The sequence below is a fragment of the Acipenser ruthenus genome, chromosome 24 (genome assembly GCF_902713425.1).
Source record: "Acipenser ruthenus chromosome 24, fAciRut3.2 maternal haplotype, whole genome shotgun sequence".
Lineage (NCBI taxonomy): Eukaryota > Metazoa > Chordata > Actinopteri > Acipenseriformes > Acipenseridae > Acipenser > Acipenser ruthenus.
The window spans coordinates 11,047,759-11,119,847 of record NC_081212.1 but is presented as its reverse complement, the minus strand read 5'-3'; the positions used below and the strand labels follow the sequence as shown (position 1 = coordinate 11,119,847).

The 72,089-nt window shown below is 43.2% G+C and overlaps 2 protein-coding genes across 5 annotated transcripts; both read left to right on the top strand.

Annotated features, from left to right (window-relative positions):
- The first annotated feature begins 30,550 nt into the window (after positions 1-30,550).
- On the top strand, positions 30,551-48,761 carry LOC117429280 (tripartite motif-containing protein 16-like). Of its 4 annotated transcripts, XM_034048618.3 has the most exons (4): positions 30,551-30,691; positions 41,256-41,333; positions 41,515-41,604; positions 46,756-48,761. In XM_034048618.3, the coding sequence occupies exons 1-4, from the start codon at positions 30,682-30,684 to the stop codon at positions 47,289-47,291; spliced, it is 714 nt and encodes a 237-aa protein (XP_033904509.1). In that variant the 5' UTR covers positions 30,551-30,681; the 3' UTR covers positions 47,292-48,761. The 4 variants fall into 4 exon arrangements, 2 of the variants coding, with proteins under 2 accessions (XP_033904509.1, XP_058854354.1); XM_058998371.1 differs by lacking the exon at positions 41,515-41,604; XR_009308400.1 differs by having other exon boundaries at positions 30,591-30,691; positions 39,481-41,604; positions 46,756-46,771.
- Positions 48,762-59,972: 11,211 nt separating this feature from the next.
- On the top strand, positions 59,973-64,636 carry LOC117429064 (E3 ubiquitin/ISG15 ligase TRIM25-like). The gene is made up of 4 exons (XM_034048212.3): positions 59,973-60,606; positions 61,836-61,950; positions 62,654-62,818; positions 63,013-64,636. The coding sequence occupies exons 1-4, from the start codon at positions 60,034-60,036 to the stop codon at positions 63,114-63,116; spliced, it is 957 nt and encodes a 318-aa protein (XP_033904103.1). The 5' UTR covers positions 59,973-60,033; the 3' UTR covers positions 63,117-64,636.
- Positions 64,637-72,089: the final 7,453 nt, after the last annotated feature.

The following is a 72,089-nucleotide window of genomic DNA, read 5'->3' as shown; positions in this document are numbered from 1 at the left end:
GGCAGCCACCGCCAATTGAGCACCCCCTGGGAGCTCACGGCAGTCTGCGATGGCATATTCCGGATTTGAACCAGCGATCTCCAGGCTACAGGGCGCAACCTGAACTTCTGGGTGAAGCGCCTTTACTGGATCCACCACTCGGGAGCCCCCCAAAAGCACCAAATTAAAAAAAAGAAAAATGGTCTCTCAATGAAGTAGATGAATCAATGAGACATTCATTTGAATGCTTCATTGAGTTGGAATGAGATCCAGCAGACCCCCCACCCCCTTTCAGATCTTGGGAGTTTAACCTCTCTCCTCACGATACATGCCAGCGCTCCTCTACGGAATGGGAGCCCCAATTTTAGGATTGTTTCCCAGTTAAGATATAAATGTCCTGGATTTTAAAAGTGCTTCCCAGTGTTAAAGCTTATATTTAAAAAAATAATATATATATATATATATATATATATATATATATATATATATATATATATATATATATATATATTATTGTTATTCATATTTATTTGCTTAGCAGTTCCAAGATGACTTACAGTGGTTACAAAGTATTACAATACGATTAAGTGCAAGAGCAATTATGGAAATATAGTTACAAAGTATTACAATACGATTAAGTGCAAGAACAACAATGGAAATATAGTTACGAAGTATTACAATACAGTTAAGTGTAAGAACAACAATGTAAATATAGTTGACTAACCCGTTTCGATGCTCTGAAGAAGACCTATGGGTCAAAACGCGTTAGTCATGTTTTCTGTGAAGTTTTAAAGATATGAAATAAAGACTTGCTTTTATTGAGAACTCTGTGTGGGTATGGACTTGACTATAACGGGAGTTGCTGTCTTTTTTCCCATTCGTTATGGTTGTGCTCAATTGGATTGAGATCTGGTGACTGGGCAGGCCACTGCAGTAAGCTAAATTCACTGTCATGTTAGTGGAACCATTCCTGGACAATCCTAGCCTTGTGGCATGGGGCATTATCCTGCTGAAAAAATCCATTAGCAGATGGATACACTGCTGCCATGAAGGGATGCACCTGATTGGCAATTATGTTCAGATATCCTGTGGCATTCAAACGTTGCTCCACTTTTATCAAGGGGCCCAATGTGTGCCATGAAAACATACCCCACACCATCACACCACCACCACCAGCCTGCAATGTTGACACGTGGCATGATGGATGCATGTTCTCTTGTGGTTTTCTCCATACCCTAGTCCTCCCATCAGCGTGAAACAGCAGGAACCGGGATTCATCAGACCAGCCAATGTTTTTCCAATCCTCCAGTGTCCAGTGTTTTTGTTCCTTAGCCCACTGCAACTGCAGTTTCTTGTGTTTTGCTGAAAGAAGTAGAACTCTGTTAGGTCGTCAGCTGCCATACCCCATTCGTGTCAATGTACGATAAGTTGTGCATTCTTATGGGTCTTTCGGCACCAATGTTGTACTGGACTGTCAGTTGACTAAATGTAGCCCATCTGTTGCTCTGCACAATTCGTGTCAGCTTCCTTTGGCCTCTTTCATCAATGAGCCGTTTTCGACCACTGCCGTTGGCTGGATGTCCTTTGGTTGGTGCACCATCCTTGATACACATGGGAAACTGTTGAGCGTGAAAAACCCTGCAGCGTTGCAGTTCTTGACACACTCAAACCGGCACGCCTGGCACCTACTACCATACCCCGTTCAAAGGCACTTAAATCTTTTGTCTTGCCCATTTACCCTCTGAATGGCACACATACACAATCCTTGTCTCAATTGTGTCAAGGCTTAAAAATCCTTCTTTAACCTGTCTCCTCTTCATCTACACTGATTGAAGTGGATTTAACAGGTTACATCAATAAGGGATCATAGCTTTCACCTGGATTCACCTCGTCAGTCTATTTCATGGAAAGAGCAGGTGTTCCTAATGTTTTGTACACTCAGTATATATATATATATATATATATATATATATATATATATATATATATATATATATATATATACTTATAAATGGGTAATTGTATGTAAAAATGATGTAATATCTTGTAACAATTGTAAGTCGCCCTGGATAAGGGCGTCAGCTAAGAAATAAATTATATATATATATATATATATATATATATATATATATATATATATATATATATATATATATATATAGTAACAGAACCACACCCACTCGGGTTCTTTGCCCCTTTTAAAATAGACCCAGGACACGAGAAATGGATTTTCACTGTGCTGACGTGCTATTTTTTTAATAAACAAAAACACGCAAAATAAAACAAAAGCCAAAAATGAACACCTGGCTCTCTTTGAGCGTTAACTAAACATAAATCAGGAACCTAAACTAAAACAGGACAGCTAAGCTGTTTACCTGTTGCAAAATAAATAAAAACAAAAGTACACAGCACACACCAACAAAAAGGATTCACACTACCTTTTCTTGTAGGCCTGCGCACAATCGCAAGCAGGCTCTTCACACAGCAGCCGCGAGCAGACTGACTGCTTCTCTTTTATATCCTGCACCTGGCTCTAATTTACAATAACAGCCAGGTGCAGGTCTTTATTAACTAATAAAACAATTAACAAAACAATAAAACAATTAACAAAACGTGCAGGCATACATGTTTTCTGCAGGGAGTATTTTAACCCCATCCCTGCTGTGTTACTATATATATATATATATATATATATATATATATATATATATATATATATATATATATATTGTAAAAGATCACGCCACACACGGGTTCGTGCCCCTTTAAAATTACGACACAGCACAACAGAAATTGATTTTTTTAAGTGCGGTTGCGCTATTTTTTTAATAAACACACAAATAAACAAAACAAAAAAACTCAATTTGGAGCGCTAACTAAACAGGTTCTTTCTCTTACTAACACGCAGGACGGCTAAGCCGTTTACCTGCACCTTTACCCAAAACACACACATGCTTATCACAGCACTTACTATTATTAAAGACTGCTCGGAAGCAGAGCACCTATCTTCCGCCTCCTTCTACTCAGCAGCCACGACTATACTCGCTGCCTCTCTTAAATATCCCCCCGCAAATAATTAACAAACAATCAGCAAATTAAATTAAACAATAAAACAGTTAACAAAACTGAACAACAGCAAAGCAAAACAATTCGAGGTTCGAGGATTTAACCCTTTCATCATAAGAACATAAGAACATAATAAAGTTTACAAACGAGAGGAGGCCATTCAGCCCATCTTGCTCGTTATTTGTTAGTAGCTTATTGATCCCAGAATCTCATCAAGCAGCTTCTTGAAGGATCCCAGGGTGTCAGCAACAACATTACTGGGGAGTTGGTTCCAGACCCTCACAATCCTCTGTGTAAAAAAGTGCCTCCTATCTTCTGTTCTGAATGCCCCTTTATCTAATCTCCATTTGTGACCCCTGGTCCTTGTTTCTTGTTTCAGGTCAAAAAAGTCCCCTGGGTCGACATTGTCTATACCTTTTAGAATTTTGAATGCTTGAATCAGATCGCCGCATAGTCTTCTTTGTTCAAGACTGAATAGATTCAATTATTTTAGCCTGTCTGCATACGACATGCCTTTTAAACCTGGGATAATTCTGGTTGCTCTTCTTTGCACTCTTTCTAGAGCAGCAATATCCTTTTTGTAACGAGGTGACCAGAACTGAACACAATATTCTAGGTGAGGTCTTACTAATGCATTGTAAAGTTTTAACATTACTTCCCTTGATTTAAATTCAACACTTTTCACAATATAGCCATGCATTTTGTTAGCCTTTTTTATAGCTTCCCCACATTGTCTAGATGAAGACATTTCTGAGTCAACATAAACTCCTAGATCTTTTTCATAAATTCCTTCTTCAATTTCAGTATCACCCATATGATATTTATAATGCACATTTTTATTGCCTGCGTGCAGTACTTTACACTTTTCTCTATTAAATGTCATTTGCCATGTGTCTGCCCAGTTCTGAATGCTGTCTTGATCATTTGCTGCTGCAACAGTGTTTGCCACTCCTTCTATTTTTGTGTCGTCTGCAAATTTAACAAGTTTGCTTACTATACCTCATCTAAATCATTAATGTAGATTAGGAATAGCAGAGGACCTAATACTGATCCATGTGGTACACCACTGGTTACCTCGCTCCATTTTGAGGTTTCTCCTCTAATCAGTACTTTTATTTTCTACATGTTAACCACTCCCTAATCCATGTGCATGCATTTCCTTGAATCCCTACTGCGTTCAGTTTGAGAATTAATCTTTTATGCGGGACTTTGTCAAAAGCTTTCTGGAAATCTAAATAAACCATGTCATATGCGTTGCGATTATCCATTGTTGATGTTGCATCCTCAAAAAAATCAAGCAGGTTAGTTAGACATGATCTCCCTTTCCTGAAACCATGCTGACTGTCTCCCAGGATAGTATTACCATATAGGTAATTTTCCATTTTGAATCTTATTATAATTTCCATAAGTTTACATATTATAGAAGTCAGGCTTATTGGTCTGTAGTTACCTGGTTCGATTTTGTCTCCCTTTTTGTGGTTCGGTATTATGTTTGCAATATTCCAGTCTGCCGGTACAACCTGTGTCAAGAGACTGTTGCATGATCTTGGTTAGCGGTTTGTAAATAACTTCTTTCATTTCTTTGAGTACTATTGGGAGGGTCTCATCTGGCCCAGGGGATTTGTTTATTTTAAGAGCTCCTAGTCCCTTTAACACTTTTGCCTCCGTTATACTAAAGTTATTTAGAACTGGATAGGAACAGGTCGACATGTGGGGCATGTTGTCCGTGTCTTCCTTTGTAAAAACCTGTGAAAAGTAATAATTTAATATATTTGCTATTTTTTTTCTTCATCTATGATTTTGCCATTTGTGTCTCTTAGACATTTAACCTCCTCTTTGAATGTTCTGTTGCATGTTATATATTGGAAAAACATTTTGGAATTGGTTTTAGCCCCCTCTATTTTACTCCAATCTACTTCTGTTAGTCTCTGTTTCATACCTTCATAGTTTGCTTTTTTAATTGTAAACCTTAGCATTACTCATTACTTTTTGGGTTTTAAAAATCACTTCAAATGAGACCATGTTGTCTGAGTGCCAATGGTTCTCTGACCTCTGTTTTAGTTATTCTGTCTTCATTATCTGAAAAGACTAAATCAAGGCATGCCTCCCCTCAGGTCGGTGCCTTGACAAATTGTGTTAGGAAGCAGTCATTTGTCATTTCCACCATTTCAATTTCGTCCGGCATGCTCCCCACTGGGTTTTCCCATTTTATATGGGGGAAGTTGGCTTCACTTAAAGGTTTGCTAGCATGTTTCTCGCAGTTCTTTTTCGTTCTCTCTAACACTTACGGTGTTACGTTTCTCTGTTCCGTCCACAGCTGTGACCCGGAATAATCTCAAAAAATCTACAGCTCCATGTACTGTATTATAAATGAAATAACAATACAACACTAACAGCCCTTTTAACATTAGGCTACATGTTATGAGGAGGCTGTGTGGTCCAGTTGTTAAAGAAACAGGCTTGTAACCAGGAGGTCCCCTGTTCAAATCCTACCTCAGCCACTGACTCATTGTGTGACTCTGAGCAAGTCACTTAACCTCCTTATGCTCCGTCTTTCTGGTGAGACGTAAGTGTAAAACCTAGGTAACAATTTTACGTTGTTACATTTTATTGCCACAAGGTTACAGCCCACTTTGTCTGTGACAAGGTTTTGATCAAATAAATGAGTGTATTCCAGGAGATGCTGTCTGACTTGTATATACGTATACGAATACATACTTGCCTACCTCACTCATTCAGAAGCTCAGGAGCTCAACACATTGAAGTCAATACCCTAGTTAAGGGGAGCTGTATCCTTATGTGTTATGCTTAAACTTAAACTTAATGCTTAAGGTGATTTCTATCTACAGTGGATGCCTACCTTACTGTGGGTGCCTTTAGCTGCAGGGTCAAATCCCTGCTGACTGATATATGTGCCTGCTAATACTGATTTTTATTGTTTTAAATGTATATATATAATATATATATACATTTAAAACTTAAATGAATACTTATGCAAGGCACTGTGTGTGTATATATATATATATATATATATATATATATATATATATATACACACACACACACAGTGCCTTGCATAAGTATTCACCCCCCTTGGACTTTTCCACATTTTGTAGTGTTACAACCTGGAATTAAAATGGATTTAATTAGGATTTTTACCAATTTGATTTACACAACATACTTAACACTTTGAAGGTGCAAAATATTTTTAATTTTTATTTTTTATTGACACAAAAGTTAATTAAACAAAAAAAAGACATTTGTTGGTTGCATAAGTATTCACCCCCCTGAGTCAATACTTGGTAGAAGCACCTTTGGCAGCAATTACAGCTGTGAGTCTTTTTGGGTAAGTCTCTACAGGCTTTGCACATCTGGATCCTGCAATTTTTGCCCATTCTTCTTGGCAAAATTGCTCAAGCTCTGTCAAGTTGGATGGGGACCATTGGTGAACAGCAATTTGCAAGTCTTGCCACAGATTCTCAATTGGATTGAGGTCTGGGCTTTGACTGGGCCATTCTAAGACATTCTTGTTTTTAAACCACTCCAGTGTAGCTTTGGCTGTGTGTTTAGGGTCATTGTCCTGCTGGAAGGTGAACCTCCGCCACAGTCCCACGTCTCTTGCAGACTGAAACAAGTTTTCCTCTAGAATTTCTCTGTATTTGGCTCCATCCATCTTGCCCTCAAATCCTGACCAGTTTCCCAATCCCTGCCGATGAAAAGCATCCCCATAACATGATGCCACCACCATGCTTCACCGTGGGGATGGTGTTCTCAGGGTGATGAGCAGTGTTGGCTTTGCGCCACACATAGCGTTTCTCTCCCTGCAATTGCTGGGATGTTGATAAAGTGCACTGAATAACTTTGGATCTAAATTTAGACTGAGGTGTTTATTCTTCCACAGTGCGTGGGCAATGTGTCTTAAAACATACTCAATTGGCTATTGCTAGGTAGCTCGTTGTTTCTCTTAACCAAAAGGATTTCCTCGATGTCCAAACTAGAAGACTAGCTCTACCACCGCTACGCTCCCCTGCCTCCAAAGCCCGCTCCTTCTCCACCCTTGCTCCGCAGTGGTGGAATGACCTTCCTACAGATGTCAGGACTGCCCAGTCCCTGACCACATTCCGGCGCCTCCTTAAGACTCACCTCTTCAAAGAGCACCTGTAGAACTCCTCTGTTTGTATCCTGGGACACTATCACCCTTCATGTAAATGTGCTTTATTTTGCTCTTATCAGCCCCTATTTTACTGCATTTAATCCTGTACTTCAGAATACTGTAATCTGCCAAGTGTTTAACCTGTAGTACTTTGTATTTAATCACATCCTGATGTAACTATCACTATTTAATCATATCCTGATGTAACTATCACTATTACCTGCTGTATTATTGAATTGTGGTTTGTCACACTTGTACTTTACTTGAACAAAAGTTATTGTATTTCTTGCTCTTATTGTATTACTTGTATTGTAACGCTTGAAATGTTTTTGCTTACGATTGTAAGTCGCCCTGGATAAGGGCGTCTGCTAAGAAATAAATAATAATAATATACGCAAAGCAGGTGATTGCTACCTCAGAGACGGTGCAGCATCTATTTAGGGTCTAAAGCTAGAGGAGTGCTGTGCGTGAGATTTTATGAAGTGAGCATGTGCGGTGCTGCGCGGCCTGAAGTTTTTGGTGCTATAATATGGGCTTCCCCGGGTGTCTCCGGGTGCCTCCAGGTTTCCCCGGGCGTCTCCGAGCATCTCTGGACAGGTTTTAGGATGACCCCAATTACTGCATCCATCTCATTCAAGTTTTTTTATTACAGATGCTATTATTATTATTATTATTATTATTATTATTATTATTATTATTATTATTATTATTATTACTATTATTATTATTATGGTCTTGCTGTTAAATTGCTTGAACCAACTGCTAAATCACAATGGAATCAGTTTATTACTCACCCTGTAATGCATTTCAAATTATATTTTCTTATCCGTTTTCTTTAAAAGGGTATCCTTTACTGATGTTTTTCATTGCCGTTTAAAAAAACTATTCTTTTTTATTAATAACTTAAAATTGTCTAAATAAAACAAAACATTCATTGACTAACAGGGTGCGGACAATTACAGGCATTATTAACATTAGCTAGATAGAATACGTTTACAATTTGTCATGCTTAAAATTCAAAGGTAGAGCACAGCACACAGTCACGCGTAGAATCAGGAAGTGCAGTTCACATATTTATTGACTGGTGAAATACAATTCAAAGCGGCTGCAGTATGTTGACTGTTTTGTCATTTGAAATATTTTCACAAAACAAACATTAAACTAAAGCTACAGTGTGCAGTGCATACGCACATCATGAAAAACGGTAGAATACAAGCTGTTGCATTTAAAACATATATATATATATATATATATATATATATATATATATATATATATATATATATATATATATATATATATATATAAACACATGAAATTATCTGTCCACTAAAATAAATGGCTTTACATAATCTCTGTAAGTAAGAAATTGGAGTGTCCTGTGTGAAAACACAACTCGAAATGCAGTTTTATGACTAACTTTCTATGCAAACGCCGACTGCACTCACTGCGTTGCATGCACTCGAGTACTGTACATTGAAATGGGGCCGCAAGGAATGAATTACGGTATGTAAAACGGTCAAAACAAAGAAGTACAATTAAAGCGCGTTAAAAAAAAAAATCTCCAAAGAAATTAACAAGTTAATCGCTGAAGTTAACTGCGATTAATTGACAGCCCTAATAAAATTATAAATTGTACACCCTTTGATGTCACTGTCACCCGTGCAAAATTATGTATTTGTTAATATTAAATTAACATAGTCTAAATTCCTACCTACCATACACTACATTATGGTGCCCTGTGTGAGGAAAATATAGATTGAAATGAACCGATTTACTGAGATAATTATTGGTTAATTTTCCCCAGAACAGCTCTCAGACTGCATCTGAATAGCTGTATTGGTTTCTGAATTGCTTGGTTACCCCAAAGGCATTGCTGCCCACGTGGTTGTATTCTAAACTGCAAACATTTGTTGAGTTAGAGAATAATTGGCCATAGTTATTTGTCTCGGAAATAATCATTTTTCTGTGGATTCTGAGTTTAAACAATGGCTTCCAAAATATCCCTAGTCGATGCCCTGGTTGTTAAAAGATCAGATGATGATAATCATGAATATGTTGATAGCATAGAGAAGCTGGATTTTGATGCGATTGAAAAGCTGGTCCCAGTTATCGAGAAAAGCTTTGGTCCAGCTCAGTAAGGGCGAATCAATGAATACTATCAAGGTCTTATCTAGCATAGCGCTGAATTGGAAGAGACTGAAGATTGGTTGAGAAGGTTGAAAAGTATAAAGAAGAAAGAATTGGGTTAATGAAAGTGGTTTCAGATGAAAAAGCTGAGATTGTGTTGTTAACAGAGGAAAGAGACACATTAAGTAAGGCGGAAGCCGACCTGGAGTCTCACCAGGAAGAACTGGCTATAGTAGCTGGAGAAAGAGACGGTTATTGCCAAAAGCAAACAAACTGCAAGTCTGTACAGACTTAGCAGAACAAGGCAGAGAGGTAGCACAGAGAGAAAAGGACGATCTGCAAGCCAGGCTTCGCAGATCAGATAGGGAAAGAGGTGTGTTTGATACCACAAACGTGGAGCTTGAAAGTGAGATAAAACATTTGGAAAGAGATAGGGATTGAGAGAGGAAGGAAAAACTCCATTTAAGAGTAAATTGTGTGTACGATGAGAATAACGATCTCTGACAGCAAGTAACCTTGTTAGGTACTACCCCCGCTCTGCCAAGGGTGGTTTGGGTGGTACTCGGTGAGGGGGTAGTCTGTAATATTAGTATTATCGCTACAATTTATTATTAGCTCTAATAAACACTGCTATTTTCTATCTTCTTGAATCTGTATTTGAGTCCAATTATTTTAATAAATGTGGTTCTACTAATTTAAATAATTCTAATTAGATATTTGTTAATATTAAATGAACATAATCTAAATTCCTACCTACCATACACCACAACTGATATCAAAATACTAGTCGATGTTAAATGCCATATTCTTTTGAGTTATGTATCATTGTCTATTTTGTTACAGAATTAGTTACTTACATGATTTCTGATGTTCTTTGTTATCATATTTTCTTTTTTCTATGATTGTATTGTAACCTTATTCAATAAACCGTTTATTCGAGAATTATATTATACCGTGTGCAGAGTTCTATAAGTGGTAAGTTAATGGGTTTATTAGAAATAACTTTTTGTTCCCTTTCAAGTCAAAGACAACCACCAACATGTATGGCATATGTATGGGATATTCCCTGCCTTTGAGGTAGGTAATACTGAGCTCTCTATATCTCTCTCTTTTTCTTTCTCAAGACGGTAAGGTAAGACCTCTGTGTCTAGACTGAGCGTGATAGGAAGAGCCCTCGAGTCGATTCGGGTCAGTTGTATTTCCCTAGCATTCGTGCTGAAAGCTGGCTTGCCGCTTTCCTGGAATCAACGACTCTTGAAAAAGTCTTTTATCTTTCTGTCATTCAGCGGCTCCCCTTGGTGGGCCGTTCTTTTTACTGTCTGTCGTATGTGAGCGACTGTCTGTGCAGTCATCCGCGAGTGAGTTGTCTATTCCTGAGAGTTACACAAGTATCCTCCTCGGGGCCAGGCCTGGCCGTATCCCCGCTGTCGAGTGAACCAGCCGCACTCTCCTCCTCTGGGCTAGGTACTGCCGTATCCCTGTTGTCGAGTGTAGCCGCCGGCCGAACTTGACCTCTGCGGTGAGGCGGTTTGTGTGCATTCGGTGTACTCTCTCTCTTTCCTTCCTTCTTTAGAAAATTGTGATTTTTTGCTGAACAAAAACTTCACCCACCACGGCTTCGGCCGCTGTCCCCCCCTGGTACACGCTCCGCGCTGACCAGGTGTGTGTGTTGACCACGCGGTCTGGGTACGCACTTTACGTAGCGTCCTCTCCAGTGCTGCGGTACCACGGCGCACGCATAGCCTGATTCTCTCTAGGTGCGCAAGTGCGCAACACAGGCTGCGTATTGTCCAACGCCAGCGTAGGAGCACGATAGTGTAACACGGTACTTGGTGTACGTAGTGCCCCCGTACGCAGTGCCCGATATTCACAGCGCACGTAGTGCGCAGGTGCTATTTACTCCTTTCTAGTGCAGTTACGCACAGTGCGCAGGGTACGCAGTCATATGGTACCCACTGCGCAAGGCGTTTGGAACGTTCGAGGCAAGCAGTGCGGTGCACGTTGCTCTCGTTGAGTAGGCACTTCACTAATAGCGCATACCGCGTGGTGCTGCACGGTATTCCAGTGCAGGCGTAGTCTGTTGCGCACTACTACCCATATAATAAGGTGACACTGCAAAAGACCAGGCCCATGTCGGGGTTCCACCCCGGTACGGCCTGTAACGCCAACATCCCACAAGAGGATAAGCATACCCTCTGTGTGCGCTGCTTGGGCGTCCTGCATACCACCATGGCCTTCGAGAGGGACGTAGCATGCAGTATCTGCGAGGCCCTTCAGCCTAGGCTGAAAGAGGCTCGTCTGGAGAGAGCCAGGAGAGCTCTGCGTCCTCCGCGGCGGGGCAGTCAGCGGCCTTAAGTGCCCCAGACGCCCTGTCCCAGGACTCCCCATCTAGCATTTCGAATGCGCAGCACAGCCGCTCCCCATCTCCGGCCGCGAAGCGGGTGAAGCGATTGAAGCAGGCGAGGGACATTATGGACCTGAAGGCCCAGATGGCCAAGGTCCTGGAGCTACTATCAAAGCAGGCTACAGCAGCCCTGGCCCCCGTCCAGGCCCTGCTGCAGCCTCAGGCACCATACCCCGCAGAGTGCAAGGGGAGTGGGAAAGGTCACCTCAGCTGCCACAGGAGGACAAGCTGTCCATAGCGGCCTCGGGTGATGCAGCATCGTTCTCTTCATACATGCAGGTGGGGGACATCCTTGTGGGAGAGGAACCTGACTCTGAGTGTGTGTCAGAAGCCAATACCACCCCATTGCCAAGCTCGGTTTCAGCTCTCATGGAATGTGCTGCAGCTTTCCTGCAAGTCCCTGGACACCGGCGGCAGAGCCGCGCCGGTCCGTGTTCCGGACGCAGGTTCTAGCTACCCGCCCGCAGTGTTTCCCAGCCTTCCCAGACTTTATGGAGGAAGCACACTACTCCTGGGATAGGCTAGCTTCGGCTCCTAGTGTCGCCAAGCAGGCTACACCGCTCTCCTCCTTGGAGGGCGCAGATAAGCTCGGCCTGGCGGGGTTTCCCCCGGGAGACTCTGCGTCTCCTGTCCGATACACTGCTGCAGATCTCCGGTCTGCAGGGGCAAGCCCAGGGCCAAAGCCTGGCGGGCTTAATTGTGGCACATAGACAGTTGTGGCTGTCACAAGCCAGGGTCCCTGACGCAGATAAAGCTGCATTGCTGGATGCGCCCATATCCCTGGGACATACGTTTGGGCCAGCTGTGGAAGAGATTCTGCAGAAATCTCTTCGGGAACGGGAGGCTTCCCATCAGGTGGCTGCGCTGCTCCCTCCCCGCGCTCCGGCGTGGAGTAGGTCAGGCCATTGGCCAGAACAGCTCCAGTTCCCACAGCTCCGCGGGGTGACCTAAGGCATTGCCTTCAGGGTAACCGAGCCCAACCGGCAGGCAGAGGGAATGCAGGTTGTGGTCGATCCACATACCAGCGTCCCAGGGGTCGTCTTCAGGGCCAGCACGCTACACGCTCACCCCAAACTGCTCAGCCCCATCCTCAGCAGCCCCAGCAGGGCCCCTGAAGGTTGGCGGCCTCAGACCCCCTTTTCGGCACAACAGTAGCAGTACTGGTACGCTTGCACCTCAGATGGCTGGGTGCTCGCTGCCGTGCAAACCGGCTATGCACTTCAGTTTCGCTTGGGACCTCCTCCCTTTCGAGGTGTCATAAGAACCTTCGTGACAGACCCCTTGCAAGCCTTGGTACTTCAGGAAGAAGTGGCTGCCTTGCTGCACAAGCAAGCCATTCGTCGCGTAGACTCCTTCACCAAGGAGGAGGGGTACTACTCGAAATACTTTCTGGTACCCAAAAGAGACGGAGGGGTTCGCCCCATCTTAGATCTTAGGCTCCTGAATGGTTTTCTGGAAGAAAGGAGGTTCCGAATGCTGATGCACCATCACATCCTCCAGTCTGTCCGTCCGGGCGACTGGTTCACAACTGTGGACTTACGGGACGCATACTTTTATATTCCCATTCGTCCAGAACACAGGAAGTATCTGCGCTTTTCCTTTCAAGGAAGCATGTTCGAGTTTGCTGTGCTGCCATTCGGGCTCTCCCTAGCTTCGCGTACGTTTTCAAAGTGCATAGACACTATACTGGCTCCCCTGCAGCTGCAGGGGATCAGAGTTTTAAACTATCTCAACGACTGGTTGATCTGTTCCCAGTCTCGAGAGGGAGCTCTAGCCCACACGGCGATTGTGACGGAGCATCTGGTCAGGCTGGGCCTAACCTTGAACGATGCAAAGCGTCGGCTTGCACCAGTGCAATGCACCATGTATTTGGGGTTCCGGCTGGACTCCAATGCAATGCGCGTATACCTGTCGGACAACAGGGGAGCAGCTATTCAGGATTGCCTCTCCCTGTTTCGACAGGGATCGCAGGTAACCCTCAGGGTGTGCCAGAAACTACTGGGTCTGATGGCCGCAGCCACAGTAGCGATCCAACTGGGTCTGCTTTGCATGCACCCGCTGCAAGCGTGGCTCAATGCGTTTCATCTCAATGCCAAACGCAACAGACACTGCAGGTTAACTGTGTCTCACACATGCTCAGCAGCCCTATGCTGGTGGAAGGTTCCCTCTCACCTGCACAGAGGGGTGCAAATGGGAGTAGTATTAAGTCGCCAAGTGGTGACAACAGATGCCTCAAACCAGGGTTGGGGAGCAGTCTGGGGGGGGCAGGGGAGTCCGCGGATCCTGGTCGGACCGCTGGGCACCCCTGCACATAAATATACTGGAATTGCAGGAGGTGTTCCTTGCTCTCCAGCACTTTCTTCCAGTGCTGAATGGCACACATGTGTTGATCCGGATGGACAGCACAACAGTAGTAGTGTATATGAACCACCAGGAGGCCTTCAGTCTCCGGGGTTGCATCGCATAGCTTTCAAGCTATTAGTATGGGCTCAGGCCAACCTGCTGTCCCTGCGGGCGACACACATTCCGTGAGTGGCGAACTCGGCAGCAGATCTCCTCTCCAGGAGAGGTCCGCATCTGTCAGAGTGGAGTCTCCACCCTCAGACGGTGGAGCGCATTTGGGAACGGTTCGAGAAGGCGCAGGTCGATCTGTTCACTTCGGCGGAGACTACACATTGCCCCCTATGGTACTCCCTCCATCGCTCAGGCGGTCCACTCGGCGTAGATGCCCTAGTGCACGTTTGGCCCAAAGCGTTTTTGTACGCTTTCCTGCCTATACCATTGCTCCCAGCTTTTCTGGAGAAAGTCCGGTCAGAGAAAGCATCAGTTCACCTAGTGGCCCCCAGGTGGCCCAGGAGGATATAAGAACATAAGAAGAACATAAGAAAGTTTACAAACGAGAGGAGGCCATTCAGCCCATCTTGTTCGTTTGGTTGTTAGTAGCTTATTGATCCCAGAATCTCATCAAGCAGCTTCTTGAAGGATCCCAGGGTGTCAGCTTCAACAACATTACTGGGGAGTTGGTTCCAGACCCTCACAATTCTCTGTATAAAAAAGTGCTTCCTATTGACTGTTCTGAATGCCCCTTTATCTAATCTCCATTTGTGAACCCTGGTCCTTGTTTTTTTTCAGGTCAAAAAAGTCCCCTGGGTTGACATTGTCTATACCTTTTAGGATTTTGAATGCTTGAATCAGATCACCACGCAGTCTTCTTTGTTCAAGACTGAATAGATTCAATTCTTTTAGCCTGTCTGCATACGACATGCCTTTTAAATTATAATTCTGGTTGCTCTTCTTTGCACTCTTTCTAGAGTAACAATATCCTTTTTGTAATGAGGTGACCAGAACTGAACACAATATTCTAGGTGAGGTCTTACTAATGCATTGTAAAGTTTTAACATTACTTCCCTTGATTTAAATTCAACACTTTTCACAATATATCCGAGCATCTTGTTGGTCTTTGTTATAGCTTCCCCACATTGTCTAGATGAAGACATTTCTGAGTCAACATAAACTCCTAGGTCTTTTTCATAGATTCGTTCTTCAATTTCAGTATCTCCCATATGATATTTATAATGCACATTTGTATTGCATATGTGCAGTACTTTGCACTTTTCTCTATTAAATGTCATTTGCCATGTGTCTGCCCAGTTCTGAATGCTGTCTAGATTGTTTTAAATGACCTTTGCTGCTGCAACAGTGTTTGCCACTCTTCCTATGTTTGTGTCATCTGCAAATTTAACAAGTTTGCTTACTATACCAGAATCTAAATAATTAATGTAGATTAGGAACAGCAGAGGACCTAATACTGATCCCTGTGGTACATCACTGGTTACCTCGCTCCATTTTGAAGTTTCTCCTCTAATCTTTAGCATCATGAATGACATCAATTCAAACAAGTCTCTGGCCAGCAGACTGTTGCACTCCACAGCCTGTCCAACAGAGAATGCGGTGCTCTTGAGGCAGCAGACAATCTTCTAGGCATTGCTCATGGATCCACACACTACTATCAAGTGCGTTGCTGTATCGATGATTCATAGCCATGGGGTGAAATCAAAGGAAGAAATTGATAAGTTAGCAGAGCAAAACCCACATTCAACTGACCTCTACATCCAGAGTCTCTGAAAGACATGAACCTATGACTTCATTGCATGGCATGATGTGGTGACGGAAAAGCCGAAGAATGAGAACATCACTTGCTACGAGTTTCCGTTTGGATACCTCAAAAAAAGAACAAAGTCCTATTTAATCAATCAGTACTGCAACAGTGTCAGCGATAGTCCAGAAAAGTACTTCTGTGCCATCTGACTACTTTTCAAGCCATAGAGGGCCACAGAAGAGCTTCTCCCTGAAGGGTGCTATTCCTATGTAGATGCCTTTCATGCCTGTAAGGATAGCGTTCAACAAGCAATGGCCTATCGTGACCAACTACAACAAATTGCCACAGCTGAGGAGGAGGTAACCCGACTAGTAGAACAAAGACAGAAAGAAATGGAGGCTGAAGAGCAAAATGTGCTTAAAACAGAAGGACTCAACAATCCTGTTCACTTTGTTCCTCGGCAGGCTGCAGAGGTGATGGTTGAATTCAGGGATGTGGCTGCACAACCTGTGCTAGAGGATGCACACAATATGATCAAGAGCCTAAATAAAGACCAGCAGAAGGTGTTTCACCACATTGCAAGTACATACTGAAACAAACAGCCCTATCCTCTGCATGTTTGTGAGTGGCACTGGGGCCACAGGTAAGAGTTTTCTCATTCAAACTGTCACTGCATGGGTGAGACAAAAACTGGAAAAAGAAGTGGCTATTACAGCACTGCCTGGAGCTGCAGCTTACAATATCAATGGGATGACTGTTCACAGACTACTAATGCTCCCAGTGGAGCATGGAAAAACACTGGTGTATCATAACATCTCTGATGAGGTACTTCAATGCCTTTGTAGAGACATGAGAGATTGTTGACAAAACCGTGGAATGAACCGTGAGTGTTTTCGTGTCTGTGTATTAACACTGTGTGTCTTGTGTGTTATTTGTCACTGAAGATTACTGAGCACGATCCGGAGCTGCAGCCGCAGGCCAGCGAAAAACCCGGACTTCACCACGCACCTTTCCACTACAGGAACTGTCTTTGTTTTCACCACTAGCACTAAAATCACGCACTGTCTAAATTGTGTCTGTGTTTTATGTTTTGTGTGGGTGACGGAACGGGACGTTGGGTTACGGGTCAAACCCGTGGGATTACAAACCGAAGTGATACATGCCGCTGTACCACTTCCAACACTGTTATTATTTGTAGGTTTGCCTTAAGGCTCTGGACATTTATTAAATTAAATAAACACCCTTGCACCTGTACAAACGTTGTCTGTGTGATTACTCTGCTCTGCACTGCACTCACCTGCACGTCTTTACCACTTTGCCACACGTGGTTGTCAGGAGTCGGATATGGATTACGCAACACTGTCAGCGCTGCTGGAGTAGTTGGACAGCAGACGGGAGGTGGAGGAGAGACGGAGAGAGGAGAGGTACACCGCGCTGATTGAGAGGGTCAGGCTGGCGATACCTCCCACAGCGTCAGCGGAACGTAGCTTCATAGCGCCCAAGGCGAGGACGCACAAAATGACAGCGGAGGATGACCCAGACGCATACCTGGTGGCATTTGAGCGGTTGGCTACCACCGCGTCATGGCCCCGACAGTTCTGGGCAAGCCAGCTAGGACCCTGCCTGATTGGGGAAGCACAGGCAGCATATCAGGCAATGGGAGATGACGACGCCGCTCAATATGACCTGGTAAAACTGGCTATACTCCGCCGTCTCAATATTACGGAGGAAACACACCGAGTGAGGTTCAGGGAGTACAGGAGGTCCCCAAATATACGCCCCAGGGTGGTCGCGCAGAAACTCTGTGACCACATGTTTCACTGGCTCACCCCGGCGCTGAAAACAACTGCACAGATGGGGGAGGCCATCGTTATTGAGCAGTTTTGTCATGTGGTCGGCGCCGAGACCCAAGCATGGATACGGCGCCACAACCCCGACACCCTGGAACAGGCAGTAAAACTCGCCGAGGACTTCGAGGACTCCCTGGTATCCGCCCAGACTGGGCTACTCACCCCGCCACTTCAACGGAGCAGCCGAGCCCCACCTCCTCTCTCTGCTCCACCAACCCCACCACCGGGACCGGTTCAACGACCTCCTAGAGCACCAACCCCAATGGGCGACCTTGCCTCCTCTTCATGGAGACCAAGGTTGGCCCCCAGCTGGGGTAGAGGTGCTACCCCTGCCCCATTGCCATACCAGCAGCGGGACAGACCATTAAACACTGTACCCTCCTTTCCCCCTACCTGTTTTAGGTGCCGCCAGCCTGGTCATCAGGCTAGGTCATGCCCATTTGCGATGGAGTGTGATGTGGCCGTCTGCAATCTGGCATCTGAAGTGGGTAAGCGAGAGAAAAATGGTCGGGAGGGGCCTTGTATTGTTAATGTGATTTTGGGAAATGTGAAAACCCATGCATTAGTGGACACAGGGTGTGGTCAGACCTTAATTAGAGCATTTCTCTTAGGCGGTATGGTGTGGCAGCCACAAGGTCAGGTGGCGATCTCCTGTATCCATGGAGACACGGCAACATACCCCACAGTAAAAGCATATTTATCGGTCGGTCCGATTGAACTTCACCTGGTAGTTGGGGTGGCGGAAAGGCTACCACATCCCGTTATTCTGGGTCGGGACTGGCCCAACTATAAAGATTTGGTGAAATTAAGGGCAGTCCCGACCATACACGCAAATGCGGCAGAAAAAGCAGAAAGGGAAATGATTGGTAATGTTTTTCCCTTTCAAACGGAAATATTCTCTCCTCTGTTCCGGCCGAGAAAAACAAACAAAGAGAGAAGGTTGCGGAAATGGGAGGGAGCATTAATGAGACAAGGCTGGGGCCTGGTGGGAGCCTGCTATAACGGTGAAAAACATCAGTCAAAGGGGGTCGGAACGCAGTGTGACCGAGAGGGCGAGGTTACTGGGCCATCAAGGGCAGATGTTACTCCCGCCCCGCTCAAGGTACCGGACATGTGGCACTCAAATGTGAACCTAGTGTGGGAGCAGAAAAATGACCCATCACTGGTGCACATTTGGGGACAGGTCTGGTCCAAAGAGGTATGGGACATGCTCGAACTTGGGGTGATTGAGCCTTCCAGGAGCGAGTGGTGCAGTCCAATTGTGATAGTGGCCAAAAAGGACGGCACCAACCGCTTCTGCGTTGAATTCCGCAAGGTAAACGCTATTGCCAAGTTTGATGCGTATTCCATGCCTCGGGTCGACGAACTTCTAGATAGACTGGGGATGGCGGGGTTTATCTCCACTCTGGACCTGACGAAGGGATATTGGCAGATCCTGTTAACTCGTAGTTCTAGAGAGAAAACCGCATTTTCAACACCAGAGGGGCTGTTTCATTTTACAACCATGCCGTTTGGGTTACATGGTGCGCCTGCTGTCTTCCAGAGACTGATGGACCAGGTTTTACACCCACGGCAGCGTATATTGATGATGTGGTTATTTACAGCTCCACCTGGCGAGAGCATTTGGCTAGGATCACAGCCATCCTTCAGTCTCTAAGGGCAGCCTGGCTGACAGCTAACTTGCGAAAATGTGCATTTGCCAAGAAAGAGACACAATATTTGGGATTTGTAATGGGGAATGGCAGGGTGAAACCCGTTGTCTCCAAGGTCCAGGCCTTGGTGGACACGGCAATCCCCAAAACCAAGGCTCAAGTGAGGTTGCTACTGGGGTTAGGCGGTTATTACCGCCGCTTTATCCCTGAGTATGCCACAGTGGTTAATCCCTTAGTTGACCTCACCAGAAAGAGCGCACCAAATTCAATTAAGTGGTCAGAATAATGTCAGGGGGCGTTTAATACTGTTAAGCAGAGACTTTGCCAGGCCCCTGCTCTCATCACTCCAGACTTTACTAAGAGATTCATCCTCCACACCGATGCTTCGGATGTCGGTTTGGGTGCAGTCCTGTCTCAAATGGTAGGCGGAGTAGAACACCCTGTTCTGTACATAAGTAAAAAAATGCTCCCTCGGGAGCGCAACTACTCCGTCGTCGAAAAAGAGTGTTTGGCCATTAAATGGGCTACTCACTCTTTAAGATACTACCTGCTGGGACACTCATTTGATCTTGTCACTGACCACGCCCCACTCAAGTGGTTAAGCACAATGAAGGACAGCAATGCCCGGATAACTCGGTGGTATCTGGCATTACAGCCCTTCATGTACCATATGGTACACCGTGCAGGGAAAGACCACCAAAATGCGGATTATTTTTCCCGGGAGGGGGGAGTAATGGGAAAGGTAGATTCAGCCGAGTGTTCCTTCGGCTCCACTCTGAGCGGTGGGATATGTGACAGAGATCGAATGATTCTTGGTGTTAGATCTCCCTCTCGACCTGTGAGGGCACGGTGCACAAGGAACAGAGTACCCTTAATTAAATGGCACGACAATTTATTCCGTAGGGTAGATGGAAGTCGGTCATTTAGGACGGGGGTGGAGCCATGGCACCCAAGCTCATTGACCCGGATGGTAAGCGGCGTGGCATCCGAGGACTGGAGGAGCAGATGCGCTCGTTAACCTCGGGGTCATGGGCGAGGGTATAAATAGGGGGCATGGCTTGAGTGATCTGTTCCTTTGCATATGGTTAATATAACTAACCGAGAAGGAGCCAGTACTGTGAATGAACCGTGAGTGTTTTCGTGTCTGTGTATTAACACTGTGTGTCTTGTGTGTTATTTGTCACTGAAGATTACTGAGCACGATCCGGAGCTGCAGCCGCAGGCCAGCGAAAAACCCGGACTTCACCACGCATCTTTCCACTACAAGCACTAAAATCACGCACTGTCTAAATTGTGTCTGTGTTTTGTGTTTTATGTGGGTGACGGAACGGGACTTTGGGTTACGGGTCAAACCCGTGGCATTACAAACCGAAGTGATACAACCGCTGTACCACTTCCAACACTGTTATTATTTGCAGGTTTGCCTTAAGGCTCTGGACATTTATTAAATTAAATAAACACCCTTGCACCTGTACAAACGTTGTCTGTGTGATTACTCTGCTCTGCACTGCACTCACCTGCACGTCTTTACCACAAAATCCTATTAGTATTTTTAGGATCCTGATGGTCTCCACGATCAAGATGGAGTTTGCCTATTTTAAAATGGTACACCACCTGGACAGTTTTGAGAGGCGTTGGTGCATTGGGGAGGGCGTGTGTGCCGTGAGTGAGGAGGGGCAGCTTGTTCTGCTCATGTGAGAAACACTCTCTGAAAGACTGAGATCCCATTGAACTGGACTGTTTGAAAATGGAATGAGAAATGTTGGATCTGTTATGTTATTTTGCACCATTGTATTTTGTTTGTTTTGTTTTGGCTTTATTTAGTTTTTTATATTGTATTCTAATTTATAGAATGAAGGGATTTTAAAAGTCAAAGTCTCTCTCTCTCTCTCCTCACTCCCTCTTTTCTTCTCTCTTCTTTAAACAGACTTTCAAAACCTTTTTATACTCTATTGGTCTCGAGCTCTCAAACAAAGGAAGCTCCGCCCACAATTTTGGAAAACAGTCACTGTGACAGGATGGACCGAGGTTTGATAAAGTTTTTAATAAACAAAAATACAAAATAAACCAGCACAAGGGCCAAACAAAAATGTTTTAAACATAAAATACACACAAAGAAAAAAGCAAAACTTACAAAAATAAAGGTTTCCAGGCTGGGCGTTGCCTTAACTGGAACAGAAAAACAGCACATACAAACACACTCCTGCTTCTAGAATTCTTCTTCAACTCTCTCTCCTAGCCAGGGCCTCTCCCCTGGCTTTTATCCCCTGTGGCTGGAGCCCAATTAATCAATAATTGCTAATTAGTCAATTAGGGCTCCAGCCACATTCTCACATGTTTTCCTGGCAGGGAGGAATTTTAACCCCCTCCCTGCCAGTCCCAACCATGATCTTAAAGACTGGGCAGTATCCCGTCACATATCCCCCCCCCCCCCCCCCCCCCCCCCCCCCCCCCCCCCCCCCCCCCCCTTTGTGCCAAGCACAACATGGCCTAAATGGCCACCTCCCCCCTCAGTCTCAGTCCCGGAAGAGGGGGAAGCACAGTGTCCATGGGGGTGGCCATGGTGGGACGTCCGGCGCTACCCAATTCTACGTGGCCAGCAGCACCCTCTTCCGGGGCTCCGGCCACACACTCTCTTGCCGCGAAAGTGCCGCTGGGGGAGCTGGTCTCCTGACCTCCCTCCCCCTCTTCATGGCCAGCAACTCCCCTCCGTGGGGTTCCGGCCATAGTGTAGCGACCCCAGGCGAAACAGGATTCCTGGCAACCCCAGGCGACGGCAGCAGCAGCGGACCCTCGGGAGGCGAAGGCAGCAGCAGCGGACCCTCGGGAGGCGACGGCAGCAGCAGCGGACCCTCGGGAGGCGACGGCAGCAGCAGCGGACCCTCGGGAGGCGGAGACGGGAACGGCGGCCCGGCTCCCTCTGGTGGCGGAGGCGGGAACGGCGGCCCGGCTCCCTCTGGTGGCGGAGACGGGAACGGCGGCCCGGCTCCCTCTGCTGGCGGAGGCGGGAACGGCAGCCCGGCTCCCTCTGCTGGCGGAGACGGGAACGGCGGCCCGGCTCCCTCTGCTGGCGGAGATGGGAACGGCGGCCCGGCTCCCTCTGCTGGCGGAGACGGGAACGGCGGCTCGTCTCCCTCTGCTTGCGGAGGCGGGAACGGCGGCCCCTCTCCCTCTAGTGGCGGAGGCGGAAACAGCAACTCGTCTCCCTCTGCTGGCGGAGGCGGGAACAGCAACTCGTCTCCCTCTGCTGGCGGAGGCGGGAACAGCAGCTCGTCTCCCTCTGCTGGCGGAGGCGGGAACGGCAGCTCGTCTCCCTCTGCTGGCGGAGGCGGGAACGGCAGCTCGTCTCCCTCTGCTGGCGGAGGCGGGAACAGCAGCTCGTCTCCCTCTGCATGTTTTCCTGGCAGGGAGGAATTTTAACCCCCTCCCTGCCAGTCCCAACCATGATCATAAAGACGGGGCAGTACCCCGTCACAGTCACACTTTGACCAGTCTTGGCCATAAAAGTCTGTAGCTCTTGCAAAGTTGCCATTGGTCTCTTGGTAGCCTCCCTGGTCAGTCTCTTTCTTGCTCGGTCATCCAGTTTGGAGGGACGGCCTGATCTAGGCAAGGACTTGGTGGTGCCACACACTTTCCACTTCTTAATAATCTCCTTGACCATGATCCAAGTGATATTCAAGGCCTTTGATATTTTTTATACCCATCCCCTGATCTGTGCCTTTCAACAACTTTGTCCCGGAGTTCTTTTGAAAGCTCCTTGGTGCTCATGGTTGAGTCTTTGCTATGAAATGCACTACCAAGAACCTATAGGAATTGCTGAATTGATCCTGAAATCATGTGAATCACTACAATTTAACATCGGTGGAGGCCACTTAACTTGGTATGTGATTTTGAAGGCGATTGGTTACACCTGAGCTAATTTAGGATTGCTATTACAAAGGGGGTGGACACTTATCCAACCAAGCTATTTCAGTTTTGATTTTTAATTAATTTTCTACAAATTTCTAGAATAGTTTTGTCACTTGGAAGTTGTGGGGTAGGATGTGTAGATAAATGAAAAAAACTATTTTAATGCATTTTAATTCCAGGCTATAAGGCAACAAAAGGTGAACATTTTGAAAGGGGGTGTAGACTTTCTATAGGCACTGTAGATACATATCCCTTAAGTGAAAAAAGTGATATCTGGAACCAAAACACATTGGAAATGTGAAAAAACACCAAGTTCTCAAAAAGTGCCCAGCCATTTAAGTGGAGATATCAAAAACACAAGCTAAGTTAGAAGAAACACTTGTGGCAACCTTGGCCAGCACAAAGCAAATAGACACAACTGTAAAACCCATGGGGGCAAGGTTTACCCAAGTGTTTCTCTAACTTAGCTTGTGTTTTTAGAGTAGGCAGTTTAACATTAAACTTCACTTTGACTCTGTTGAATGGATTTGTACAACATTTTGTATGCATAGCCTTGTGTGGTAGATCTCTCACTGTGGCCTATTTCATTCCATTCAAATGGTAAATTAGCCTTTAAGGTTTCCTTAATGCCGAGGATCACAATGGATAACAGAAAACCTTTTTATTAGAGCAGTCCAAGAATTTGGACAAACACCTTTTTTTTAAATAACCTTTCATGATTTGAGTATTTAAAAATTATCAAATAGTGAAATTAACTGTTATTTTGGTCTTCGAGCAAATTATTTTGTTCAAATTGCAAAATTTACTGCATTTAAACAGAAAGGGAACCAATCTACTCAGAGAAAGGAACCTTGAGGAGGTCCAGAAGCATTTAAAATAGAAAGGAAAGGGGGGAGAAAACAAAAAAAACAGAAGGGAGACCACATCAAAACAAGGACAACAACTCAGGTAAGACAACTATTAAATGTATTTATTTTAATGCTAGAAGTCTCAGAAACAAGCTACTGCACTAACAAGTAACTATGATGTGATAGGTGTTATAGAAACTTGGTTGTCTGAGAGTGATGGAGACGAATATAATATTAGTGGGTACAACCTGTATAGGAAAGACAGGCAGGACAGAAGAGACGGAGGGGTAGCGCTATACATAAGAAGTAGTCTTGAAGCCCAGGTGTTAAATCAGAACAAAGAAAACAATGCAGAATCAATATGGGTCAGAATAATGGACAAAAATTCAAAGGGCATAATAATAGGAGCATGCTATAGACCACCAAATTCAGACACTGAGCAAAATAATCTGTTATACAATGACATTCGAAATGCGTGTAGAAAAGGAGAAGCCATAATAATGGGGGATTTCATCTTCCCCCAAATAAAATGGGAGAGCCCGGAGGTCTGTCAAGGGAGCAGCAAGCGTGGCGAAGCCCGGAATGAACTTCCTGTAATAGCCCGCTAGTCCCAAGAAAGAGCGCACCTGGGTTTTGGTCGTAGGGACCGGCCAGTCAGCCAAGGCTTTCACCTTAGCAATCAGCGGTCTGATCTGGCCACCCCCTACTCGATACCCCAAATACTCCGACTCACTCTTCCCAATGGCACATTTCTTTGGGTTAGCAGTGAGCCCAGCCTCCCGCAAGGATTGCAATACCGCCGCTACCTTACACAGATGACTCGGCCAATCCTCACTGTGGATAACCACGTCATCTATGTAAGCAGCGGCGTACTGCTGATGGGGCCGCAAAATGCGATCCATCATCCGCTGGAAAGTGGCTGGTGCTCCGTGCAACCCAAAGGGCATGGTCCTAAATTGGTATAATCCGAAGGGAGTCGAAAACGCCGTCCTCTCTCTGGATTCCGGGGTCAGGGGTATCTGCCAGTACCCCTTCGTTAAATCCAGTGTCGTCATAAAATGAGCCGTGCCCAGACGCTCCAGCAATTCATCTACCCGGGGCATGGGATAAGCGTCAAACTTCGATTTCTCATTAACTCGCCTGAAGTCAATGCAAAATCGAGTTGACCCGTCCGGCTTATCCACTAAAACAATTGGACTATTCCAGTCACTTTGGGACTCTTCTATTACCGCCAGTCTCAGCATTTCATCAATTTCCGTTTTTATTACCTGTCTTTTACGTTCAGGTTCACAGTATGGCCTCTGGCGAACTAGCGTCCCCGGCTCAACTTCAATGTGATGATGGGCTACTCGAGTCTGCCCCGGGACTGGAGAAAACACATCAGGAAATTCCGTCACCAGCGCCCGAGCCTGACATTTCTGTGTTGGTGTCAGATTCTCTGCAATCTGTACCGACCCTGTTTTCGCCAACACAGAAAGATCAGGCCCCAGGTCGGTGACGTCATCTGCCTGCGCCACTACCAATGTCTCCGGTTGCAGCCAGGGCTTCAAGAGGTTAACATGATAAATGTGTTTTTCTCTCCGTCGCTCCGGCTGGCAGATCTCATAATCTACCGCCCCAATCCGGCGTGTAACCTCAAAAGGTCCTTGCCACTTAGCCAGGAGTTTTGACTCAGAACTGGGTAATAATAGAAGCATTTTATCCCCCGGCTGAAATGTGCACAACCGGGCTCCTCTATTGTATTGGGTCTCCTGTCTGTGTTGTGCCTGCTGCAAATTATCCTGCGCCAATTTTCCAACAGACTCCAGACGTTTGCGCAGGTCCAACACATACCGGACTGCATTAGTCGAATTATCCTGCTGTTCCTCCCACATCTCTCTGACCAGATCGAGCACACCCCAGGGTCTTCGCCCATACAGCAGCTCGAATGGCGAAAATCCCGTGGAAGCCTGGGGTACCTCTCTGATCGCAAAGAGAAGGGGAGGAATCAGCTGGTCCCAGTAACGCACATCACTGCTAATAAATCTACGCAACATGCTCTTAAGGGTCTTATTAAAGCGCTCCACAAGACCATCGGTCTGAGGATGAAACACCGAGGTCCTAATGGTCTCAATTCCCAAAAGTTTACATGTCCCGCGGATTAGCCGGGACATAAAGTTGGTGCCTTGGTCGGTCAGTATCTCCCTGGGGATCCCCACCCGGGAGAAAACCTTCACGAGCTCGTTGGCAACAGACTTAGCGGACATAGATCGGAGGGGTATAGCCTCTGGATAATGCGTCGCGTAATCCAAAATGACCAACAGGTGTGTGTATCCCGCCGCACTCCTTTCCAATGGCCCGACTATGTCCATCCCAATACGCTCAAACGGAGCTTCCACTAGGGGCAACGGCACCAGTGGTGCTCGTGGGACGGCTCTAGGGCTAGCTTTCTGACACTCCCCACACCGTTCACAAAACCGTCGGACGTCACCATCCAACCCCAGCCAATAGAACCGTGTCACAAGCCTCGCTTTGGTTTTGTCCCTACCTAAGTGACCAGACAGGGGAATAGCGTGAGCAAGCTGCAGCAAATCCTCCTTAAAGGGTTGAGGAATGAGCAACTGATGACGCACCTCCCCCGTCTGGGTCTCGATTAATTTCAAAGTGAGGGTACGTGGCGGCGCGTCTGGGCTCGACCACCCGACCATTAACCACCGCTGCCTGGTCAAAGAGCCTGCCCAGCACGTCGTCACGCCCTTGCTCGAGTCGGAAGTCACGGGAACGAGCTAAAAAATCAGCTCCCATGGCTTCCAGCTCTGGGTCGGGTCGGTCCGGAGCGGAGGCGACCGAGCCAGACCCCTGTGCCGGCTCTGCAGCCTCCCCCCCCCGACTCGTCGCCAACCGCCCCCACCTGAAACCTCTCGGACTCCTTCCATCGCCAGCCCTCATTCTTAGCGGCCCGACGCTCCCGTTTAGTTTTTCGGGGTCTAAATCTATGGCAAAACCAATTCGGGTCACAGAAGGGGAAGATCTCTCCAATTACTTCCTCCTTCTTAGCCAATAGGGTGGGCGGGGCTGTCAGAGCAGCTAACCAATCCTTAAGCTGCCCACAGTCCCGCCCCAGAACTACTGGTACTGGCAATCGAGGACATAATCCTACATGCACCTGCGTCCCCTGCTGGCCAATCGTTATATTCACACTTATCTTAGGGTAGGAGCGTACATCCCCATGAATACATTTAATATGCACCTGTCCCAATAACCGTTTATGCCCCAGTGAGATTAGGCTATCCTGTATTAGGGACTGACCACACCCTGAATCCAGGAGAGCCTGGGTTTTTGTACCATCCACTGTCACAGGAATAACAAAACCCGTCTGCTGAAGTGACTGAGGTAATTGAACATGCTTACCCGGCACGTCCAACACCGCAGTGGGCTAGTTTCTCGCCCTGGAGCCTTGGCAAGAGGTGGAAACACCGGAGCCATCAAAGGGGCTCGACGGTAAGGAAGCCGTGCGAGACCCCGGTCCGACCCCGCAGCAGCCCCCGGGGAACCCCACGCTGCCCCGGTCCCCGGGATGGGAGCTCGCACAGTCCCCCCCCGTCCAAAACCTTGTACACCCCTTCCCCCAAGTCCCTTCGCCCTATCCGGGGCCGGTGGGGCGGATGATGCCGTAGTGCTTCTCCCCGGCAGCCTGGCTGGCGTTGGTTCGGCTGCCCGGTACTGCTCTGCCAGCGCGACCGCCTGATCCAGGGTGGTGGGTGCCTGCCGCTGTACCCACAGCCGTGGTTCCGGAGCTAGACACTCCAGAAAGCGCTCCACCACAATCACCTCCACCAGCCTGGCTTTCGTGGTCGCATCCGGCCTCAACCACCCCATGGCATACTCGTTCAAGCGATGCGCTATGGTTCTAGGGTGCTCCTCGGGCGGGAAGCGCTCATCCCGAAACTTCCTCCGATAGCCCTCCGGTGTGGCCCCCACGCGATTCAGGATGGTAGCTTTTAGCGTGGGGTAGTCCATCATCCGGTCGGGAGACAGCGTCCTCGCTGCTGCTTGTGCCTCCCCCGTTAACTGGGGCAAGAGGTAACTGGCCCATTGGGCCTGATCCCACCCGGCAGAGGTCGCCAGCGCCTCGAACACCTCCAGGTAGGCTTCGGGTCGATCCTCTGCCGTCATCTTGGTGGGTCTCATCAACCGGGGGTCAGGTCCCGCCGGTCTAGCCGCCCCTTGCACCGCTGCCATCAGGGTCTGGCGCAGGAGATTCATCATCTCCGCAAACTGGGAAGCATCCATACTGGTGTGCACTGCTTGAAGGGGGCAGTGCCAGTGAATCCGACTTCTGACACCACGTGTACAAGGGTGGTGGGTAATTCACTGACACAGGACACAGAAAAATGAGGCTGAAAACACCGCACAGGTGCCCAGTTTTATTAGAAACTGATTCTGGTTCCGCCCGCAGAGGGCACTGTTGTCTGTGGCCTGCCATACCAGCTATGGTAGCGACAGAGCCACAACTATACCAGAGTGGTACAGGGTACAGAAGTTCAAACAAAAACACTAATCAAAAGGCAAAAGGAAGAGGGAAAACAAAACACAGTAAACAAAACTACAAAATAAAAAATGCTGCGCTCGGCAGCTTCACCCCAACCGTCGCTACCCGCACGGCCCGGGTCTCCGTCCTACACTAGCGGCTCCCTCAGCCTGCTAAACACTCTATCGGGGCTGCCCAAGAGTTTTTCCCCGCTACCGCTAATTCTTTTTGTTTCTTTCTTTTATTATTTAGTTGTCTGTCTGGCTGGGATTTTTTTTCGTCCCGGCGGATTTTTCACCAGCGCTTCCGCACGCCGTCTACGTCTCCGTGGGCAGACCTGAGGGAACAGCAGAATGAAACTTATAGGGTCAGCAATTCCACCAAGACCCGCCTCCCAGCCACTCAGAGAGCAGGAAAGTCTGCACACCCACTCTCCCACCTCTCCGTGTCACTGCCATGACTGACAGGCGGATATTGACGAGCTGCTGCCCTCTCCCTACAGCACTATGAACACGTCAGAAGAGTCAGCACAGGTCTCTCCCTGTTACATGCCCGCATGCAATACTTTACACTTTTCTCTCTTAAATTTCATTTGCCATGTGTCTGCCCAATTCTGAATGCTGTCTAGATCATTTTGAATGACCTTTGCTGCTTCAACAGTGTTTGCCACTCCTCCTATTTTTGTGTTGTCTGCAAATTTAACAAGTTTGCTTACTATACCAGAATCTAATATACCACTGGTTACCCCCCTCCATTTTGAGGTTTCTCCTCTAATCAGTACTTTCTGTTTTCCACCTGTTAACCACTCCCTAATCCATGTGCATGCATTTCCTTGAATCCCTACTGCGTTCAGTTTGAGAATTAATCTTTTATGCGGGACTTTGTCAAAAGCTTTCTGGAAATCTAAATAGACCATATTGTATGCTTTGCAGTTATCCATTTTCAATGTTGCATCCTCAAAAAAGTCAAGTAGGTTAGTTAGACATGATCTCCCTTTCCTAAAACCATGCTGGCTGTCTCCCAGGATATTGTTACCATATAGGTAATTTTCCAACCAGAATTATCCCGGGTTTAAAAGGCATGTCGGATGCAGACAGGCTAAAAGAATTGAATCTATTCAATCTTGAACAAAGAAGACTACGCGGCGATCTGATTCAAACATTCAATAGACAATGTCGACCCAGGGGATTTTTTTGACCTGAAAAAAGAAACAAGGACCAGGGGTCACAAATTGAGATTAGATAAAGGGGCATTCAGAACAGAAAATAGGAGGCACTTTTTACACAGAGAATTGTGAGGGTCTGGAACCAACTCCCCAGTAATGTTGTTGAAGCTGACACCCTGGGATCCTTCAAGAAGCTGCTTGATGAGATTCTGGGATCAATAAGCTACTAACAACCAAACAAGCAAGATGGGCTGAATGGCCTACTTTCGTTTGTAAACTTTCTTATGTTCTTATGTTATATATATATATATATATATATATATATATATATATATATATATATATATATATATATATATATTGTTTTGTTTTAATACAACCCTTGGTTTGTAATGGAGTATTTATTGAAGAAAAGTACTGCGTAGCTTTACTAGTGATTGTTTGTGATCACTCTGTGAAGGGTTGGGGGCTTAGGGGGTGTTCTACCCAACGTTCTATTCCAGTTGACCGAAGTGATTAGGTGTATTTTCAGAGTTATGAAAAAATAAACTGCGTATGCGCGAAGAAAATGTTTAATTACTCGCTAATGTATCTTTTTTTTTATTCCACAAAAAAGGCACTCGTAGTCAACGAGTCCTACCCGCATGAGAAATATGGTATTTAAACACGCCCAGAATGCCCAGAAGCTCATCACAATCTGATAAGCTGTTCTCTAGCAATAAAGTATTGTATGAATAGTATGCAAGAGTAGATTTCCACTCTTCCTTAAACAAGAGCAGCCAATCTCTGTCCTGTGAGAGCTGCACAAACCTGCTCTGTCTCATTCCAAGACTCCCTGTTGAGCTGGGTGTGGGTGTCTCTCCAGCAATTACTGTTCTGGGGGAGAAAGAGAGACACAGATACAAGTGGCTCGCAGATGGATCCCTGTGAGTATTTTTAATTTTTTTCAGTATAGTAACTTACTCTTCTGTATAATAAACAGCCTACATGACAGTGGTAATAGAAGTAGAACTGACATGACAAGTTTGCTTTCATTTTCATATTCACTACAGCGAATGCCTGTCATTAAACACCTGTTCTGAATGCTTCTATTCTTTAAATGCTGTATTGGTAGTTGGTTCAATGTTTATTGAATTGATTTCGGTGGACCTCTTATAAAAGTTTGCCATAGTAAAAGCATAGCACAGTGTAATAAAGCATTGTGAAAGCATGATAAAGCATACAGTAGTTAAGCAATGTAAAACAAAATTAAATAGAGAGGAATGGTAAAGTGTATCAAGAAACATGGCAAACCAGGCTAAACATAAGGCACTATATAAATTACAGCTGTTGATAAAGTATTGGAAATGCATAGTACTGTATAGCCATGGTAAAAACGTTGTAAAACTGTACATATATATATATATATATATATATATATATATATATATATATATATATACAGACGTGCTCAAATTTGTTGGTACCCTTACAGCTCATTGAAATAATGCTTCATTCCTCCTGAAAAGTGATGAAATTAAAAGCTATTTTATCATGTATACTTGCATGTCTTTGGTATGTCATAGAATAAAGCAAAGATGCTGTGAAAAGAGATGAATTATTGTTTATTCTGCAAAGATATTCTAAAATGGCCTGGACACATTTGTTGGTACCCCTTAGAAAAGATAATAAATAATTGGATTATAGTGATATTTCAAACTAATTAGTTTCTTTAAATAGTATCACACATGTCTCCAATCTTGTAATCGGTCATTCAGCCTATTTAAATGGAGAAAAGTAGTCACTGTGCTGTTTGGTATCATTGTGTGCACCACACTGAACATGGACCAGAGAAAGCAAAGGAGAGAGTTGTCTGAGGAGATCAGAAAGAAAATAATAGACAAGCATGGTAAAGGTAAAGGCTACAAGACCATCTCCAAGCAGCTTGATGTTCCTGTGACAACAGTTGCAAATATTATTAAGAAGTTTAAGGTCCATGGAACTGTAGCCAACCTCCCTGGGCGCGGCCGCAAGAGGAAAATCGACCCCAGATTGAACAGAAGGATAGTGCGAATGGTAGAAAAAGAACCAAGGATAACTGCCAAAGAGATACAAGCTGAACTCCAAGGTGAAGGTACGTCAGTTTCTGATCGCACCATCCGTCGCTTTTTGAGCGAAAGTGGGCTCCATGGAAGAAGACCCAGGAGGACTCCACTTTTGAAAGAAAAACATAAAAAGCCAGACTGGAATTTGCTAAAATGCATATTGACAGGCCACAATCCTTCTGGGAGAATGTCCTTTGGACAGATGAGTCAAAACTGGAGCTTTTTGGCAAGTCACATCAGCTCTATGTTCACAGACGAAAAAATGAAGCTTTCAAAGAAAAGAACACCATACCTACAGTGAAACATGGAGGAGGCTTGGTTATATTTTGGGGCTGCTTTGCTGCGCCTGGCACAGGGTGCCTTGAATCTGTGCAGGGCACAATGAAATCTCAAGACTATCAAGGCATTCTGAAGCGAAACGTACTGCCCAGTGTCAGAAAGCTATGTCTCAGTCGCAGGTCATGGGTCCTCCAACAAGATAATGACCCAAAACACACAGCTAAGAGCACCCAAGAATGGATAAGAACAAAACATTGGACTATTCTGAAGTGGCCTTCTATGAGTCCTGATCTGAATCCTATCGAACATCTATGGAAAGAGCTGAAACTTGCAGTCTGGAGAAGGCACCCATCAAACCTGAAACAGCTGGAGCAGTTTGCTCAGGAAGAGTTGACCAAACTACCTGTTAACAGGTGCAGAAGTCTCATTGAGAGCTACAGAAAACGTTTGATTGCAGTGATTGCTGCTAAAGGTTGTGCAACAAAATATTAGGTTAGCGGTCCCATCATTTTTGTCCATGCCATTTTCATTTGTTTTATTATTTACAATATTATGTTGAAAGAAAATCAAAAGCAAAGTCTGATTTCTATTAAATATGGAATAAACAATGGTGGATGCCAATTACTTTTGTCAGTTTCAAGTTATTTCAGAGAAAATTGTGCATTCTTCGTTTTTTGTGGAGAGGTTCCAACAAATTTGAGCACGTCTGTATATATATATATATAATCATAGTTTTATGAGGGACAGTTCAATATACTTTCATCTGAGGTGTTTCTGTTTCACTTTTGGAATAAAAGCGAGAGAATGTGTACTGTAAATTAAAAATAGCTGAATAAAAATATTATAAACAGCAAGCACTGTGTAATGCATGGAGGTTACAGTGCTGGGTTTGAGTAGCTCAGTGGTTACAGTGCTGGGCTGCAGTGTGGAAGGCAGTGGGTTTGAGTAGCTCAGTGGTTACAGTGCTGGGCTGCAGTGTGGAAGGCAGTGGGTTTGAGTAGCTCAGTGGTTACAGTGCTGGGCTGCAGTGTGGAAGGCAGTGGGTTTGAGTAGCTCAGTGGTTATAGTGCTGTTCTGCAGTGTGGAAGGCAGTGGGTTTGAGTAGTTCAGTGATTATAGTGCTGTTCTGCAGTGTGGAAGGCAGTGTTTGAGTAGCTCAGTGTTTATAGTGCTGGGCTGCAGTGTGGAAGGCAGTGGGTTTGAGTAGTTCAGTGGTTACAGTGCTGGGCTGCAGTGTGGAAGGCAGTGGGTTTGAGTAGCTCAGTGGTTAGATTGCTGGGCTGCAGTGTGGAAGGTTGTAGGTCTCTGTATAGTGATAACAACCGTAATGTTACCATTTTTATTTATTTATTTATTTAATTTTTAGAATTAAAAATGTAGTCTTTGCCAATTATTTGTATTATTTTCTCCCAATTTGATATGTCCAATTATTTTTAGTCTCAGCTCACCGCTACTACCCCTGCGGTGACTCAGGAGGGCGAAGACAAACACACGTCCTCCGAAGCGTGTGCCATCAACCAACCGCTTTTTTTCACACTGTGGATTCACCATGCAGCCACCCAAGAGCTACAGCGTTGGAGGACAACGCAGCTCTTGGGCATCTTACAGGCAAGCCTGCAGGCGCCCGGCCAGACTACAGGAGTCGCTGGAGCGCGATGAGCCGAGGACACCCTGGCCGACCTAAACCCTCCCTCCCCCCGGACGACGCTGTGCTAATTGGGCACTGCCCCCTGGGAGCTGCCATCCAAGGTCTACTGTGGAATAGCCTGGACTTAAACCGGCAACGTCCAGGATATAGAACGCATCCTGCACTCCACGCAGAGCGTCTTTACTGGATGCGGCACTTGGGAGCCCATGTTACCATATTTATACCATTTTTGTTCTGCCTTTAGTCCAGGATTCATCTAATGGAGGTACCATCTAGGGCAGAAAAGATAACCTTCCATTAAACCAGGAAAGAGGACATAGGAGACAGTGAAACACAGAAAACTGTGAAAAGGATAAACAAGGACAGAGAAATGGCAGAGTTATGTAAACACAAGGGATGTCAGGGTACCGGCAAGGAAGCTGCAATCATGCTTTTAAAGGGGAAAAGAAATGGTCCACGACAAAGGGTAAATCAAATATTCAAAGTAGCTCGCTCTGGAGGGGAAGAAAATTAAATGACTTTTTTCTTAAGACCATTGACATCTCTGTATAATCTCCAGGTGTGCTCTTACCAGTTCAAGTGGTACACAAATTAGTAACAGTGATGCAAAAAGATAAACATTATCCATGGAGCACAATTTCAGGAGACAAAAAGGACAAAATAAGAAAACACCTCAATTCATTTCATAAAATGGAATCACATAATAGTAGAAAAGATAGTAACAGGCAGAGGTAGTACCTGAAACAACTTTACATGTTAAAAGGGTGTGTGAACTTTACAAAGAAAAATGTGAAAATGTATCGAGATACGTGTTTAGCACTGAATATAATCTAGCCATCCATATGCCTAACAAGGATGCTTGCAAATTTTGTGAATGATACCAAAACCTCTCAGACAATGAGCACTGTAATCACAAAGATGAATTTTGTGGGGTCCCAGAGTGGTTCACCTGGTAAAAGCACTGCAGCATGGTGAGCAGGGTGAGTCACAGCACAGGTTTGAAATCTGGATGTTGAAAGAGGCTGGCCTTTGCGTGGGACACTGGAGGGAGCGTCACATGGGCCATGATACTGCTGTGGGCAGGGAGGGAAAACTGGAGGAAACTACATCTCCTGATTGACCGCTGCTGGCCAGGTGCTCAGTGAGCTGAGGGCAGACACATGCAGGGCTGGCCTCGGTCCTCCAGAGGCTGGTAGCCCGCTCACATCTGCTCTTGAGTTCCTGAATGAAAAACAAAGCTTGCTTGGTCCTGGGATCAGAGGATGCCCACTGAACCTGCTCGGGTCTGCTGAGCTGTCTGGGGAAATCGCCGCTTTGAGGAAAAAATCTAATTGGACACTAAATTTGGATAAAAAAAATTGGACAAAAAGAATCTGGTACTGTGGAAGGGTGGTGGTTAATTCACTGACACAAGGGAGACACGAGTGAACTTGAAACACCGCACAGGTGCCCAGTTTTATTAATGGTGGTGCAGTTTCACTTTTTGGCCCACAGAGGGCACTGTTGTCTGTGGTATGCCTATCAGCGATGATATGCAGAGCCATAGAGATACCAGACGCGGTACCGTTTGTCAGTGCAGGCGCACTCGCAGGTGCTCAAACAAAAGAATAAGCAAAAGGAGGAAAAAGAAAATAAAAAACACAGTTAATCAAAAACTACAAATAAAAGGTGCTGCACTCGGCAGCTTCACCCCGACTGTCGCTACCCGCATGGTCCGGGTCTCCGTCCTACCCTCGCCGCTCCCTCAGACTGCTAAAACAAATACTGATGGGGTCTGCCCACGGTTTTCCCCGCTAACACTGGTTTCTTTATTTTGTTCTCTTTTCTTTTGGGGTTTTCCTCCCCGGCTGTGTCTCGCTTCTGGACCAGAGTGTCTGCACGTCTTTTCAGAAGGGCAGACCTGAGGGAACAGCAGAATGTTATTTTATAGGGCCAGCAATCCCCCCCCCCCCCCCCCCCCAAGACCCGCCTCTCAGCCATTCAGAGAGAAGGAAAGCCTGCACACCCACTCTCCATGTCACTGCCATGACTGACAGGTGAATATTGACGGGCTGCTGCCCTCTTCCTGCAGCACTTTGAATACATCAGGAGAGTCAGTACAGGTCTCCCCCTGTTACAGGATATTCTAAATTTAAAAAAAAAAAAAAAAAGAATTTTGCACTCTTTTTGCAAGCTCAGCTCCTACAACCTAACAGTTTATAAAGTTGAAAGTAAAGATGTTTTCTCTTATGTGGCATGAAGCAGAACGGGGGGCATGGATCTTCTGAAATTCGCACCCATGTTTTTTAATTAAACCAGGAAAGAGGACATAGGAGACAGTGAAACACAGAAAACTGTGAAAAGGATAAACAAGGACAGAGAAATGGCAGAGTTATGTAAACACAAGGGATGTCAGGGTACCGGCAAGGAAGCTGCAATCATGCTTTTAAAGGGGAAAAGAAATGGTCCACGACAAAGGGTAAATCAAATATTCAAAGTAGCTCGCTCTGGAGGGGAAGAAAATTAAATGACTTTTTTCTTAAGACCATTGACATCTCTGTATAATCTCCAGGTGTGCTCTTACCAGTTCAAGTGGTACACAAATTAGTAACAGTGATGCAAAAAGATAAACATTATCCATGGAGCACAATTTCAGGAGACAAAAAGGACAAAATAAGAAAACACCTCAATTCATTTCATAAAATGGAATCACATAATAGTAGAAAAGATAGTAACAGGCAGAGGTAGTACCTGAAACAACTTTACATGTTAAAAGGGTGTGTGAACTTTACAAAGAAAAATGTGAAAATGTATCGAGATACGTGTTTAGCACTGAATATAATCTAGCCATCCATATGCCTAACAAGGATGCTTGCAAATTTTGTGAATGATACCAAAACCTCTCAGACAATGAGCACTGTAATCACAAAGATGAATTTTGTGGGGTCCCAGAGTGGTTCACCTGGTAAAAGCACTGCAGCATGGTGAGCAGGGTGAGTCACAGCACAGGTTTGAAATCTGGATGTTGAAAGAGGCTGGCCTTTGCGTGGGACACTGGAGGGAGCGTCACATGGGCCATGATACTGCTGTGGGCAGGGAGGGAAAACTGGAGGAAACTACATCTCCTGATTGACCGCTGCTGGCCAGGTGCTCAGTGAGCTGAGGGCAGACACATGCAGGGCTGGCCTCGGTCCTCCAGAGGCTGGTAGCCCGCTCACATCTGCTCTTGAGTTCCTGAATGAAAAACAAAGCTTGCTTGGTCCTGGGATCAGAGGATGCCCACTGAACCTGCTCGGGTCTGCTGAGCTGTCTGGGGAAATCGCCGCTTTGAGGAAAAAATCTAATTGGACACTAAATTTGGATAAAAAAAATTGGACAAAAAGAATCTGGTACTGTGGAAGGGTGGTGGTTAATTCACTGACACAAGGGAGACACGAGTGAACTTGAAACACCGCACAGGTGCCCAGTTTTATTAATGGTGGTGCAGTTTCACTTTTTGGCCCACAGAGGGCACTGTTGTCTGTGGTATGCCTATCAGCGATGATATGCAGAGCCATAGAGATACCAGACGCGGTACCGTTTGTCAGTGCAGGCGCACTCGCAGGTGCTCAAACAAAAGAATAAGCAAAAGGAGGAAAAAGAAAATAAAAAACACAGTTAATCAAAAACTACAAATAAAAGGTGCTGCACTCGGCAGCTTCACCCCGACTGTCGCTACCCGCATGGTCCGGGTCTCCGTCCTACCCTCGCCGCTCCCTCAGACTGCTAAAACAAATAATGATGGGGTCTGCCCACGGTTTTCCCCGCTAACACTGGTTTCTTTATTTTGTTCTCTTTTCTTTTGGGGTTTTCCTCCCCGGCTGTGTCTCGCTTCTGGACCAGAGTGTCTGCACGTCTTTTCAGAAGGGCAGACCTGAGGGAACAGCAGAATGTTATTTTATAGGGCCAGCAATCCCCCCCCCCCCCCAAGACCCGCCTCTCAGCCATTCAGAGAGAAGGAAAGCCTGCACACCCACTCTCCATGTCACTGCCATGACTGACAGGTGAATATTGACGGGCTGCTGCCCTCTTCCTGCAGCACTTTGAATACATCAGGAGAGTCAGTACAGGTCTCCCCCTGTTACAGGATATTCTAAATTTAAAAAAAAAAAAAAAAAGAATTTTGCACTCTTTTTGCAAGCTCAGCTCCTACAACCTAACAGTTTATAAAGTTGAAAGTAAAGATGTTTTCTCTTATGTGGCATGAAGCAGAACGGGGGGCATGGATCTTCTGAAATTCGCACCCATGTTTTTCACTGCTGTACCTACAAGCATTCCATTCAGATGTGAAGCAAGCTGTTCTTAAATCAAATTTTATACGTATAGCCCTTTACCTGGGGCCTCCACAAAGCACTTAAAATACAAACATTTGCCAATATATTATAAAAAATAAATAAGAAAACACTTAAAAAAGTAGCAATGGGCAGGTCATTCCAGAATTTCAGTGCAATATAAATGGAACATCTACCAGTTGAGTTTTTTTATGAATAATAAGTATGTAAAGTAACCTGGTAAAATGAAATAGAAGTGAAAGATTTCCTAGTAGCTCAGTAGTTAGAGAGTGCTGAAGTAAACAGAACCCAGAGAGAATGGTAACATGATGGTTCTAAATTGGTGATGAACAGATAATCAAGGAGCGAGGGAAGTCACACACAGCTTTTGTGCATTAATGGCGGTAATTACATGCAAGTTTTAATCGTACTACTATAGTGCATTCCTGACGTGTCACGCGCAAATGATGCACGATTGTGCTCGTTCCAAAAGTGCACGGCAAAAAACTGTGTGACTCAAGTGTCATTACACTTTGGTAAAGCACGGTAAAGTGCGCGCTAATTGGCCTAATCAGTCCCATAGCAACAAACTCCACAGTCGTGCAAAATACTTAACGATAGACTTTCATGAAATAACACGATACCTCCTCCACTTCCCCTATGTAAAAAGAACGCTCTTCACTGGGATATGGTCTTTCTGTCCTCCTCTGTAGCATAAGTAAGATTTTCCTTATCCCAGTCTTACTAATACAAATCAGTTAAATATCCATCCATCCATCCATTATTATCAATCCGCTTGTGACAGGATGACAGAGGTTGACACTCAGAGACAACGTGAAAAGTTAAAAAATAACGCTTTTAATACATAAAAATACAAAATAAACCGGCACGAGGGCCAAACAAAAAGGTTTCAAACACACAGACAATAAGCACAAAAACAAAACTTACAAAAATAAGGCTTCCAGGCTGGGCGTTACCTTCACTGGATTGCAAAACATGAACAAAAAAACAGCACACACAGAAAACCACTCTTGCTTCTTCAGCTACTCTCCTCCTTCTGGAACTCTCTCCCTATGGGGAAACTGAGGCCTCCTTTTATGCCAAGTGGCTGGGTGATCATTGAATAATTGGATACTTGATTGCCCCCACCTGACGCAATCAACCTGGGCAAGGAGGAGAATTTAACCCCATCCCTGCCAGTATTTCCAAGGGCAGAGCCCTGCTCTGCCACACCGCTTCTCCTGATGAGGGTCGCGGCTAAATTATATATAAATTGCATATAGAGATGTTGATTTATACCATTATTTATTCATTTCAGTGTATTATGAACGATGCATGAGAACTACTAGATCGTTATGACCAGTATTATTATCATAATAATAATACTACGAATAATGTAGCTTTTTTTCCCGCAGGATGTTTCAAGCTTCCACCCCTTCTGACAGCAGCAACACCAGGTCCGCTGGACGGATGAGGAAACTCGTTCCTCCTCCAAATTATTGCGGACCTGGGGGTTATGGATGAACTGGATCGACCTCGCCAAAGAAATGCCACCATTTTCACCAGTATTACCGGTGCTCTAACTGAACTTATAAATGGAACGCTCCTGCAGGTACGAGATCAATTCAAGAAACTGAAATATCTGTACCTGCAGGAGAAAAAACGCCTGCAGTCCTGCGGTCAAAGCTTGAGGGGCCAATTTCGGTTCTGGGAGGAAATGCACCAGTTAATGGGTGACCGGCCAGTGACAGTGGCATCGGACCATTTGCTGGAATCCTCATCCTCCCAGACGTCCTGTGAAATACCAGCCCCATCAATACAATATGGTAATTGCGGTAAAGTTAGCTTGACGTTTGATATTCGTTTGATATTCGACTCAAGCTAACTCGACATGAATGAAAATGGCTGTATCTCGCCAACCACAGAAGCTAGAGTGCTCAAACCTGTAGCTGTAGCTGCTGATCCAGGAGCATCTCAAAAATCACAGAATTTCACAATAACAAGAGAACTGCAGGTGCCTACCCCAGCTCCCGCTGAGGTGGTCACCCGTTCTGCTGTGCGCATTTCTGCTGAATCAGCGGTTCGAGAAGTTTGTACAGAGCAATACCCACTCGCTTCTGCAGTGGCACAGGTGTACGGACATGTATTGGTGATGGCTCCATGTCCACCCGTACAAGTTCCAATGTTTAAATCCATTGTTTGTCAGAGAAAGACTCGTGAAGCACAACCTCCTCCGTCTTTCCTGCCGATGCACAAATAGGTCTGTACATAGGGACAAAGTGGATGAGGGTGTATGCTGGAAAGAAAGCTCTAGATAAGAAAGAAACTGATGCACAATTCCTTTCCTGCAAACCCATTGCATGGGACTGAAGGAGTTCTTCCCACACAAGACTTACTCTAGCCAGTGTTTGTCTGTGTCTTCTCCATCCATCCATTTTTGTCGCAACTATGTTATAAATAGGCCTATGATTTTATATACCCTTATAACTAATTAGCAAATACACACAAATTATGTATTTATTATATTAACAGTGTTTGTGTAAGTTTCCACATTTTCTGCATAATTAATTTTAATATTTCAACAAAGTACCTGTGTTTGAAACCAAAACATCATGAGTTGTTTTTAATATATTTGTTCCACATTAACGCATATTTGTGATTATATAACGTATAATACTTTTGTTTAGCACATTAACAGTTAAGCAGTTGGCTAAGACTAATATATATGGGTGTGTGAAAGGACATCAGTAGCCTAAGAAGCATAAGAAAAGCAGTAATGGGAATTGGTGAGTGCTGTCGGTTTTTGTACACATGATACTTCTACCATTTTAGAACAACTATTTCTAGACAAATGGGGGGTAACCTTCTCTTCATCTCTGCCTAGCACGTAAAGCCTCATGTAAACCCCTATGCATTATTTGAACGAAATCCTTTATCGCGCAGCATCTCTTTTCAGTGTGTTTGGTGATTTTTAAATAAACCATCCCATTATTTTATTATTAATGAGGTTGTTTGCATTTGGACGACTAAATTCTCCCTCTAAAATAATCTCTCATGTAAACGTGGAAGCAGAACTGTCATGACCATAAAAGTGCGAGAGATCTGTTGTCATGCTTTTCAGTTTTTGCTTGTAAACTGCCCCAATGTATCTGTATTCAGTGTATTGGTGAAGAATTGTCTTTTTTCCCAGCAAAACAGGATGATGATGACATACCAAAAAGCAAGAAGGTGAGACGCAGAAGCTCATTGTCACTACCACATCCAAACAGTAAGTGAGGTTAAGAACAGCTAGCAAACACTTATTACTCTATACTTTATTTGGACCTGTTTGCCTGGGTTTGACTGATTTAAATACTATCAGAGCAATGTAGAACAAATGTGAACTTTCTAAGTGACTGATACACACAGAGTCAGAAGGCTTGTCTAGCTCTCCCTCCCTCTCCCTCCAGTATCAGACAGCAGCTCAGAGCAAGAGCAGAGACAGGATGACTCTGCAGAGCTCCAGGCTGAACCAGAGACATCCAGTCAGGCTTGCAAAGGTAACAGCCTCGGAGTCCGATATTCAGGAAACTTTTTGAAATGTCAACAATGGTAATGATGTCATGAGTATAAGTAAAGGTACATTTTTAGAGGAATAATATAATAGTTTAACCAAGAATTTCTTACATTTGTAGACCTAGCTATTTTTATTAATCAAACGTTATCAGATAAAAGCCATCAAATTGACACAGCCAGGCAAACCATTCGTTAGTCATTGAAACCAGGACTTAATTAAAACCCATAGATCCCAACTGAACATAATTTAAAAAAAACAAATATAGCCCCATGTAGCGGTGTTTAAGTTGAAGGTGTCACTGGCATCCAGGTATGGGACAGCTTCACCTTTATAGAAAGCCTCAGCCTCCTGTACTGAAGTAAAGATCAAACTGAAGCAAGCTGAACTCCCATGTTTATATAGCCTTGTCGGCATAAGTGGAGTTTAGCAGGCCAAGAAAATCAGAATGCAATATTGATATGCATTTTTTGTACCTGAGAACATAAGTTATTACAAAACTTGAACTCCTGAACAGCTGCCAGATGGACCTTCAACGTAGAAGGGGGATTTCCCTTCGTCCAGCAGGTCCTGCACAAATTGCATTAAGACTGCCATTGGACAGGTCGTGGGGACTCATCCCGCAACAAACACCACGTTTGAAACACGCCCCACTTGCAGCCGCACTGGGACAAGTGGAAGCTGCCCTGGCATTCTATAGGGTTTAAATGACCCAGTTAGACAAGCTAAGGTGGCTCAATGAGCCGTTCAGGCCAGACTGAGCTGCAGGCTCTGACTGAGCAGGTCGCCGGGATTCGGCAATTCCTATGGTTGACCGTTTAGGAGCTGCATCAGAGAGGCAACCAGACTTTCTTGGGCCGATAAAGGTCTACTAAAAGGACCCTGGCCTGATCCTGCCTGACCTGTTCCAGTCACAGAGGGAGCAGCGTGATCATTGGGAATGCATAGAGGAGATCCGCTGGTTACTCTGAGGGGGGTCGTTACCAATGTATGGACCTCGCCCCGGAAGGGAGGAGGGCCATGACTGAATTATCAGGAGTAACCCTGTTGCATAGAGTAATTCCTCTGTCTGCTGATGTGATAAACCACAGCCAGCAGAGGAGTGTAAGACATGTGCCTGGTGGGCTACCAGGACACTGTTGCAGCCCAAGCGTGCTAGGAAGCCACCGGCTGAGTACGCTTTCTTGAGGGTCACCTCTGTGGCCCTGTATTGCTTATTCAGGCATGCTGTGTCCTTTGATGACAGTGAGAGATTCCCTGGCTTTGGATTCTCCGGAACACCACTGCACAACTGTCACAAATAATCTGTATCACCACGAGCACTACTGCACTCACCCAGGACTGGTGACCGTGTGTATACAATTGTGGGGTGGATACGTGTTGGGTTATTGTTATTGTTTGGGTCTGCAAACCCATTATTGTTTATTATTATTGTTGTTGGTCACCAGACCTGGATACAAACATAAACTGCACTATTGCAAACCAGATTAAACCTCACTGTATGTTCACTGTATGCATCACCCCTGCACCTGTACACAATCCGCCACTTTGCCACAGGCTCTGTGGCAAGGATGGTGAGTGGATGAAGGAGTGAGGTCCAGACAGGTGTGTTTGTAATCCACTGGGGATGCCGTTTATTAGGCTAAGTGTGGTTGAAAACGCCAACACAAAAATAGATCCAATAAACAAAAGGTAAAATGGGGCAGCGATCTAGCACGGTACATGCTTCGCTCTCCGTGCCAGTGTAGTGCAGTGATGCAGTGTTACCCCAGTGCAGTGCTGCGACGTGTCTCCTCCCTCCAGGGTACCTGCTGGCTTGTGAGCGTCTGCTCCTCGACCTGTTATAAAAAGGCTGGAGAGTTGCAGCCTTTTTATAACATGGCCACCTTCTGCACGAGTTTTTTTTTTTTAAATACCATGTGGATGGGGCTTCCCATCCACGTTACTAAATAATAACAAACTGCTACGCCGTCATTTAAACAAAACAATAACAAAACACACGGCGCTTCGCAGACATAAAAATAAACAAACACAAAACAATCTGCACAGGGGCGGAGGGGGAGACCCCAATCCAAAAATAAATAAACAAATCAATAAACAGGGCACCTCACCCTGTTACAAATGGAAAATACATCTATAATTACATATCCAATAGTAATTATAGTGAGGCTTATCCAACTTATTGAGGTTATCAGACCCTGTTGATATGAAGATGTGTCTTTCTGCATGTCCAACCATCTTTACATACTACAGAATCGGCACCTACACAATTGAGTGAAACATACATAGATTATTCTTTACCACAAGTTATTGAGGGTATCTTAGGATATATAGAGGCATCTGTCTGCCTATCACTGTACGCCTTTCTCAATGCTAAGGATATTTAGCTTGAATTATTGATGTTATCTGTGTGCCGGTGTATTGCACGGTACTTTTTATAAAGGCATAAAAAAAAACAAAAAAAAAACAATAATAGTCAAAGTAATAAATGGATAAATAAAAGTAAATTAGCTATACAATAACTAAAGAAATACAGTTGAGCCTCATTAATCCTTGTGCATTGGTGCAGAAAATAGTAATGCAAACCAAAAGAATGTTTATTAAACATATCTGCAATAAACGCAAACAAATCAGCTGCATAATTTAACTTTCAATTTTTTAACAAAATACCTATTTAATTCTCAGAGGTGTTCAAAAGTCTCAGCAGCCACCAGGTCTACTGTATTGTAGTTGCCTCACATCAGTCACATGACTGCAATATCCTGCAATATCCACCTGCTACACAAAATAAGATGGCGGTGTCCATGTGCAACATGTACTAGCAGTGTCTGGATGGCAGTTCAAAGTTCCAGCTTCAACGTACTTGTTTCCCGAGGGTATTATGTTCCGAATGTGGAAGCACATGTCACAGACAGATGGCATATAGGGGGTCTGTCTTCAGCGGCCACCGGCCGGGTTTGAAAACTTTGAAGTTTTTTTCCGTTTGAGCTTTGCTTGTAAATTACGTTTGGAACAATTGTTGTTTTCGGTGAGAGAACGAACAAACAGTTGTTCCCCGTTTATCCACGGGCGTTGAAGATAAAGGGTCTGTGGATACGTGAAATCCGTGGAAAAACGGGGTGTGAAAAAGGGGAGATTGAGAACGCTCAGGAAAGCAGAGGGTATTGTTTTAAAAGGACTGTGTTTATGAGAAGACGGCAAACCTGTGCACGGAAAAGAGTAAATCGCTATAGAAGATGAACTTGTCTACAGGACTGCAGCCTGTATTAATTGGACTAAAGCTGTTCAGGATAAGTAGGGTCTCAGACTATTGTTTATATTTCCCCCTTCGAATAACCTCCTTTCCCCTTCATTTTATGACAGATTATTGTGTATCTGATCTGGGGTGGACAGTACTCTTTGCACTTATTATTATTATTGAGTGGTGTGTATTTTCCATGCATTGGGCCTGATTTTGATTAAAAAAAAGCATGAAAAATAATATTAATAAAATTTCAATAAATTCCTTTTTTTATGTTTAATTTTGTTTGTTTTCTGAGAACGTGCAGTTGTTATTATTATTACACATGTGTTTACTTATTGGTTCATGACTTGTTTATCCTTGAAAAGAGGCTTGGAGGTTCAGTGGTTAAAGAAAGGGGCTTGTTGCCAGTAGGTTCCAGGTTCAATTCCAGCCACTGACTCACTGTGTGTGACACTGAGCAAGTCACAGATTCTACGTAGTTCACTCTGTAAGTTGCTTTAGATGAAAGCATCAGCTAAGACTAAATAATAATAATAATATTAACTCACAGATGCCACTGTAGTGTTTGGGTAGGATGACAGTCTGTGTGGCTGGACAATGCTTCAGGTCCAGCGGGTTTACTGCACCTGCGGGTCGGGCGGTTTTAGTTAGGTAAATTTAAATAAATTTCGGGTAGGGTGCGGGTCATCATTAACTTGCAGTTATAATGTAATCTATAAAATTGTTGATGATTACATTTTGAAATAACGAATTACACATAGCCTATATATTCCTAAATATTGTAAATAATAAGCAATTTTCAGTCTGGCTTACCGCAGGCTACTGTAAATTGCTAGTTCTCCTATCTCTCTCTCTCTCTCTCTCTCTTTATTTTATTATATATATATATATATATATATATATATATATATATATATATATATATATATATATATATATATTCTTGTTTATTGGTTTGTTTTTTATTATATTACTTATCAATAGCTGTGCACAGGCTGTTTAAAGGGGTGCTATTGCATATTTGTCTTTACTTAATTGACTTGCAAATTTGGAATCCAACTATTTGTTTAAGTGATATTGACCTAAATAATTGGGTACTTAAATGAGTGTTAAATGTTTTACACTTTTGGCATTATAAACAAAATGCACTAGCACCCTTTATTGGGAACTTTTGAAGAGTGATAATTATATGGGATAATGATAACAGAATTGGTAGTTATAAATGCCATTATTGAATGTGGATTTTATGAAGAACAAACTAGTTTGATGTCATTATTTATTGATCTAATAATTACATTTTGTATTTATCACTCCATTTTATTATTTATTTCTTAGCAGACGCCCTTATCCAGGACAACTTACAATTGTTACAAGATATCACATTTTTTTACATACAATTACACATGTATACAGTTGGGTTTTTACTGGAGCAATCTAGGTAAAGTACCTTTCTCAAGGGTACAGCAGCAGTGTCCCTGAGTGTCCCCCACCAGGTATTGAACCCACAACCCCTCTGGTCAAGAGTCCAGAGCCCTAACCACTACTCCACACTGCTGCCCTGTATTTGTCTTTTCTGTGCCCAAAAAGTAAAGTGATTTGACTATTTGGCACTGCATTTTATGCATCTATCTATTTATTACATATTGCAATTTTATAATTTTTCTTACTGTTTCTTGTCTTTACTCCCCTTTAACACTTCTACAAGGTTTTTCTGCAACATTGCTAAACAGCTTTTTTTGCTCTCTAAACTGTAGCTCAGAAAATGTAAAGTCGTATGCTATGTTTACCATACCTACCTGGTGCCCGAGCTAGGAAATAACCGCTACAACACAATACTGTGGATGTAAACGTCATGGTGGTCTGCCTCTCTAAACATCCTCTTCTCTACACCAGATTCCTGTCAGCTCACCCTGGACCCCAACACAGTAAACAGAAACCTGTGGCTGTCTGAAGAGAACAGAAAGGTGGAATGGCATAAAGAGAAACAGCCATACCCTCATCACCCACAGAGATTCCAGTCTGTTCCCCAAGTGCTGTGCACAGAGGGTCTGTCAGGGACTCGCTGCTACTGGGAGATTGAATGGAGTGGAGATTGGGTTGTTATAGGTGTTGCATATAAAGGGATTGACAAGCTAGGGTGGGGTTTATCAAGTGGCCTTGGGTGCAATGTCAATTCCTGGACTCTGAATTGCTCTGGCTGTAGTTACACTGCCTGGCACAATCACAGTGACACTGAGATATCAGCCCAACACTCCCCTAGAATAGGAGTGTACCTAGACTACCCTGCTGGCACACTGTCATTCTATAGAGTTTCTCCTGACAACATCATGACACTTCTACACAGGTTCCAAACCACATTCACTGAGCCCCTCTACCCTGCCTTTAAGCTTGACCAGGGTTCCACTGTAACAATCTGCCAGCTCAGATAGACTTCTGTTTGTATTAAAATGATAAGAAACACGTCTTTAAGGAACATCTTCAGTGATTTTTACCATTTAACAGAACATCATTCAAACAAGGGCCCTTCATTTTGCTTAAGTCTGTTTTATTATTCAGATAAGGATGATCCTGATGCATTGATTTTGTCTGTCTGTTAGTCAAATCAGTGAACATGTTAATTACGTTTGTTGTGCACCAATCTTCACCAAACTTTTGTCATACATTTCAATCCTGCAGATGTCTTGTATTCAATTTTGCATTCAATTTGGTTATAACTAACTTTTACTTTCAGGTAATTTTTGTGCTAATGAAAGGTAGGAATACTTTTAAAGGTTTGTTTTCCACATTTAACTCGGTATATTCTCTATACGCCACGGGGGAAGCAATTTGAAAACTCTGTATGGTTCTGTAAATAAAAAATAAAATAAAAACTGGTAGGAGGCTGTGTGGTCCAGTGGTTAAAGAAAACCAGGAGGTCCCCGGTTCAAATCCCACCTCAGCCACTGACTCATTGTGTGACCCTGAGCAAGTCACTTAACCTCCTTGTGCTCCGTCTTTCGGGTGAGACGTAATTGTAAGTGACTCTGCAGCTGATGCATAGTTCACACACCCTAGTTTCTGTAAGTCGCCTTGGATAAAGGTGTCTGCTAAATAAACAAATAATAATAATAATAATAATAATAAATAGAACAGGCCGTATTTATTAATATTTCTACTCCAGAGTGCAAATTGCAGCAGTGTTTGTGAAGGGGCAATGAAACAGTTAACGTTACTGAACTAGTTAAACTGAGAAGGCACAGAAGCAGCATTAGGGGCAGATTTGAACAGTCGACTTGTCAAATAGAAAAGTGACAGTCAGTTTCTGCAGCGGCTACTAATCGCAGTGTGATGATTGTGAAGCAAGCTGTTTCAGTTGGGCGGCAGTGTAGTTCTGGAAGCCATCCATTAATCTATCAATGATATTTAGTAACAGTTGTAGGGATCTGTGTGTCCTTCTCCCTGCCCATCTATGCTACATAGTTGCTATTTTGCTGAAACCCAAGATTAACCTGGCAATGTCTGTTACAAACTGTACAGAGTACAAAGTCATGACATATATCTGCTAAACTAATAATATTTTAATAACAAGGCTGAACTGGTGGGGTGCAGGATAGCATGATACTTAATTTACACAATTCTTAGGAATGTTACGACCAATTAAAGAGCTTCAAGTCCAGGTGGCATGTTGTTTAGAACAGTATAAAGATACTATTTTAGAAGATGTACTATAAACAATGGGGTTTTTTGAGCACTTTTTAGCCGACTATCACCTAAAACTGACTGTGAAACTAATGTTTCACACACAAGGCTATGCATACAAAATGTAATGCAAATCCATTCAACAGAGTCAAAGTTATTTAAAGTTTTCGAAGAACAGATGTACACGGTGCAAGCTGACAATACATTACTATTAAAATGTATTTATTTGTTTGGCTCTTTTTTCCAAAGCAACTTACAATTAGTTATTTTAATTACAAATTCTGGTACCCATTTACACAGTTGGATTTTTACTGGAGAAATTTAGGTAAAGGTACAGCAGCAGTTTCCCCACCTAGGATCTGAACCCACGGCCCTCCAATCAGGAGTCCAGAACCCTAACCACTACTGCACACATCTGCGAGCCACCTTTATCTGTTGCTCTCTTTCTCCCCCAGAACAGTAATTGCTGGAGAGACACCCACACCCAGCTCAACAAGGTCTTGGAATGAGACAGAGCAGGTTTGTGCAGCTCTCACAGGACAGAGATTGGCTGCTCTTGTTTAAGGAAGAGTGGAAATCTACTTTTGCATACTATGCATATGTCACGGGTGGGGTGACCTGAGATTACCTTGATGATTATACCTATGTAGCTGACGACTACGCCACATTGTTTTTGATAAGGCAAGGACCTTAATAACTGAATGGTAATTATACTCTCCCGTTCAGGTTCTTTGATCCCCAGGTTCCCACACACACTGGAACAGTATCAGGTTAAACAATTATTGTTAGACAGGGTACTAAGAACAGGGTACAAAAATTACTAAACTAAAATTTATAAAAGACCACACCAGTGAATGCCAAAAAAACAGAAAAAACAAATCCACAGCACACTGAGGCAATCCCCTCCTGTCAGTCACTGGCTCCGAAAAAAATAAAAACAAGTTCCACATAAAAACAATAGTCACAGACGTAACAAAATGAGACGAAACAGAAAAGAAATAGTTCCGGGGTAAATCCCGCGCTCCGGGGGTCTCCCCCTCCGACTCGCTTGGTCAGTGATCGGACTCCTCGTCGCTGATAGGACAGCCGTTCTCTCCTAGACCTCTCCCGGCCGATCGGCCACCACCCCGAAGAACCTGCGACCAGAAAGCAGGGTAAAGAAAAAGGGGCCGTCAGGGACTGTACCACAGGTAAGTAAACTGCACCCCGTCCTCCGAAGTTCTGGTCACTTCCCCTCGGCCAGTCTTTCACTTCGCGTTTCCCTCTTTCCACGCTCCCTGGTGCTCATCCCATCCCTCCGTCCACCACTGTCCCCGTCGGCCCTGGGAAAGAGGAGTGAAGCGTCAGGAACTGAAACACAGGTAAGTAAATCACAACTTCCTCCCAGAAGCTCTGGTCACTTCCCTTCGGTCAGTCTTTCACTTCGCGTTTCTCTCCTCTCTCCCATGTTCCTGCCACGCCCTCAGACCTCGCCCGATCCTCTGTGCACTGCCACTACGCCCGACCTGGAAGCTGGACTGGAAGACCTGGGGGTAAAGGAAGTAGCACACCGTAGACCTTGAATACACCCAAAGGGTGGTACGGGGCCAACCAGTGTAGGTAAGTAGGGTTTTTTTTGCAATAAAAAAATACCTATAATTTGTCCGTCTGTAAACAATAACACAAGTAACACTATGTAACACAATTTTTGTTCCTGGGTAGTAAGTGTTATTTCCTAATTGCTTATGCCTCAAAAGTATAGAAAATGGCTATTATTCCCCACAGACTTTGCTTTTGTGACCAGGACAGTGATATTTTGAAATTTACCTATTTCCAATGAGAAAACGGGCGAATTTGTGTCTTTTCGTTCACATAAAGTCAGAAAAAAACAACGTATGAATCAAAATTAACATGTATTTATACTAAAGTAATACAAAAATGACTACAAAATATTTAGAAGTCAGTAGTTTTTCAAGATTTACGATTATACTGTAAATCACTTTCACGAATCAGCCCCCAAATGTAGTCTCCCATCATGTTCTCGTTATACTGTCCTTGGTAGCGGCGTTCAAAGTCCAGTATATCCTGGTGGAAGTGCTCGCCTTGCTCCTCCGAGTACGCTCCCATATTCTCCTTGAATTTATCAAGATGAGCATCAAGGATATGGACTTTGAGGGACATCCTACAGCCCATTGTGCCGTAGTTCTTCACCAGTCTCAACCAGCTCCACATAGTTTTCGGCCTTGTGATTGCCCAGGAAGCCCCGAACCACTGCGACAAAGCTGTTCCAAGCTGCTTTCTCCTTACTAGTGAGCTTCTTGGGGAATTCATTGCACTCCAGGATCTTCTTTATCTGTGGTCCGATGAAGACACCGGCTTTGACCTTTGACAGCTTAGGGAAGAAGTCTTGAAGGTACTTGAAGGCTGCCGACTCCATATCTAGAGCTCTGACAAATTGTTTCATAAGGCCCAATTTGATGTGCACTGGTGGCATCAGCACCTTCCGGGGGTCCACCAGTGGCTCCCACTTGACGTTGTTCCTCCCCACAGAGAACTCGGTCCGCTGTGGCCAGTCCCGCCTGTGGTAGTGCGCCTTGGTGTCCCTGCTGTCCCAAAGGCAAAGATAGCAGGGAAACTTGGTAAAACCGCCTTGGAGACCCATCAGGAATGCCACCATTTTGAAGTCTCTTATGACCTTGATGCCATCTCAGAAAAATGCAGATATGTATCCACTTAGGCAGCTGGAACTAAATTGAACTGGTGGGCTTAAGGCCCCTGTATTTATACTATTATTTATATTACTGGAAAGTTCTAGAAAGTTCTAGAAGTTACTCCAAGTTTACTCAGCACTGAATCTATCTGGAATGTTCTGGAAAATAGGTACATTTCAAAATATCACTGTCCTGGTCACAAAAGCAAAGTTTGTGGGGAATAATAGCCATTTTCTATACTTTTGAGGCATAAGCAATTAGGAAATAACACTTACTACCCAGGAACAAAAAAAAAAAAATTGTTACACAGTGTATTCATTTCTTCTTATTTCTTTCAGCACAGGTAGAATTCAAAATATAACCCCTCTCCCAGATCTGTGGGGAGAAAAGCCCAGGTGTCCAAAAGCTGGGACACCAACCAATAACCCGTATCTTGTTCCAGAAACAGTCCAATAACAAAAGCAAGTGAACAAAAGATCAGAAAAAATTAACGTGTCCAAATTAAATCAACAATAAAGTAACAAAAAAAAATGTGAATGCATCCCTTTGTTTTTTTTTGTTTAGTTAAGATAGCTATGTTGGTTATCACATATAATAACAGCCACAAAATACAGCCTTCCGTCCTATACTGTCCCGCACAAAAAGATAAGAATAAAAAAATAGTTTTTCCAAACCCGTTGGATCCAGTGATTGAAACTCTGGCCAGTTCCCTCAGCAGCGTTCCAGCCAGAAGAAAAATAATCCAGCAAACCGTCGATTTCCCAAGATGATTCCTCCAAGGCTACGCGCTTCTGCCTGCATGCACTCCTGTTGCCCTGTCCAGTCTTCTGTTTCCTGCCTCCACGTCTGTCCTTCCTGTCTCAACTCCCTGCCTTATATAGTCCCACCTGGAGTGCCACTGGCCGTGGCACTAACCAGGCGGGGCTTCCTGTTACTAGGCAGAACAGCATCCTGTCCACGAGTCAGCACACCAAAAAAAAAGCAGGGGTTTGAGAGGAGCAGATTCTAACACAAATTTAAAATATACAGAATAAACACACAGGAACCCATTAAAATTCATCACTTGTGACACATACAATACTTTATTGCTAGAGAACAGCTTATCAGATTGTGATGAAGCTTCTGGGCATTCTTTATTGAAATATATACTATAGGGCAGCAGTGTGGAGTAGTGGTTAGGGCTCTGGACTCTCGATCGGCGAGTCAGGGGGTTAAATCCCAGGTGGGATGCTGCAGCTGTACTCCTGAGCAAGCAAGTACTTTACCTAGATTGCTCCAGTAAAAACCCAACTGCATAAATAGGTACTATAATTTGTATATACAATCTGAAATAAAAACACATTTAAAGTGGAGATATCAAAAACACAAGCCAAGTTTCAAGAAACAATTGGGGCAACCTTGGCCAGCACCAACCAAATAGGCACAACCGTAAAAGCGGTGGGGTCAAGGTTGCCCCAATTGTTTCTAAAAAGTTGGCTTGTGTTTTTCAGCAAGTTAGAGCCACTTTTATTGTGCGTGAAAAACACAAGCTAAGTTTGTGAACTTGGTGTTTTTTCACATTTCCAATGTGTTTTTGTTTCAGCTATCACTTCATTTTTTCACTTAAGGGATATGTATATAGTGTGTGTGTGTGTAAGTACATAAGCATTTGAATGCAAAGTTATAATATTAGACCATTTTCATGACATTCAAAGTTTCTGTTGGAAAACATGGAACAAGTATTGAATAGCAGTTTGCTACGCATGAGGAATGACGGCTGTATTCATGTTATTTTTCTGAAAAGTGATTTAACATTGGATAGAAAAAACTGTTAGTTCCAAAAATGCAAGCACTGCTGTGATAGATGAAAGCTGCAATATGGTAGAGAAGTTAAGATTCATTTGTGTCAAAGCAAATGGCTGGCCAGCAGAACACAGCTGTACAAACAAGTCCTTTGATCTCCAGCCCTGACATGAAATTTGGGGAATCCACTGGGTTATAAAACTAGTTAACAGGTTTTTGCTTAGAAAATACAGCTGGTTTATGACGGGGTCATAAAGCTAGTTTTCAAAGGGGACCGAAGAGACCAGGCTCTAAGACTTCAGAGAGATCCAAAAAGAGATAATGCCACTGGGATCAAAGTGTCTTAGGAAAATCGGAGAGATAGGAACAAGGAAGATGACAAAAACCAGATGTATGGACCTTTGTGACACCAGGGTCTGAAGAAAGCACTGAGTTCAGAGATCTTCACACTAGAACACACACACACACACACACACACACACACACACATAATGATAATGAGTTGTACCTTTTCTATTGGTTAAGTGTCAGAGAAAGAGGAGGAGAAAGACACCTATGCAGAAGGGTATTTAATGTCATGCAACAATTGTAAGAACGAGTATTCTGTGTCCTGTACCTGGGACCAGGTTCCCTGCATATTTCAATAAACCTAACAACTGACTGAAGAAAAGGACTCTGTGCATTTTCTTGAATCTACCTACTCACCATCCTTTTTTTTAAGTTACATCAGTTTCAAGATGTGAATTTTTTTGTGGTTTGTCTATTAGTTTTTTTTAATAGGTTTCAGATTCATCTATTCAAATGGGTAGTAAAAAAAGCATTAAAATATCCAAGTGTTTCTTGCTAGTTACTAATTTTAATTTTTTGTAAAAAAGCATATCTAATCTATCTAATCGCCATTTGTGACCCCTGATCTGCTTTCAGTCACCATAGGGCACGACATGCTATGTACAGAATGTGGGTACCGCACATTTTCATACACAACATAAGAACATAAGAACATAAGAAAGTTTACAAACGAGAGGAGGCCATTCGGCCCATCTTGCTCATTTGGTTGTTAGTGGCTTATTGATCCCAGAATCTCATCAAGCAGCTTCTTGAAGGATCCCAGGGTGTCAGCTTCAACAACATTACTGGGGAGTTGGTTCCAGACCCTCACAATTCTCTGTGTAAAAAGTGCCTCCTGTTTTCTGTTCTGAATGCCCCTTTATCTAATCTCAATTTGTGACCCCTGGTCCTTGTTTCTTTTTTCAGGTCAAAAAAATCCCCTGGGTCGACATTGTCTATTGAATGTTTGAATCAGATCGCCGCGTAGTCTTCTTTGTTCAAGACTGAACAGATTCAATTCTTTGAGCCTGTCTGCTTACGACATGCCTTTTAAACCCAGGATAATTCTGGTTGCTCTTCTTTGCATTCTTTCTAGAGCAGCAATATCCTTTTTGTAACGAGGTGACCAGAACTGAACACAATATTCTAGGTGAGGTCTTACTAATGCATTGTAAAGTTTTAACATTACTTCCCTTGATTTAAATTCAACACTTCTCACAATATATCCGAGCATCTTGTTGGCCTTTTTTACAGCTTCCCCACATTGTCTAGATGAAGACATTTCTGAGTCAACATAAACTCCTAGGTCTTTTTCATAGATTCCTTCTTCAATTTCAGTATCTCTCATATGATATTTATACTGCACATTTTTATTGCCTGCGTGCAGTACTTTACACTTTTCTCTATTAAATGTCATTTGCCATGTGTCTGTCCAGTTCTGAATGCTGTTAGATCATTTTGAATGACCTTTGCTGCTGCAACAGTATTTGCCACTCCTCCTATTTTTGTGTCGCCTCCAAATTTAAGAAGTTTGCTTACTATACCAGAATCTAAATCATTAATGTAGATTAGGAATAGCAGAGGACCTAATACTGATCCCTGTGGTACACCACTGGTTACCTCGCTCCATTTTGAGGTTTCTCCTCTAATCAGTACTTAATGTTTACTACATGTTAACCACTCCCTAATCCATGTGCATGCATTTCCTTGAATCCCTACTGCGTTCAGTTTGAGAATTCATCTTTTATGCGGGACTTTGTCAAAAGCTTTCTGGAAATCTAAATAAACCATGTTGTATGCTTTGCAATTATCCATTGTTGATGTTGCATCCTCAAAAAAAATCAAGCAGGTAGTTAGACACAATCTCTCTTTCCAAAAACCATGCTGACTGTCTCCCAGGATATTGTTCCCATTTTGGTAATTTTCCATTTTTGATCTTATTATAGTTTCCATATGTTTGCAATTTTCCAGTCTGTCAGTACAACCCCTGTGTCAAGAGACTGTTGCATGATCTTGGTTAGCGGTTTGTAAATAACTTCTTTCATTTCTTTGAGTACTATTGGGAAGATCTCAACCGGCCCATGGGATTTGTCTATTTTAAGCGCTCCTAGTCCCTTTAACACTTCTTCCTCTGTTATGCTAAAGTTATTTAAAACTGGATAGGAACAGGTCAACATGTGGGGTATATTGTGCGTATCCTCCTTTGTAAAGACCTGTGAAAAGTAATCATTCATATATTTGCTATTTTATTTTCTTTGTCTATGATTTTGCCATTTGTTACTCTTAGACATTTAACCTCCTCTTTAAATGTTCTTTTGCTGTTATAATATTGGAAAAACATTTTGGAATTGGTTTTAGCCCCCTTAGCAATATTGATTTCTATCTCTCTCTTGGCCTTTCTAACTTCCTTTTTGACTTGTGTTTGCAGTTCCAAGTACTCTTTCTGTGTACTCTGACTACTCTGATCTGATGAAGACCGCAACATCGGTCCCTTTTTTTATTTTGTTTAAATGTGTAATTAATAAAACATTGAAGAAGTGTTGCACTATTTTTGTTTTATTTTTATAATTTTATTTTATTTTTTGGCACCACCTCAAATCCTTTTTTTTATTTTTGGTTGAGCACAATCCCACATCCAATTGTAAAAATAAACTAAAAATACACTACAAAAAGGTTAAAGACGGCAACAACAAAAGTGTTTGAAGTTTGGTGTACCAACTTCCTGTGGCAGCTGTACCAAACAAAATTGCAATGGAAATGCAGGCATCTTTAGCTGTACCGCGGCGGCACGGTCAAGCCGAGGTGCACTCAAGCGTGGCCAGTGGAAATGTTAGATTACTTACCATAACCCTGGTTCCCTGAAAGAGAAGATGACCACCAAACATTATGTATGGGATATTCCTGCCCTTGAGGTAGGTATTGCTGAGCTCTCTATACCAGAGCTGCCGAAGGCCCCTTACCTCTTTTTCCATCAAACCCGTGGTTGGTGGTTGTCTTCTCTTTCAGGTAACCAGGGTTACGGTAAGTAACCTAACGTTTCCATTCAAAGATGACCACCAAACATTATGTATGAGATAATGTATACCAGAGCCATCGTGAGGGAGAAGGAACGGCAGCATATGAGGGACGCACAAGCACTGTCTAACACAGAGGTTAGCAGTGTGATCTTATACCCTCAAGGACCCTTGTGCCTACAGAAAGCAAGGCAGGATTTACCAAATTATACAGTAGAACCTGGAGAAAGTATGCGGCATAGCACAGCTAGCCGCAGTACAAATTAGCTTTTACAAGTTACATATAATTCTATCACAACATGAAAACAGCCATGGTTGTTCTAGTCTTAGTCACAAAGGACAGTGACTCATCTAAACATTTAAAGAATATCTATTACGCTGTTTCAGAGAACTTTTTAATTCTCAGCAACCCACTGACCTACCCAGTTGTGACTACTTGTTGTGTGAAGTGAACCCACCTACTGTACCAGTTAAGCAGTGTGTGCTGGAAAGCCTTGACAGAACATGGGTCAGGTAAGAGTGCAAGTTTGGGCCATCTTCTCACATGTAGACTTAATTGAGTGCTTAGTTTCACTTCAATCGGTGTAACGTTTTCAGAGAAGAAGACATTTGAATATTTAACAAATTCAATATGGATGCCAAACCATGTGACCAATTGCCTTCTCTTGAACAACCGTAAATCTAGGCCATGAGGGTAGTCTATTGCACCAAGTTTCATCTCTGCCATAAGCGGTTTCAGAGAAGAAGATTTAAGATGTTTGTATTACATGGCAGCCGCATCATTACATGGCTGCCATTTACCAAAACGAATTATTTGAACAACCGTGAATCTTGGACCATCTCTTCACATGTATAGCAAGTGTAAGAACTCTGTCATTAGTAGTTTTGGACAGGAAGATTTAAAAAAAATCGTCAATGTGTCAAAACTCTAAAATGGCTGCCGAACCATGTGACCAATCATGTTCATTCAGCCATGGACATTAGTTTCCAATAATAATAATAACAATAATAATCCTAACATTCTGTCTAGGAAGCCTAATAAAAATCCTAACAAAAACAATAGGCTTCCCAGCCATTCAGGCTGGGAAGCCTAATAATAACCCTAACAATTACAAGAGGGTTCCAGCAACTTCGTTGCTTGGCCCCCTAATAAATCAAGAACAGCCTGTGATTTGGGATGTTAACTAAAGTTTTATATAAAAAATACAGTATAACTAAACTTTATTATAGATAAAATGAATATCCCCTATCTATCTATCTATCTATCTATATATATATATATATATATATATATATGTAACCCCTTTCAGCAAAGCAGGTTATTTGTTTCGCTACGGTAGAGTGAATGAGCTCTTTAGGGAATCTGTGCCTCTACCTGTGATGACACATGGGCAGGATGTGGGTCTCAATTTGAGCTGAGGTGAACAGAGCGACAGAGAAGAAGACGACCCGAGACTGAAAACAGACGTCTGGCAGCTGGTCGGTAGAAAATAACCGGAAAGACCCAATACAGACGGTGGAGCGACGCTTTCACTGTCAAAACTATTACAGTTTAAATAAATCTGTTAATACCTACTATCCACTCGCTGGATGCATCTACAAATGAAAAAGAGAACACCAGTTTGAATAAAACGACACTGCTCACGTTGCACGCCGCCTGACACGGGACAGTCACGTCGACTGCAGACTAGACGGCCGATCCTGCAGCTTGGCCCACGCTCGCCACAAAAGAGAAAAACAGATCTCAAGTCAGTTTGAGTTTTGGGATATTCTTCTGTGAAGAGTGAGAAGATATATCTGGAAGTGTATTGTGAATTTGAGGAAAATTACGTTTGATTGGAATGAATAATTGGCAGCTAAAAACAAAAAAGAAGGAACGACAGTTTAATAACGAAAAATACATTCAGCTTGCAAGTCAATGACATTCACAAACCTTGTGGAAAATAAGAGTACTCCAACGAAATAAAACACAGAACTAGTTCTGCACAACAGGAACATTGACTATAAAAATACAAAAATACATGTGCACAGTGGGAGGGATATGGATTGAATAGCACCCTTTTCTTTATTTTATAGTGTTTGTTGCCCTTTAAACTGAACTGCATTTATTTAGTAATATAATCTATATTACTATAATGTTGTTATAGTATACTATTGTTGTGTAATTTGTGTGTGTGTATATATATATATATATATATATATATATATATATATATATATATGTTAAGCTGTGTATAATTGTTATTACTACAGCAATACTCCCCTGTATAGTTAAATGATATTCTGAGTTAACTATAGAAAAAAGGTTTTGGGGTCATTATACTATTGAAGTGAAGTATTGACTGTGTTGCTGCACAATACCTCTTCAGAAATACAGCTGGAGAGTTAAGGTGGGGGAACCTATATTCCCCTGGAGGCACCACGTGTTCAAGCTGCATTTTTACACAAAAACCCAGGCCGCCGAGACCTCTACAACACCAGAGAGGACAGCGGGTAAGGGGCTCCTGTTTACCATCACACCTGCTGCATGTTATACGATACAAAAAATAGTCCCTTATATATATATATATATATATATATATATTCTACAATTGTAAAGTCTTAAATGCTGTTTTAAAATTCGATCAAATGGAAGTTTACGTCTGCCCTTGGAACACTGTTAAAATCCTTCCAAGCACCTACGCAAGCTCCCCCTACTCGCAATGACATAAACCTGACAGATATGGACCTATGAAAATGCGAGTTCTTACTACTACTACGACTACTAATACATTTTTAGTTGGGGAATTTCATGTATTTATTAGTTATTGTATTATAAATTATAGCAGCATTTCCAGTACAATTTCTGAAGTTTTAAAATCCAACTGTACTTTGTTATTATATGCTTTTATTTTTCCTGTTCCCTCATGTTTTTATCTCAGTCATGTAGGCTTTATTGTTTTCTCTGTTTTATTTGTTTGTACCTGAGATGTTTCAACATGAAAGTGTAGGGGAGAAATGAAGAGATTCAAAGACCAGAGTGCACTCTTTAAGGATCTTTATTACAGGGTGCTGGGAGCTATAAGTCAAACAGACAAAGCAACTCAGAGCAGTCCTGGTTTCACTCCCTTTTTATACAGTTTCATTGCATGGTAACAGAAAGCCCTGACACGACACAACTTTTATTACTAGCACATGACCTCATAGTTATTTAAGAAATGTCATCTAGGCACAAACAGATTTAAGTAAACCGAAACTTGGCAACCATTCCAGACATTCAACTCATACATGGCAGGCAGGATACTTCAAAGTACTCCCTTTTTATCTGTCACTTTTATAGCTCTTTGTGCTAAGCCCAACGAACAGTACGTCCTGCGTTATGAGATGTTATCTGCGGTTTGGACTTTTCACAGACTTGCAGTTTCTCTCACAAGCACAGCAAAATAAGAATAGCAGAGCAGAATAATCAAATCAATTCTTAATCAAAGTTTATTATAATTATATTATTATCTTGTAATTAAAGAGGGCTGTTTCAGGGAAATCTGTATCACTGCAGCTTGCTGAGTCTTTGCTGAAGAAACTCAGCCCAATAAAACTGCCACGCAATCTACTTGGACTTTAACCTATACTTTCACTTTAACACATTACACACACACACACACTGACAGGTAAACTCGGTCCTCTGGAGATTCAAGGAGAAAATGTCTGGTTCTTTGAAGCCAGAAAACCCCCTGGAAGGTGAGCTGACCTGTACAGTGTGTCTGGACATCTTCAGGGATCCTTATCTACTGCCTTGTGGACACAACTTATGTTGGGTCTGTGTGCGGGACCTGAAACAGCAAGGGGGGAGGGGAAAGTTTAGCTGTCCCGATTGCAGGCAGAAATGGAGGCCTGATCTACGGCTACAGAAGAACTACAAGCTGGCAAACATTGCTGAAGACTACAGGAAGAGGAGCCGGTCAGCAAAGCAAGACGCTGTTGTCCTCTGTGATATCTGTCCTGGGCAGACAGACGCAGTGAAAACCTGTCTGAAGTGTGAGGTGTCCATGTGTCCAGACCATGTGAAGCCACACCTGGAGAGACTGGCTTTCAGAGATCATCCCCTCACAGAGCCACTGAAGGATATTCAGAAGAGAAAGTGCCCAGAACACGATGAGATGCTCAAGTATTACTGCACTGAAAAGATGGAGTATGTCTGTAGTGCTTGTACAATAGAAGGCAATCATGCTGAACACACAGTGAAATTCTTGAAGAACATGGAGGAAGGGATCGAGGTGAAACCTCCTGTTTTATTTTTTACACCTTTTAAAGTGTATTGATTCACTTTTTTTGCAACTAACATAATACAGTATATATTTAAAATCTATTGTTTGATTCATATATTTTATATATTAACATATATTATGAATTTCTCCAAATAAATTTGGCAATGAATTGGTGTCTTTTTTTTAAACCAAATTTAAATATATTTATAATTTTATTCTGTTGGCTTGATACTTTACTAATTTTTATTGTTATTAATGCACACCATTTAAATGATTTAAATAGATTTTAAGAAAATACTGGTTTAAATATGTTGACCTAAATTCTTTGCATTACCCACATTTGTTGCCACTAGTCCTTCTGCACACTAATGCATGTTACGTACTGTATTTCTTTATGCAGAAATTGCAGCAAGGTATGTGATAACATGTTGCTAGAAGTTATGAATGGGATGCCAAGACCAGTATGTCAGTTTGTTTCTGTATGGTTCAGTATGTGTCAACAATTCCAAACCTAGTACTTAATGGTGGGTTTCCATTGGGTAGAAGCAAGAAGCCTGTAGCAAACAAATAGCTACTATCAAGGACTGGATTTGTAATTTGCTATTGGCAGATGAGTTGAAGTTTTGATTTAATCCAGTTTCACATTCCTGGTGAAAGAAACATCTACAAAAAAAAGAAAAATATAAAGGGTGTTTCAGAAAGAAAAGACAATTAATAAAAAAAAACGAGTGAGCAGGTATCATTTATTGGACTGCATCACTTCTCTACATAGACCCCCCCCCCCCCCCCCGTTTTTGCAACCTATGCATTCCAACCACTCACAAGTTTCTTGTTAGTGTCCTGGGAGAAGCTTCACTGCGAGACGGTGAACAGTTTTGCAGGGACCTCCTGGTGTGGGTTTCTTTGCCTGCGGACATCTCTCAGTGCTAAGGCAGCACTGTTACTTGCCTGGGTAGTAAAGCTTTACCAGAAGTGCTGTATCCTGCAGAGTCATGACTGTCAGCATGCGAAATAATATGAGATAATATTGTGATCCTTATGTAGCACACAACAATGGGTACAGTGCTGGCAATTTTTTTTTGCTGCCATGAACATGCCCATGATCCTGTTTATGTTGCAAGACTTCAATTCTAACCAGTAGTTTCACGTGTTAATTTAGGAGACACAGTCTAGGATTATGTGGATAATCTGGATCTGAAAAGCCAGCCTAAAAGAGACCTTTTTTCCCCCAATCTCAGGAGAGCTCTGCTGGGAGAGAGTCTTTCTACAAGAGGATTTCACTAGTCCATGTGTGTCTGTTGATCTTCTCTGTCATCACTCTGATCGCTCTCATCGCTGGACTGGGCTTTTACAGTGAGTGTGAACAAGGATGAGTTCACCATCAGAGCTGCACCACACAGCTGACAACCGAGAGAGATAGTACAGTGTTAAGCGGGCTGGCTCTTTGGCACAGTGGTTGTGTGTGTGTGAGAGAGCGTGTGTGTGAATTGAAGTCCCGAGGATGTGGGTTTGAGTACCACCCAGGACCCAGAGCAGCGGCCTCATTACAGATTCAATCCCCCAGGCTGTCAGTCAGTCAGTTACCAGTCATTTACAACAAAACTCATAATGACAGCACATCCGAAGTTGATGTGGTAAAATACGTCTTCCTATGACTCGGAGGTGCCCAATACTGGCTCTGGAGGGCTGCAGTCCAGCAGCTTTTCAAGATCTCTTTAAATAACCACCTCCTTCAGAACTGGGAAGAGCCATTCAATTGGAGCAATTACCACAATAATTAGTTGAATTAGGCAGTTAAGAGCTCAGGTGGAATGAAAACCAGAAGACACTGCAGCCCCCAAGACCAGGATTGGGGACCCCTTTGCTATAACTGAAAGGGGCTTCTGAAACACACACAGAACGCAATGGCTTACCACACATATATTTAGGAATGACTGCCTTTGCTTTCTGTCACTTCCTGCTGGGGTGTGACTTGAGCAAAAACAGTCTCCCTCAGTGCAGTTACAAAGAATTCAGTGTGGTTGAGTTTTCATGTGATTCTTTTTTTGCCTTTCAGTTCACAGCCGTTCAGAAGAAAGGCACATTGTATTAGCACTGCAGAACAGCATGTCAATGCTGCACAAGGAAATATCAGCACTGCCCAGTCAACTGAAAGATTTGCACAGTGGACTGGAGGATCTCCTCAGTGAACTAGAGGAGCTGCGAAAAAACATCTCCACTGGTAAATATTATTATACCAACTGACCCAATGTATTGCTTTATTGCTTCCATTGATTAGCAAGGGCATGGATGAAATGAAACTGGTGTGGTTTTCAGTGCAGAAGAATTCTAGTGACACAGCTTGAGTGAATTGGAATTGGATACAATTACCCTTTAAAAATGTAAACTGTGAAAGTGATCTGTCTTCACCCCCAGGGCCTGAGAAGAGCTCTGCTGGGAGACTGTCTTTCCACAAGAGGACTTCACTGGTGTTGGCCTGTCTGTGGGTCATCTCTCTCATCGCTGGACTGGGACTTTAGCAACCAACACGTGATTGTTATTGCTGAATTTCATAGCAAAAGAATATTGAAGGACATAAAGAAACCCATTAGAAAATATGTAAATAAATAAATAAATAAATAAATAAATGTTTTAATTATGTGTTTGTAGATCATCATACATTTGCTATAGTTATTATTATTATCATCATTATTATTATTTTAAAATGTTCTAAAAATATTCTGGGTTCAGTCTACATACTGTAGTACATTACCTGTATTTGATTAATAATCTGCAATGATGTCTGCCTTTCGTCATGTTTTTTTTTCCAATTCCAAACTGTTCAGCAGCTTGACTACAGCTGGTACCGACTTTAGCTGTAATATTGCTTCATGACGTTGCTCCAAGGATTTTTAAATCGAGAGATCTATTTGTCCATTGCGATGTGAACCCGGGTTTGTTTGGAGTGGAGGAATTGGACCCTGATTCGGCGGGTGCTAGGAAAACAAAAATTAAACAGAGCTGCCCAATTTAAGGGCGCCTCTCCCTGCCTGTGTTTTTGGTCTCCATTCTGTTGTATGTGTTTTTAAACAATTTCTGTATTTATTGTTGTTGTTTTAGTGAGCCCCTCCTCTGTGTAGGTATTGAGCCGCACTGCCCTTTAGTTTTAAATTGAAATCCTGTATTTAGTTATTGGCTGGCTGATCCCGCACTGATTGAAAAGAACCAGTACCCCTTCCAGGTGCTACAAGACTTTGCCCACATATGTGATTTAGCAAATGTGTTTTACTGCCCAACTGGCAGCATTAGCGCTGGACATGGGCTGAACTTTGTTTAGAGGAGTGACCTCCATTATATACAACTGTAGCGATTTAGCAAAGCATCCACAGGTAAGTTTCAATAGACATGTGAAAACCAGGTCTAAACTGTGCGCAAAATATGTGGTCAACTATAAATACCGTTTAAATGACCAGGGAAGCAAGTAAAGGAGAGAGAGAAAGAGAGAGAGAGAGAGAGAGAGAGAGAGAGAGAGAGGAGAAATAAAAGAAATAGAGTGTTGTGGAAATGTGCCCCGCCCCGTGTGCATTTGTGTGTTATGTGTTGTATGTTGTGTGTGGTGTGTTTAATGTTGGTGTATAGTCATTGGTACACGGGATATAAACGGGTCTGTGTTTCACGTGTATTTAAAAATGTAGATTTATATTTAGGCACGAGGAGGGCACAAATCACTTCACGTGCTGGTTAAATGTAATATGTGAGCACGGGGTTGCACGTAATGAATTCACGTGCTGGGATTCAAGTGAATAATTAATCAGTAATTGAATCCCAGCACAACAGTATATTTAGAGACACGTAGCACTCAGTCGGGGTTAGGTGTTCGGTGAGTGGAGAACGGGAGAGAGAGAGAAGGAGTAACTAAAAGTGAAAAAGAGTAAATATTAGTGTTATCTGCTCACCGTGTTTTGTTCGTCTGTCTGTGCACTGTCTAGCCCGTTTTGTTCGTCTGTTTATTTTGGCTACAAGTGCCGTGTCCTGTTTTGTGTTGTGTTTAAAACCTTTTATTTTCTGTGCTGTTTTATTAAATGCTGAGCGAAACCATTCGCTCAGCTCCACCAAACTCCAAATCTCTGTCTGTTTCTTTCCTGCATCTGGTCTGACGCCACCCACTCCGGCCGACTTTGTGACAAGTGTGCATTAGATTTTTTTCGTGGTCAGACATAGAGAAAGGAGGAGGGACAGACGTCTCCAGATCATCTGCCTGTCTGACACAGAATGTATGAGTGCAGTACATTAAGTAAAAAAGAAGCAATATCTATTTAATGAAACAATCACTGACATCTGCCAACTGCTTCAGCATGACATAGAAATAGCACACTATTTACCTGTAGCACTAGGGCAGTGGTGGGCAGTCCTGGTCCTGAAGGGCCTCACTGTCTTCTAGTTTTCGTTCCACCTCACCAATCAGTTAATTAAGTGACCAAAATATGTGCTAAATTGAAACAATTAAGCATCGTTTCCAGGTTTTAAACAGGTGCAGAGACACTTAAAACTCTCTCAATGGCGTTCTGCAGCATACCAGTGACTTAAAGGTGGATTTTAAAAAGGGGCAACTCTTGTTGCACGTGTCTAACAGCATTTGCGTTCCTCAAAGTTCTCCATGTCAATTTTTAGAAGTGCCTAATGTACTGGCGTAAAGGTGTACTCATCTCACCTGCACCAAAACCCATAGAATTAGCGCGCCCTGTTGAATTAAATATGTAAATGAGAAGTGCAGATGGTATGTTACATATGATCCAGAAGCCCCCAGAAGGAATCATGTATTAAAGAATCATTTTATATATAGATAATGTTTTTTTTTTAAATACACACCTGGGAAATGTGCCAAACGTATAATCACCTGTGCCATATTACACAACTTGACCATGAAAAAGAAAAATGTCCATTGAAGAAGACCTGGATCTGCCTATTGGGCACAATGACGAGGAGAATGTGGAAAATGAGCATCCCCATAGGAAATGTTGACTTGGTAACAGCCAGGGAGACCCGTTTAGCATTAATACACAATTGATTTGGACCCATACAGTGATAGTCATTTACACATACCCTGTGAAAAAATATTAAATGATACAACAAACCAAATAAATGTATTAGTATTCTCATTTTACTACACAATGATGCCTATCAGAACATAAAAGATTAATTCTCAAACTGAACGCAGAAGGGATTCAAGGAAATGCATGCACATGCAAGCCTCTATCACTCCCCTCCTCAAAAACCCTACCCTCGACCCCACCTCCCTCCAGAGCTACCGTCCCGTCTCCCTCCTACCCTTCCTCTCCAAAACCCTCGAGCGGACTGTACACCGCGAGCTCTGCTTTCCTGTCCAACCACTCTCTGCTCAACCCTCTCCAATCTGGCTTCCGCTCTGCTCACTCCACTGAAACCGCCATCCTGTCTGTCACCAACTCATTAAAGTCTGCGCGAGCTGCCTCTGTCTCCTCTGTCCTGATTCCCCTCGACTTCTCTGCTGCCTTTGATACTGTCGATCACTCTATCCTACTATCCTCTCTTGCTGACCTGGGAATCTCTGGAACTGCTCTGACCTGGTTCTCCTCCTACCTCTCCAACCGCACTTACCAGGTAACCTGGCGTGGAGCAACCTCCACAACTCACCCTCTCTCAACAGGAGTCCCCCAAGGGTCAGTCTTGGGTCCTCTCCTGTTCTATCTCTACACCCGCTCCCTGGGCCCCCTCATCGCATCCTATGGTTTCGCATACCATTTCTATGCTGATGATGCTCAGGTTTTCCTCTCCTTCCGCACCTCTGACTCCACCATCCCCTCCCGTATCTTTACCTGTCTGTCTGCTATCTCCTCCTGGATGCACTCGCATCATTTCAAACTCAACCTCTCTAAATCTGACCTCCTTTTCTTTCCCTCCTCCTCCTCCCCCTCCTCTGATCTCTCTATCTCTGTTCCTCTGGAATCTACCACACTCTCTCCCTCTTCCTACGCTAAGAACCTCGGAGTCACCCTGGACCCCTGCCTCTCTTATTCCCAGCACACCTCCACTCTGGCACGCACTTGCCGATTCTTCCTGAGCAACATCCGAAGAATCCGACCCTTCCTCACCAACTACGCCACCCAGCTCCTGGTCCAGGCCTTGTTACTCTCCCGCCTAGACTACTGCAACTCCCTCCTGGCTGGCCTCCCTGCGTCTGCCACCCGTCCGCTCCAGCTAATCCAGAACTCCGCTGCCCGCCTGGTGTTCTCTCTGCCTCGCTTCTCCCACGCAACTCCACTGCTCCGCTCACTCCACTGGCTCCCGATCACCGCTCGCATCCAGTTCAAGACTCTTGTACCAGCCTACAGATGCCTTGACCAGACTGCACCCAGCTACCTCCAGACCCTCATCTCTCCCTACACCCCCACTCGACCTCTTCGCTCCGCCTGCACTAGAAGACTGGCTCTACCTCCTCTATGCTCCCCTGCCTCCAGAGCCCGCTCCTTTTCCACCCTCGCCCCGCAGTGGTGGAATGACCTTCCTACAGATGTCAGGACTGCCCAGTCCCTGACCACATTCCGGCGCCTCCTCAAGACTCACCTCTTCAGAAATCACCTGTAGAACTCCTCTGTTCTTCGCCTGGGACACATATCATCCTTCCTTAAATGCGCATTACTTGCTCTTATCTGCCCCCTATTTTACTGCATTTAATCCTGTACGTCAGAGTACTGTAATCTGCCAAGTGTTTAATCTGTAGTATTTTGTATTTAATCATATCCTGATGTAAGTATCACTGACACTGTTATCTGCTGTATTATTGAATTGTATTTTGTCACACTTGTAATTGCTTGAACCAAAGTCATTGTATTTATCTTGCTCTTAATTGTATTATTACTTGTACTGTGATACTTGAAATGTATTTGCTTTCGATTGTAAGTCGCCCTGGATAAGGGCATCTGCTAATAAATAAATAATAATAATAATAATAATAATAGGCAACCCTGGTCCTGGAGAGCCATGGTCCTGCAGGTTTTATAGGTATCTCTTTAATCATCAATGGCTAAATACCAGGAACAAATGGCACATCACTCCTGTTCTCAAGAGCTTACCAGCACGCGTCGCTCACAGCACATCACTCCTGTTCTCAAGAGCTTACCAGCACGTGTCGCTCACAGCACATCACTCCTGTTCTCAAGAGCTTACCAGCATGCGTCGCTCACAGCTCATCACTCCTGTTCTCAAGTCACTGCTCAGGATTGATTTAAGATCCTGCTTCTTACTTATAAAGCCCTTCATGAATCTGGGCCTTTGTATCTGCAGGATCTGATTGTACCTTATACTTCCAGTCGCACTCTACGGTCTGCGAGTGTTGATCTTTTGGTCATCCGTCGCAGTCACTTAAAATCAGGAGGAGGAAGAGCTTTTAGTTGCACGCCTCGTCTCTGAAACACTATTCCAAGTGGTATCGGAGGTGCAGCTACAATATAATCTTTTCAGTCAGGTTTAAAGACGTATTTGTTTTCACGTGCTTACTGTTAGGCTGGGCTACTAGCCATTTGTTTTTGGGTCTTGTTGTGAAGCGCCCTGGGATGCTTACAATGAAGAGCACTGTATAAGAGCAAATTGTATTATATTGTATTGTATTGTATTGTATTATTTAAAAAATGTCTTGCGCTAGTAATAGGTATTACTCTTATGTACATCTTTTTCAGATGTGTTCTTTTTGGTTTGTTTGTACTTGTCTTTCCAGTTAGTAATTTCAGATTCAGAAGACAATGCAACCTCAGCATTATTGTGTAGTGCACAACATACCTGCTACAGGTAATAATTATTAAAAGAAAAAATCTAATTTTAAGGTATTTAAGCTATTACTACTTCTACCAATTTACTTAACGACAGGGCCAGTTTGTGCTTCAGTAAAATTCAAATGTAAATGCTTCATAGCTTGTCTTCTTTATTTACCCTTTGCACACCTGAATTTCTCATGCACTTCCTCTGAGCTCTGATGTTGATTTCATGTATAACAGTTAAGGTTAGGGATAGAGTTACAAACCAGGGCTGGGGCTTATACATGTGATCAACATCAGAACTCGGAGGAAGTGCATGAGATATTCAAGTGTTATTCCTGTGGAATTCATACATTCATTCATTAGGAATTTGTGTACATTATTTTAAAGCGTTACCGAGAAAACAAATTATATATATATTTTTTTTCTCCCCAGGGAATACACCAATTTGTATGCACCTGTTGTCATTGAGGATGACAGCAGCAGCAATGATTCCACATGTGAGAACATTGGTGGGGCGATGGCAAAAGGGTAATTATAAAGTAACACATTTAAGCTGCCTTTATACTCTTTAAATGTATTTTTCCACAAATTGAGACATCCAATCATTATTCAACCCTGTCTGTCCACTGCATCCAGTACTAAATTAATATAAAACCTTATATTCTATAAGAATTATGTATAACTAGTCTAGGAATAAGTGAGAATAACTGCAAAGTATCACATATTTTGTCCATGCAGACAGAGCATAAATGTTTAACACTTGTAAATTGCAGGGAAGCTGCTGTGTCAGCCAGTGAAGTGACATAATACAAAATCCTGCCCAAAATATCGAAAGCACCAGCTGCTGCCGGTTTAACATCAGCAGGGCAAATGTTTGGGATGGAGCTCTCCGTGGATTCAAAAGGTCATCGTATAACCCAAACAATGAAATGTTTGTTAAATTCAGTGATGATGCTGGTTCTTTTGAAGAGGCCATTGACACCGGTGGCCAAAAAAGAGAATTTTTAACAATTCATATGGGAATTTTAAAGGATCGTCCTATATTTGATGGCCCAACCGAAAACAAATATTTAACTTTTAACACAACAGGTGAATACTACTTTTCAGTCTTGAATTCTGAAATGTTTTATTGATTTATGAGGGGTGATACAAAATGTGTAATTTGTGCAAAACTGTTGGGGCCTCAGCAACATAATAGTGTACGTGGTGGAGGATGATAAACAAATGTAGCTATTTGGTGCATGACAGTGTTGCTTTTAGACATTTTTCTTTAGAGTATCATACTTCTGCTACTTTCAATTAGACTATATAGCCCTGTCATCATCCCTTACAACCAACTAATCATTTCTGTAATGCATTTAGCTGTTCGGTGTAAATACTAACATCTTTTTAGTATGATTATACTATCAAATGTTGTCTTTATACATTTTTGTGATTTTACAAACAGCGGCAAAGGTTGATGAATACTATACAGCAGGGCAATTAATAGCAGTCCCAGTAGTACATGGTGGACCAGGGCCACGCTTCCTTTCAAGGGACTTTTTCAACCACATTTCAGGACAGCCTGGTTTTCATGCCATAATTGAAGAGGATACTGATGTGCTACACAGAGAAAAAGCTGACGGCTTCAAAATTGGGAACAAATTTTCCGTGTTGAGCTCAGTACTGTGGGTAGCAACAGGCGAAGAGACGAATGCAGAATTTCTGGTTACTGTCAGACTACCTGCTTGACTGTGAAGGTATTTTTTCCATGTGCAGTTGTCTGTGTGTCTGTATACATTGATATGTACATATGCACAATGAACATAAAAACAACGATCACAGTAATCAACATTTGAGGCACGTCCCCATATAGACAAACAACCCCATTTGTCTTTGTTCTCTGAAAAGCAGTTTCTTTTAACCTATACTCATAGATCTTGCTATTAAAACATGAGATTAGCTTTATTATCCTTCAATGTATCTTCTCAAGTGCACTCATGTAGTAAAGTGACCAGATACTTAAGAATGATCTAACTAAATCATTACACAATCCAAGCATTACTTCCCTACGTTTCACACTTTTGTCTATATTTAACCTAACTTTCTGCAGCCAAAGAAATCCCACATGAATTTTATTGAAAAAAGAGACATTTGTGACTTTAAAATGCCTATAAATATAATCAATGTTATTAAGAGGAGATTATGATTAAAAGAATAATGTGTACAACTGTTTCTTGTTGATCCATACTTTGAGGAGCAGTCTTCCTGTTCCTTTGTAAAATGCAAAAAATAAAAAGCTATGATTGTAATACAATTAGCCAGATGGAATGAGTTTACTCTTGTCTGTGTTCCATTTAACATAGTTAAGTTTTTAATACAATACAATACTGCATATGTCTTGCATGATTATAAACTTTAAATGTCTATAAAAAAAATGGTTCATAGTAAGTTTGCATGCATTTTTTTTTTTACTTTATTCTTTTAGAACAAGAAACTGCAGTGTCACTGGAAGATGTTTTAATGTTTGCTACAGAACTGAGATCTCAGCCACAACCATCCATGGAGTATTTCAGCAGTTCTCAGTTTCCTACCGCTAACACGTGTGGAAGGTTGCCTTATGCTGATAATTATGATGAATTTAAGAGTGCCATGGAGTTTGGAATAAAAAAATTGGGTGTATCTGAATTATATTTAGGTTTTCTGTGTGTTCCTGACTCATTTTCTATTCTCTTTAACTGTTTAAAACATAAGTAGATATCAGTTACCAGGGAGAAAGGTGTTAATAGTGAAAGTGGTTTAATTTACGGGTTTTTGCTAGGAACTAATACATTGTCTTTTCAAAAGTGGTCAAGCCAGACTTTGTCATGTACGAGCTACGTGTATTGTGTCATTAATGAGGATTAGTCAGTTATTAGAACTACTCATGTTGAAATTCTGCGTGCTGTTTTAAAAATGGCTCAGGCCTGGAATGGACCTGGCCTGGACCAAATCAAAACTAATCCACCTGCTAATGGCAAACTGCAAACCTGGTACCGATGGCGGCTTTTTGGCTTGTCAGAGGGTTATTGCTTCTACACCAGAAGGAGTCCACCGTCAATCTTTTGTTTGTAAGTTGTGATTTGCGGGTGGGTCAAAGATTTGATTTGGTCCAGGCCCTGCTGTTTGAATTCCTAAACGAGTTGCCATGAAAAGTTGCCAGAAAACCAGAAACTCGAATTATATTAAACAAAGAAGAATTGTCCTTGGAAGAGTAATTACAAATTTAAATGCACATAAAAATATTTGTTAGTTTTGCAAAATTATCTAGATTTTATTTATAGTTTCTAAAAATGGCAATGTAAAGGTAAGCTACAAATGACAATTGTGATGTCAGTTTTATTTACCATAACAAAGTTGTTGCTTTTGAATATGAGTATCAACCAGAAAGAAGGGTGTGTTCCGAAGTAAACGGAGAAGCTTTATTTATTTATTTTTACAGTGGCATGCGAGAGAATCCCTTTGTTCTGCCGTCAAATCGAAATACATTGATAATGTTAACTTTTTACTTAAAAACTGGTATTTTTGAAAGAAATGTTTTTTTTTCTTTAAATGTTAAGTTTAAATAATGTTAAGTTTAGATAAGTGAGGCTGTGTGGTCCAGTGGTTAAAGAAAAGGGCTTGTAACCTGGAGGTCCCCGGTTCAAATCCCACCTCAGCTACTGACTCATTGTGTGACCCTGAGCAAGTCACTTAACCTCC

Excerpts from the sequence above, each read along its gene's own strand:
- LOC117429064 (XM_034048212.3), top strand. The coding sequence starts at position 60,034 with ATGTCTGGTTCTTTGAAGCCAGAAAACCCCCTGGAAGGTGAGCTGACC. Across the intron at positions 60,607-61,835 it reads ACATGGAGGAAGGGATCGAG|GAGAGCTCTGCTGGGAGAGA; the intron begins GTGAAACCTCCT and ends CCCCAATCTCAG. Across the intron at positions 62,819-63,012 it reads GCGAAAAAACATCTCCACTG|GGCCTGAGAAGAGCTCTGCT; the intron begins GTAAATATTATT and ends CTTCACCCCCAG.
- LOC117429280 (XM_034048618.3), top strand. Across the intron at positions 41,334-41,514 it reads GTCACTACCACATCCAAACA|TATCAGACAGCAGCTCAGAG; the intron begins GTAAGTGAGGTT and ends CTCTCCCTCCAG. Across the intron at positions 41,605-46,755 it reads ATCCAGTCAGGCTTGCAAAG|ATTCCTGTCAGCTCACCCTG; the intron begins GTAACAGCCTCG and ends TCTCTACACCAG.